Source organism: Sceloporus occidentalis, unplaced genomic scaffold, assembly GCF_023333645.1.
Source record: "Sceloporus occidentalis isolate IW3139 unplaced genomic scaffold, rSceOcc1.0.p SCAF_74, whole genome shotgun sequence".
Classification (NCBI taxonomy): domain Eukaryota; kingdom Metazoa; phylum Chordata; class Lepidosauria; order Squamata; family Phrynosomatidae; genus Sceloporus; species Sceloporus occidentalis.
In genome coordinates, this window is record NW_028317054.1 from 1,235,817 (window position 1) to 1,307,500 (window position 71,684).

General features: G+C 36.9%; 2 protein-coding genes across 2 annotated transcripts; one reads left to right on the plus strand and one right to left on the minus strand.

Moving 5' to 3' along the window:
* The first annotated feature begins 31,857 nt into the window (after positions 1–31,857).
* Positions 31,858–45,475, plus strand: LOC149285918 (cysteine/serine-rich nuclear protein 3-like). The gene is made up of 4 exons (XM_089494719.1): positions 31,858–32,005; positions 39,771–40,030; positions 41,221–41,517; positions 44,411–45,475. The coding sequence occupies exons 1-4, from the start codon at positions 31,858–31,860 to the stop codon at positions 45,473–45,475; spliced, it is 1,770 nt and encodes a 589-aa protein (XP_089350845.1).
* An 8,653-nt stretch (positions 45,476–54,128) lies between these two features.
* On the minus strand, positions 54,129–60,126 carry LOC149285919 (polypeptide N-acetylgalactosaminyltransferase 3-like). The gene is made up of 10 exons (XM_089494650.1): positions 59,669–60,126; positions 58,823–58,995; positions 58,432–58,581; positions 58,090–58,324; positions 57,658–57,775; positions 56,885–57,085; positions 56,170–56,301; positions 55,564–55,665; positions 54,807–54,959; positions 54,129–54,251 (listed from the first exon to the last, which is right to left on the minus strand). The coding sequence occupies exons 1-10, from the start codon at positions 60,124–60,126 to the stop codon at positions 54,129–54,131; spliced, it is 1,845 nt and encodes a 614-aa protein (XP_089350776.1).
* Between the last annotated feature and the right edge of the window lie 11,558 nt (positions 60,127–71,684).

Genomic DNA, 71,684 nt, shown 5'->3' on the forward strand with positions numbered 1-71,684 from the left:
TGAGGTCTGATTATAAGACGACCCCGATTATAAGACGAGGGGTATTTTTCAGAGCATAACAGCGTATATATTAACAACCACACTCACCAAAGCCACACTTTGTTTATCATATGAGACATGGTGTTAACCTCTGCTTTATCACCTAAGATGCCCCAACAGTAATCACTCCTTATCATACCACATGATGCCCATAAAATATATTCTGTAATGCAATACCAACGACCATAATCTCCAACTCAAACAACTTCATGCTTGATTGGATTTCAAAAAATTACCTATTCCATGCTCATATGGATCAGTGATACAAAATGTGAAATGTACATGCTAAGTAGAGCTTAGCTTATTCAAACTGTTGAACTAAATAACCAAGCTGACGCCACAAACCTAAGATATAAAAAAAAAAAAAAAGGACTGAAAGTGAAAACTGATGTATTCTGCTGGGTGACACATCGCCATTCTTTTTTCTTTTAAAATAAGACAAACCCTAATGAAGATATTTTATAAATCATACCGGAGTTCTCTACACCACTACAACCAAGCTTTGTATAGCTGTATGGGATTACCAGTTAACCTGTCTGATAATTTTTATGTGCCTCTATATAAGAAATGTTTTTGATTATTCCAAATGTTTTTTTTAATTATATTCTGTATGAACAGATTTGCTTCTGTGTAAAGTGCTCTTCTGTATAAAAAATAATATATTGAATGCATATGTAACGATTTATAATGAAAATGAATGACACTTTTCTTTGTCATGCTTCTACTAATATTATTGTTAGCGGTTTTCAGCAACTAATGAGACAATTATTTTTAACAACAAAAAAAACCACTAGTAATGTTTAGAGCTCTTTAACTTGGGGCAATATGTCTTTCAAAGAATAGCAAGTACACTGGAACGCTTTTTTATTTGGTGTATTTATTAAAAAATATAATCTTAATGTTCTTGAAGTGAATGCAGGTGCTTGTATATAATTTGCCTTTATTCTACTATATATGCAGTCCAGGGATTTTCATATATGAAGCCATATTATACACCAGTTTAAAGAAAATGCCCATAAGGCCATAATATACAGGTAAAGAAACAAATTGTCAAACGCATCCTATGACTGCTAAATATAAGGAAATGTCTTAAAACTAAAGATTTTCAAAGCCGATACCAATGTAAGCGTACTTCTGTTCTCAGTCTTTTGTATATAATTCAAAAAGGGAATATTTATAGTGGCTGCTAAGATATCTGTGTTATTTCAATGCGTCAGATTTATTTAATAAATTGGAAAAAGATTTACTATGCCGATCAATGAGCTTTGTTCTGTTATTATTACAGTTATTAGTACATTGTTACAGTGTGTGCGTCTTTTTAATATAATTGAACTGGTTGGGCATCTGGACAACCACCACTGGCATCCCCTTGTCCCAGTTCATTAGATTTCCAAGAAATGGGCTTTGACATTTGACATGAATATCGAGAGGGAATGAAAGCTAGTGGTTAGGTGGAAACGAATTTCAGAAGTGTGGGGCAGCAAGAATGAAGACTTGAAAGTGTGCAAAAGAAGAGGTGAAAAGGGACGAGAGCTTTAGTCCATGGAAAGAACATAGAGAAAGTTATCGTCTGACTTGTAGATCTTGAAGTCAATGGCAAGGTCTTGGGCATTTAGAGTGGATTGAGGTGTGGAGGGACAGAGAAGCGAACTGAAGGTGGAAAAAAGAAGTGTTGTGGGATGGAAGGAAGGGAGCATATGAGGGTGGAGAATAAGAATTGTTAGGCAGGAGAGAGGGCAGAGTTGTAGGTGCATAGTGTAAATTTATAGTGAATTAAGTTTTCACTGGATTTGGATTTTCTGCAGTGCAACAGCAATTTTGGAGAAAGCTCGTGTTTTAAGTATGCCATGGTTGACACCTAAATTGTCAGGGATATTGTATGGAGATTAGGGCAATGCTATCAAGAGATGACAAGGATATTATCTGGCAGCGGGCTGTGGATATGAGGAGAATGTCAAAATGCAACATTGGTAAGTGGTATTGTAGGAGAAAAGGTTAGAATGAACATGATCTGGAGAAAACGTTAGAATTAGACCATAGTGAAAGACCAAAAGAAGGGGTTAGGGAGAGGAATTTGAAGCTGGTGATGTTGTTAGATGAGTCAAGAGGAATGTTAAAATCGCCCAGAATGATGCATGGGATATCAGAAAAGATAAAGAAGGGAAGCCAAGCAGAAACGAACTACAAGGTGGGCTATAGATCACTGCAATGTTAAAAAAAACAGGGATGGAATACTCTGTATATGCTTAAAGGTACAGTTTATAATTATTAAAAGGCACATGGATTTCTGCCTTATGTGTTGTGCTGTAATTGTATTTAAGAATAGTTCAGCTATTTACAATTAAATTTAAAAAACCAAAGCATTTCTGTGTTGTGACCATCTCAAACATAATAGATCTTATCACTTACAATACCAACAAAGCACTCTCACTGATAGAGGCAAGCAACTTCTATAGACCCTTTGAGACAGACACACGCTAGGTCACAGGAAGCACTCCCTTCTTCCGCTCCAGACAGGAAGTATCCATGGAGTAAATAATTAATTGCATGTGGGGATTTATTTAACTTTCTGTCACATGTCCAGAGGAAGGGGAACTCTGATTATGGCTTATTATTGCTGAACCAATTCAAGCACTACGACGCTTAGGTCTTTATAGTTCATGAAAAAGAACCGATGATGAGTGAGGAGAAAGTACCGATTAAGGATAAGCAGAGGATTGAGCATCTTATATGAGATGTTTAAAGTAACCAAATAATTAGATACATTTGTGTACCACCAATGATTCCACATTGAAGGGAATTTTTTTTAAAATTTCGTTGGATATTTGTCAGGGTTTGTAGTTAGGAGATTATTCCACAGCTGGTCGTGAGTAGGTGGGAGATGCAATAATTCATATACACACAGATGTATACATATTTAGGAGTATCCAATTTAAAGCGAACAGACGCCTTGTCTGGTACAGAGACTAATTAAAATGTGCCATGAGGCTGGCATTTAAGATCTATCAGAAACCAATTAACCAAAGGAAGGAAAATATTATCTGTTCAAAAAAAGGCTTTCATACCTTCCAACATTTTAAATGGTCAAAGAACGGACAGGTTTGTTTTAAGAGGAATGTTTTCAGGCATAATTTCATGGAAAGGCATTGTCAAAAATGTTAAAAGACATCATGACTGATGATTAACTATTCTTTATTTAATAAATAAATAAAAAATGTTTTGTATCTGTTTTATACAGTTAACAATAGAACTATTACATAAAAGAAATCTTACCATTATTCGGCAGACAATAAAAAAAAAAGTGACTGTTGCAGTTTTGGGAGAACCTCTGACTTTCCTGCCTACACTTAACTGTTTGCGGAGATTCTTTAACATACACTAAAAAACGTTGTTCAAAGGGGAACAATAATTTATGTGCCATTTCCATACAGCAGAACGTACCGAAGGACATACAGAATGCATATTTCAGAGTTTTACGCCACTACACCAGAAATGTGTTGTTACGCACAACTCCACCTTCAATGAATAAGTGCCATTGGGATGCCATGCTCCATCCACATTATGTTTATTCATTGGGAGGGCAGACAGGAAAGTTTGCAGCAGAGTTTTGTTTCAGCTCCCGACAAACTGTGTCTCCTCACCCATTGACTTATGTATAATGCAGGGCCAGACCAGCTCGTCTTGATGGAGAAACTTGCCTGTACTGACCCTTTGCAAAGAATAGCTAGATGTAAACTCTTTAGTAACTTCAGTAGCTCTACTACAAACTCTCCTACTAACGCTCCCTTTAGTGAATAAACCCCAGTGTGTTATGCACACCGAACCCTCTTCTCCTTCCTTTTTTATCTGCACAGTGCATGATTAGTCGATAACAATAAACAAGGCAAATATTTTCTGCCGATTACTGTCCTGGCATATTTGTGACAGTTGGCACTTATGAGAAGACACCAGAGAACTGTATTTATATTTTAACAAGGTCACTAGTTTTTATATAAAGAAAGGGTTATGACAAATGGTGTGTTAGTTTTGGGTACTTGGGTAACAGCTTCTTATTATTTGTCTCCTTTTTATGTGTATTTTTATCTCTCCCCACCTCATTTATCTACACACACACACACACACACAAATTATTACTAAAGCTGGAAAATAATAAAATAGCCTCCAGATGGCACCAGTGAACTTGTGCAATTATAGCACATCAGTTGTGTGCTTCTTTTTACCGGTTACATTATCTCCACTATTAAATCAGGCATGGTGCTGTAAAACAAGATACAATGATCGTGAATACAGATACAGTTATTAAATTTAAATTTTACATCGAGGTTACCTTTTTGATGCAAATCAGGTTCTAAAAGGCACAGTGTGCAAAGGTCATGCCAGGGATAATATAGAGAACACACCCTACTCATCACAGAGCTTGCATCAACGCAGCTGGCTTAAAGAATGAACTTTCCTTCAGCTCTGCACCTCAAGATCAAAAATTAAAATTCTCTCAGCTCCCTGGCTGTTCTGATAAATTATCTCCCAAATTAAAATATCATCAGACACGCACACTTCCACTCACACACACTTACATGTACACGTTCATGCTCACACACATACACATTCATGCTCATGCAAACACATATACATTCATGTTCGCAAACTCTTACACATTCATGTTGACACACAAGCACACCTATACATACATTCTCATTCTAAAATACATACATATGCACATACATACCTCCCTTACCCTCTCATTCCCTTTCTCTTTTCCTTCATCATTCCTCCCGTACCTCACCTTGTCGCTAGCAAAATGCATGAACAGCCTTACTTTTACTGTGGGGTCACGTAACCTTGTTACGTGATCCCACTGCATTCCTGCCACCCTAGGCTGGTGCAAGGTGTTCTCAAAGGGCTTTTTGAGCCTAGACCAGGTCAGACTGGCCCTATGTACAATTTTGGACCGTCATGAGGGTACAATTCCCCCCCACCCCACCATCCCTGTAATCTACTAAATGAACACTCTAGACATCATATTTTCCAGCATTTACTTCTATTGACCTGTTCACAACCCCAGTCCTTATTGCTATGTCCAGTATTTTAATTTATAGCATGATCTTATTGATTTTAATCACTTGTTAGTCTACCAGACATATGTGTGAACTTTCAGGATCTGGCTTGACTCAAGCAGGCGGGGTTTGTGATGTACATGGGTGGGGCTATCCAAGTGCATGAGTGTGGCTAGCTCCAAACACCTTAAATCATATGAGAGTCAGCTTATACAATGTAAAAAGGCAATTTAATTTTTCTTTGATTATACATGTGCATTCAATTGTCTAGGACTAAACTAGATGCTCTCTAATTTTTTTTATTGTGATCATGAATCTATATTATTATTCATTGTATTTGACAGTCAAAAGAAAAAACAAAACAAAAAAAAAACATTAAACGTAGGGCATTACTTACGATATTTTCCAAAGTACTCCACCGGAAGCAAAAGCACTTATCGGCGAGAAGAAAGAACTATCCCCTGCTACTCATGGTATAATGAAGGTTTCCATAGAAACCCACCGATCTATATATTACTGTGAGACATACTTTCTTTTCATGAGCCGTCATACAGCTGTTAAGCTGCTTTGATAGTAAAAGGTTTCTTAGCTTGTACAGACCGCAGCCAAATGAATATAGGAAGCTGTGTGAAATTAGTATTGTCACGCTGTGATTTCTGCTTCCACGTCCATTTTTTTTAATCTAACTTTGCACTCTGCTATAGTATTTTAGATTACTTCATAACTGCGCTAATGGATTTGACCCACTTTATTTTGCATACACGCGCCATTTTTTTTATGTTCAGTGTTAATATATTGGCTCAACTAGGCTGATTATTATTATTGTAAGCTGCTTGTTTCAAACTGCTGTCATTTGCTAAGTGGCCCATATAATTTTGTATCAGAAACTGCAGAGGAAACTCTGCTATATGTACATTTGTTATTTTACCGACCTGTTCCAATGGAAATGGGATAGGGCATGAGGGGTAGGCACGGACATACAGTTTTTGTATATTACTTAACCTTGAGATGGGGAACTCACACTACAAGCACAACTAGACTCATTAACACACACTCATACACTAACACACACACTCACATACCCACACAGACACCCACGCTAATATATCCAGAGATCACACAAGCCCCGTGCCCTTGGAAGAGGGAGAACTCCAGGTAGGCTACACCATGGGAAGTTCCGAGACATGCCAATAACCATGCAGATCTTCAAAAAGTCAAGATGGCTGCTCCCATTGGTACATATCTTGGCCCCTTTTTTGTTTAATGCAAAAAATGCTTTTTACACATTTCTTTTATTTCACTGAATAATAAAAGGTAGAAATCGGAAAAAAAAGGACCACTTCAATTAGTCTGTGGTGGTTTTTCAACAGGAGCCTTGCCTGTGATTTCCCACAAAACATCAAACAGAAGCATAAATTATATTTTTGAATAATTAAGAAGAAAAAATGATGTGGTGCCTTATTTGCAGCACCAGACAACACCTTTATCTAGCATTGCTTACAGATGGCTTACATTATAGATAGAAGAGAAATAACTAGCGCTAATACCCCTGCTCAGCCGTATCAAACATGATGTTATCACTCGTCAATGCAAAAGCCAGCGCAGTTACATTTTCTTGTTGTATTGTACATTACAGCTTACACAACAGCGTGTTATGGTTACAGGCTTGTAGCCCCATCTGCTTTTGTCTAAAACACATTTTTTACTTTATTCCTTTATTATAATATAATTAGATTTTCCGTTGCTTGTGCTTAAACTCTACTTTCCTAGAGCGCAGGTCAACGTACCCCTTATTAGCCCTTTACCGATGTGCGTACTTAAAAGCTATGCAATCACAGATGATGCTGCCTGTCTCGGAGACGCATCCCATGTGATCAGGCAGACACGGCCATTGAGAAGCAGTAGGATGCAGAAGGAATTGAGTCTTTGTGTGCAGTGGAGATCTGGTGCCGAAAAAACAGCACTCCCTGTATAAGATGCATTGGCAACCTCAAGGGGACACTAACCATTCCGCATCCTTTAACCTCTAAATATGCTGCACTCTCTGCCAAGACAATCAGCATAGAATATAATACAATTCGGAAAAAAGAAGACATATTCAAAACAGGAAAAAGGATCGGGTCAGTCGCTGTTTTTTCTTTCTTTTTTGAGACAAGTATTTGGTTACTAATATGTTGATTTTATTTACTACAAATATGCTTCGTAGACTACTGTAAGCAGGTAATGTATATGAAATGCGTGATATCTTATGAATTAATGATTTATTTCTGTTAAACAATTTAATAATGTGTTTTGTGAAATAATTTAAAAATGAATTATAATTTTTATAATTGGAATCAGTGATGCTTTTTTGGTCTGGTGAGTGCATACTGCATGTCTAGATTTCATTTCACCAATTTTATTAATACTGATTATTTATACTTTAAACAACCACATGGTGTATATCTATATCTATATCTATATATTTATTTATTTAGATAAATTGGTCAAAATTAATAAATAATGATAATGTATTAGACATCAAACACTGAAATAGGTTATGGAATACTAGACATGTTGGTTTTGTTATTATCAAATAAAACAATGTATAGGGAAGACTTTTTTAGGTACCTGTGTTTTAACTTATTAATGATGGCTGTGATTTATAAAAAACAGCTTTGTGCGCAAAATTTGATATAATTTAATGTGGACCTGTCATTTTCCTGCAGTATACATTATAGACCTATATGATTTTCTACAGGTTCAAAATAATCGATAAATATGTATAGGAACTCCACTGTATTCTCATGGTACTTGTCATCGAACCTGCATAATTATTCTAAATTATTTTCAACCCCTCCCCCTTTGATTAATTTTTCCTAGTGCATCCCAAAAAAGTAAGATCATCGTTCCCTAACCGGTTCCCATACCAGCCATCCTGGATTTTGGGACTATCACATAATGTTCCCATAAAATATTCAAAGGAGGACATTTTATGTTCCTTCAGGGTCAGTTATGACGCGATAGGACTAGTACCAACTCTGGATCTGGATTTCATCTTGGATATTATTTTTTATTTCATTTTAATATTATTTTTATAAATTTATCCCTTATTCATATGTATTTTTATCACAGATAAAGGTGTGGTTATTGTATATAGCATGAGTAACGGTAAATCGGAGATTATCCTGTAACTTACTCTGTACATTAATCATCTGCTGCCTATAATACTGTTGAAAAAGAACATTGATAGAGTTAATGACTGCATCTGCTTTTGCAGCTCTGTTGGTCATTGGTAACAGTGAATGAGGCTGGCAATGAATTGATTGAAACTGGAAACTCAGCGGAAAAACACAACTACGCACAACACCAATGTCTGCAAGCTGATTACCGGGACTTCTTAGAATAACATTTCTAAAAAGTCCTGTTCAGCCCGTTCAACATTCGCATTTCACTGGTCATAAACAACTTCCCCCATAACCCATCTGAAAGGGTTTACGTGATATAATGAAACCCTTTCTCTTCCACCATTTTGAAAAAAGGAAAGTATGGCCATATTGGTCCAAGATAGGATGGAGTCCTCATTCAAAGGTGATGAGTTGTTGGGCCAACATTAAAAAGGATGCAATGCAACGTAAGTTTTCAAGACGATTATCCCCATACCTCTCCCATTGTGTATCAAGCCTAGTTTTATGGTACTAGACTCTTCTAAAGCTACAGGGGGAAAGTTTGAAGAAAAATCACACTCTTTCCCATAGAAACATAGAATTTGTTGGCAGTTAATAACTATTCGGCCCATCTACTATGCTCATTATTCCTGAAGTAAGACTCAGGTCTTAATCAGTTCTTGGTCTCGTCTTAGATTCTGGATAGCGTTATGCCTATCCCATCCATGTTTAAACTCCCTTACTGTATGAGCCTCTACCACTGCTGACAGGAGGCTGTTCTATTTATCTACCCCCCTCTAAGTAAACTTCCTTACATTATATCGTTATCTCTGACTCTCTACATTCAGATAACAACCTCTTGTTCTAACATTTCTCCTCCTATTTTGCATTAGAGGTGAAAATGTTTATTTCAGTAAAAAGAAAATCTGACTTCGTTACAATCAACATTATTTTTATTAGAATTTTTATTAGAATTTTTAAATTCTAACACTAGACTTATCCCTTTGATTTTGGTCTGATAAAAAGATCCCTATGGCATTTGCCCCAAGCGATCAAGTTTTCTTTGTGACATCTACCAGACCTTCCCTTTCTTAATGTTAGAGAAAGGGGTTAAGCATCCTGACCTTGTGTTTGTTAGTAGATATGAATGCACATAGTCCTCCCAGCCCTTAAATCTCTGATATCTATGTATCACAGCCGTAAAAGTAACCAAGAATAGATCTATTGTATATTTAGCAGGAGAGATGCTCAGGAGAGGAAAGGATTTTCCGTTGTATTGGAAATGTCTTGTAGATTAGCTGAGCTGTCAATATAATGAAAAACGTATGCTAATGACTGTTCCTGTAGCTAATTAACTTTGAGACTGCGAAGATTTTCACACTACAGCAGTTCGGTCTTACCCTACGTTGTCAATTAATAAAATGTCATTGGAAAAATTCAGCAGCGGCATCGGAATTTCTATTTGGCATAAAGTACTGTCTTCTTGTGGATGTCTCCAATTATTCTAGAATTGCCAATTTTTCCATACAATTTAAAGCAAGGAGTATATATCCACCTTCCCCTCGCATTAATATCTTTTTTGGATCCTCCAAGAAATATTTATTATAAAAGCAATTTATTACAGGTAATGTAAGTCAAGCACAAGTAATTAATTATATTGACATACGGCAGCTCAACAAACTTTATAACAACATCATGCAAATTTTATCACCCGTTACAAACAAACTGAGGCTTATTTAGTAACAAAGCCATCAATTTAAACAACCATAAATTTTTACGTTTTGGAAACCTTTTTTTCATGACAGCTTTTAACTGATTTATGATGTGTAAAATCACCCGTTTGTGAACACTGAATGAGTTTGACCTTTAACTCCAGAAATATCAAGGTAGCTGTAAATTGACCGCATAAACTAATATGACCTTCTCCTGGGATTTTAATACCTCCTACTGCCTGCAAGTCAGATGATTTCATTTAAAACAAATTGTTACAAAAATGTAATCATGTTTGCTTTTAGACTGGGAGAAACATTTGACATCACATACATTATTGATTACCTAAATGTTTCAGGCTGGGTAAATATCATAACATTTCAGTTAAAACCTCAATACTTTACTTTTCCGCAACTCTATTTATATTTTATACCTAGATTTATGGTATATAGCATTTGCTTGCATTACAGATACATATTATATATAGAATATTTGTATTATTTAAATTCCAGTTTTATTAAATGTCATTATTCTACTCTGCTGAACTTCATTCTTAATTAATCAGCATACCAGGTAGCTCTAAATGCCTAAATGTTCCCTCATTCATCATTTTTTTTTTTGCTGAGAACAGTTAATTGTCATGTGACGCAGAAGCATGTGCTGATAGGTTGTTGGCACAGTAACTGAAAAGCCTTAAAATGTTCTGTTTTTATTTGATTAAATCTTTTGAGGGAAAAGTGCCAGATTTGTCAAGTTGTCTTTTCTTGATATATTAGGGAGTGCAACCTATGCTTTGTCTAATTGGATCAGCAGTTTTAATGTACATTTGGCTAGATATATTAAAGACTACATAAATCGTGACGGGGTGCAGTATGGGGACTACCCTTCCATGCATGGACAGTATTGTCCTCTTCAGTTTAGTGTGAATGGTTGTGTTGGCATCACACAGAAATGTTTCAGGCCAGCCCAAAGGCTGAAGCTTCCTGCATATACTGGAAAAAGGAAAATACTTTGAAAATACTTAAAAGAACAGTGTTTTTTTAAGAAGTAGAGAAACCCAAAATGAACTCTCATCTTGTTCTATTTTCCTATAGAATACACATGGTCTGTCTATAATAAAAAGGACTAGACATTTAAACTATGTTGTCCCCTTACCAACATTGTACACGCGTTACTTGACTGCCTGAAAACAACCAGTAAGTACTAGCTTCATCAGGAGAGGTACATAACATAAACATACCTGGGAGCTGTCCGGGTTTGACCCAGAGTCCCCGGTTAAGCACTGCTTCCCTGGATCTCCCAATCAGTTTCTTCTATCTCTAGAAAAGAAAGTGGTATTTGGCCATCCCCACTACCCACCATCTCTCTACCCACTGAGCGCCACTATCTGTGACAAGCACCATCATACATGTGAGTAGCTCTGCTTCTTCAATGAGCCAGTCCTCCCCAAGAGGGAGAGCTCCAGATATCAACATACGTGGTAACTTCACAGGGTATGCTAAGAGCTTTGGGTTTGTACTGACTAGTTGCAGGGAGCATGCATGGTTGTACTAGTAATGTCCCCATCTGAATTTTGCTTTGCCCTAGTTTTTTCGAAACAACAAAAGATTTTTCTGTATCATTTTCTGAATAGTTTTATTATTACTATCAATAATGGTTACATTTTAGGGATAGTAGAGAATGTTATTGAATTCGCTTGGCAACGAAACCCGCTGTTAAGTGGATCATCCCTTTGCTACTCAAAGTATTCCCCACTGTAATGAGCTTCCAGAAAATGAGGGCATCAAAAAATGTAAAGGGGGCAGAGATTTCAAATTACAAAAGGCACTGTTTCTCCAAAGACAATTAGCCTGTATGGTGTTGGAAACATATGCCATATTTCATAAATGGTTGCTGATATAAAAAATACTTGATTGCATTGCTTTTGCATTGCTAGATGACTTTTCTAGAAGGCCAGACAGGGGATGACTAGGTGGTCTCGGCTGTTTTAGGCTAGCATCCACCAAGTGATGCCAGTGCGGCCACCGTCTGGAAAAGCGCATGCAGCAATGCACATCCAGCCATCGGCAACGCACTACAACACTCAATCTACCACCGGAGCTGCAGATTAATGTATATGGAGCACTGTTGGTAAAATGCCCACCAGGCATTTACCGGTGTGCCAAATGACCAGTCTGGGCCTGCCTTTTGTTACTTTGCAGTACAGTTCAGTTGTTGTGACAGGGCATCATAAGAAATGAAGTAAAGATAACTGTATTTGCAAACAGGTAGACATCATGAGCCATACTATACCAAGAAGCATATAATGCCCTGAGTCCATAAAACCATAGGGCACATAGGGAAAATGCTTGGTGGAGCGCTGGCCAACAGCGCCACACACTTACCCGATCTGCCCATCCACGCTCTATGTGGGCATAAAAATATAGTGTGAAGCCACACATATCTTATGTCATTAAACGGCTCCTGGCCTTAAAGTGCTAGTGCTGCTCTGTAATTGGCAATGTGTTACAATCTCCAAAATTCCGAAGCACCATATGTCAATGCACCAATTCTGTACTATAAAGCACCCAATATTATATTATATATATATATAATTTTTTTCTGCATGAATGTTTTTTTCTTATTAACCACCAAAGAGAAAAGGAATTTAAATATTCCTTATATTAAATAAACATGTTTACATCTCAGAAAAGGCATCTATAATGTACAGAAGTATAACTGAATTTACATAATTTAATAAAATACGCATGGGAATAACAGGCATTATTTTAACACAGCATCCATATAGGTATGTGGTCATGTTATATACGTTTCTCCCTTTAATCGTTAGAAAATCCCAGTGCAAATATAATATATCAATAAGTTCCTTGTATTTCTTTTTCGGTTCTGCACTTGATGTGCTGGAGGAGGATAATACAAAGTGGCTTTTCACAAGCAGATTTTGTATGTATTCCCCCTTGTCTGTACATACATGTTCAAGCTGTCAGAAGATATCAGGCTATCCCATTTTGACCCGAGGTGCCAAACCATGCAGAATTTATAGTGCATTAAGCTTCAGGTGCTTCCAGCAGATAAGTGAGGGGTCAGGACTTTTTTCTAGCTTTAGAGGGGTTTTCTTTTTTAAAGCTATTACACTGATAACGACAACATCTGGGGATTTCTCCACGCTTGGATGGGTGGAGGGGGAATTCCAAAGTGGAGCTTTAGAGGTTGAAGCCTCTCAATGAAAAACAGATTAGAAGCAGCGTCTGTGAATAAACCAGCTGGTTGGCACAGCCTTCAAAATAACCGACATCTCCGACCATATCCAAGCAAAATACCCCAATGAGGTTATGTGCAGTATGAAGAGAATTTATGGTGCAAAGTGATAAATGTAGTGCAGTCTCCATAGCAACCATTCAAATTTTACCCCTCTGTTACTTGTTGGCTTTACAAGTACATAATCCCTAATGTTCTTTAGGGATTAAGGAGGATATACAGATTAGAAAGTAATTTGCTTTAATAAATCTATTTAAGAAAGCCATATTGGTGAAAATGTCTCTTTTTTTAGTTTAAAACAAGCTTTCATGCAGGTAGGATAACTATGGTAAAAATCTTGATCAAGATCAATATGAGACTTGGTAACTGAGCAGATGCCAGGCCTAGCTTGGTTCAGTATTAAGAGAGTAGGAGAAGCCGGAGCTAACTCAGAACCAGAATAAACAAAATCAACTGTACTCCAATATAAAGGGGTTAATTACCCCATTGAAATACAATAAACTTCCGTGACACCCCATTAAAAAAGAAAGCATAATAAAAATATGCATTCTAAAAAATATCTGACCTTCTCTGTGGGCCAACATGGGTGCTTCAAGCAAGACCTCGGCCCTAAGCGTTTACCGGGCCAGCATTGGCGGTGACCGACGATAACCATATAATGTGTGGGGAGATGTGTTCGGCCAAACACATCTCCTGTATGGAAAAGGGCTGGAGGACAGGGACAAATGCATACGGGGGATTCTGCAGTACCCTCCATGAGCTTGCAACACCCCCAAAAAAGTAAAGGGACCACACGGCTATCATATGCATTAACGTGCACATGACGGCTGGAGTGTCCCTTTAACAAAGCCAATAATAATGTTGTACAACGTAATTTTTGACATCCAGTCAATGAGATATAATCACACCCCTGTACTCATGGAATATCTATCAATGTGTTAAATTTATTTTTTACACTCATGTATAGTCCATTTTCTTCATCAAATGTTTCAAATTCTATTATATACTTATATATCATACATTTTCTTTTAGCATATTTTTACACTTAAAAATAATCCACAATAATACTTTTTTTTTCTTAGAAAACATTAATTTTACAAACAATATTCTATTAAAGAGGCTAAAGTGTTTAATTTTACGTGCAAGTGAAATTACTGTTTGAAAAACAATTGCATTGCTTTTTCCTGCATTTAGTAATTTGTCAATAGACATAACTCTTGCCAAAATAACAGCAGTGACTGAATCTCACTATTTAATATTGAAAGGGTTAATGAAATTAGTGATTTTCAACATAGATTCTTTCAAGAAATTCTGGTGCCAGCCGATGATTTCCCACCAGATGTTGTCCATTGTACCGCTGCGAAGCCCAATTCTCCTCTTTTCTCAGTTGCCATGACAACTGTGATTCTGCAAAACGTACCATATGGCTGTGAGATATGTCTGTTCCTATTTCATAACAATGATAATAATAAAATGTGAGCATACCTTGTATCTACTTGTGTTTGCAACTGAAATATCTTGACAGCTATATGTAATACATGGACGATGATAAGGGTACCTAGCCGCATTAAAGGAGGGAATTATTCTTTTAATCAGATTTTTTTTTTATCATAAATACAGTACTGGAATCAGCTACAATAGCGCCTCAAAAAAACAAACAGATAATGCGGAAATGCGATTTGAAAATTTGCTTAAAAAATACTGAAATAAATAGACAAAGAATAAATAGTCATCCTTTAAATTCTAAATAATTTAGACGAGTACGGTTTCTTCTCTCTCCATATAAAAGCAGACAATATGCCTGTTAAATTGGAGTGCCTTTTTAGAGAAAGTTAAAAACATAAAGTTATTAAATCAAGCATCCTCATTTGAAATGTAATTTTTGTCTGAGCCAGAAACAATCCTATAGGTAAGAATTTGGAATCATAACCCTAAACTATTTGGTTTTAAGGGTTAATAGGGAGTCCTTGAATAGATATGTAGCCAACATGTATTCAAGGTGAAATAATAAATTAAAAGGAATATTTAATCAGATACCAAGTACATAGCTTTGATTAGGATTAGTATAACCCTTTGGGCAACACTCATGACACACAGATTATTAGATTGATCGCATCAATTAATAGATCAATTAAATGAAAAACTTCTACCCAACACAGTGGGAGAGTTTATGAAATAGTAGGCAAGGGCGATATTGTCTGGATTGATGATGATATAGAAGACAGGATCGGTTATGCCTGGTCTCACTTTGTCCAAGATATAAGACATGGGCAGTCATGGTTTGGACAAAATAATCTACATGAAAATAAAAATAGCCTGTACATTTGCATCAATTTATCTCCTTTTTCCTTTCTTCCTTCTTTCCTTTCTTCTTTTCTCTCTCTCTCTCTCTCTCTCTCTCTCTCCTTCTCATTCTTTTATTTGCTTAATAATTTCCTTTATTATCAATATTGTGTACAGTCATTACAGAATTTATGTACACAAATGATTAATGATACTGAAAAAAAGTAATTATTTGCACAATATTTCTATACTGGTTACGTGTTTTATAGTAGTAGACAAGAAAGCAGATACAACCAAATTTCTAGAGGAAAGCACATTGTATCCAGGGGATTAAATTTACATACATTTGACTTTCATGTGGATGATGCGGGTGAAAATCCAGCATTTCAGAGCACATTGTGATGTAATTACGCATTTAGAAAGCAGCATTGCATATGCTAAGCATTTCATTTGATTGCTAACTATGTATAACAGGAAAATACAAAGTAGTAGAAATAAAGAAAATTGTTATTTTTAATTCTCCCAAATGTAAAGAAAATAAACAATGCTTTTTTTCAGTATTTATATTGCGGGCTAATTAGTAAAGATTTAAAGATTTTAATTGCTCAGTGAGCACTTCCTCCCTCTTATACCTATACTCTCACTCTCCTTGTAGCCCTTGCTCATGTATCTTTAGCTTATGTATCTTTAGCTTTTTATTTTCCATTTTTTTTTGCCTTTCCTTGACTACAAGCTACCTTATCCTGTTGTATTATGGCCATTGGATCCTAAACTGTGTACCAGACCTCTACTTGACCTTGACTTTCATTCTTTCCTTATCTCTATGTGCTGATGCCCGAAGTCCTGCTCCGGTATACCTGACCTTGGCCTACATTGACTATGATTCTTCCTTCTCCTCCACTATGCACCTGGTGTTCCTGTGCCATTCTTTGCCCATTAGGTGATACCAGTTCTGCATTGCGGAACCTTATCCTGACGCGTATACATGGCATGGCACTATTTCCTGGTGTTAAAGTAAGTCGTGTTTTAGTAACGGGTTTTTGTTGGGAGAAATTATCAATCCTATAAATACCTGGCTCTCTCAGACTCTTCTTGTGAGGTTCCTGCAAACTGTAGTTCTGGAGACTGTGTTGTGCTTTTACGTTGACTGTTTTGAACACTCATCTTCTGTGACTTTGACTTGTTCCTGACTACAAATCCTACCTGTTTCAGTTTAGTGTGTGGTTACTGTTCCTATGTATGACCTTTGCTACTCCAGTTGTTTACTCCACCACCTTAACGTGTTGCTCCTGCTGTTTGGGCAAGGACTCCTTCACTTTAGGTATTGAACCCCAATGTTCCCTGTGGATCATCGAAGACCAGGGCTATTGTTTATGGTGTAGAGCCAAGAATATTTGGCAACTGGGTAGGATCCTATATTTTGCACCCCTCCCATCTGCAACATGCCCCCTCACTGTAACTCACATTTTTTCACACACTAACTCATCCCAACATATATGCACACACAGTGGCGGAACTACCGGGGTCGCAGGGGTCGCGACTGCGACCGGGCCCCGGCGGCAGGGGGGCCCAAGCCAAGGGGCCGCCCGAAATCTTTTTTTTTTTTTTTTTTTTTTTTTTTTTAAATAAGCGCAGGGGCGTCCAACATGCGGCCCGCGGGACAAATGAGGCCCGCGAGACCTCGAGGTGCGGCCCGCGTAAGATCGGCAGCAAGGGCAACCGATCTTACACGAGCCGCACCTCAAGCCCTGCTACTTACTTGTGGGAGGGTCTTCTGGACAGCACAAAGGAAGCGGAGTTCACGTGACATCCTACTTCCTCTGTGCTTTAGCAGAGAAGGCAGAGGGAGGCCGCGCCCCCTGCTGAAGTCTGTGAGCGGCATCGAGGAGCTGCAGTGCAGGTAAGGGGGTGGGGAGGGTGTTTGAATGAGTGTGTGTGATTGAGGGAATGAATCTGTGAATTAATGATTATATGAATAAATGAGTGTGTGTGTGATAGCATGGATGTGTAAGTGCTGGAACCTAGGCATGATGGGACTGTGATTGCTGTTAGCAATCACACTCCTATCATGCCAAGTCAGCCAGTACATGCTGAAACCTGGCCAGCTGCCCCCCTTGTGTAGTGATGCTGCCAGCAGTATGGGGTCTGCACTTACAGCCACCCTGTACCAGCATGTACTGGCTGACTTGGCATGATAGGAGTGTGATTGCTAACAGCAATCACAGTCCCATCATGCCTAGGTTCCAGCATTTACTGGATGGATGTGTAAGTGCTGGAACCTAGGCATTATGGGACTGTGACTACTGTTAGCAATCACACTCCTATCATGCCAAGTCAGCCAGTACATGCTGAAACCTAGCTAGCTGCCCCCCTTGTGTAGTGATGCTGCCAGCAGTATGTGGTCTGCACATCACTTACAGCCACCCTGTACCAGCATGTACTGGCTGACTTGGCATGATAGGAGTGTGATTGCTAACAGCGAGCACAGTCCCATCATGCCTAGGTACCAGCATTTACTGGTTGCCTGGGTATGATAGGAGTGTGATTGCTGTTAGCAATCACACTCCTATCATGCCAAGTCATATTGCTAATTTTGTCCAATTGTGTGTTACCTACTTTTATTAAACATGTGAGTTTTTATTGTTATTTTTAAAGGTGGGGGTCATTTTCAGTTTTGGCTAAGTGAAGCCTGAATGTTTTGGTCCAGAATTTTCATTTTAGTTCATCCCTAGAATAAATCTAGGGAATCCTGAATTTGTAGTCGCAAAACTTTCAAGGCCCAGAAATCAGTGAGAGGAAGAGTAAAGGTTTTGTGTTATTTACTTTATTTTAATCTGCATATTTTATTAAAGGCCATATTTTTTGTCACAGTGAAAAATTAGTGCGGCCCTCGCACGTATACAATTCTGATGAAGTGGCCCACTGCAGAAAAAACTTGGACACCCCTGGATTATGCCCTTTGTACATGCGCCCCTTTTTCTTTGATTTTTTTTACAGATACGATTCAATATGTAAATTGAATTAGTTGAATTAGTTGAAAAAAAATTATTGGGTAAAAATCATGTTTTTTTGGTGGGGTGAGGGGGTGGGGGGCCCTTAACAGATTCTCGCACCCGGGCCCTGAGGCGTCTAGTTACGCCCCTGTGCACACACACACACTCAATAACACACATTTACAGCCTACACACATCTAAATCCATACTCCCTCCCACCCACATTTACATATACATCCATGCTCACACAAAAACATTTACACATCCATGATCATGCACTTACTCATACACATGCATGCTCTCACACACTTACACATATACATCCATGCTCACACATTTGCACATTTAAATTCACACATACACTTGCAAGCTCTCACACATTTACATATCCATGCGCACACGTTTACATATCCATGCTCACACATTGACACATACATATTCATGCTGACACACTCATACAGACCTGCTAGGACACAAACATTATACACTCGCTCTAAAGTACATACTTTCATTTACCCTCTTCCCTCACTCACTCACTTAACCTAACTCTAGCAGTCCCTCTGGATATGAGGGGGTTAAATGGGAGCTGTAGCAATTAAAAAAAAAATATATATATATATATATATATATATATATATATATATATATATATATATATATATACACACACACACATTTTCTTTACATTGAAAACCATTTATAATGTGTGTTTTACCAAGGATCATTTTTATGTTATTCTGATTTAGATATCCCACCCTGAGAGCCACAAAAGGCATAGCCAGAATGTATAATCCATGTTTTCCTTCTTTTTTCCCATCACCCTATCAAGGTTTCTTATCATCATAAACATTACATCAAAATCACAATCTCAGCCCATGTAGGAAGCTGTAACGTGTTTCCTGAACTCTACATACACTGTTTTAACAGATTACTCATAAACACCAAATTAAATACAGCAAGATCACAGATCACATATATATATATTACAACCTAAAGTAACAAAGGTATTCTTTATAGTAAATGAAATAGACATGATTAGCATATGTTAAAGGTGACATAAGGTGACAGTTCCCAATTAAATATGAAATGTACATGTAATGATCAGTAATGTAGGTGAGCACCATCTCCTTGACAGTTACACCACCGTGAAGGCATAATTAATGGTACGTTGGATCGGCACAATGGGCAATACTATGCCATTTGATCAAAATCTCCTGGGTTCTACCACTCATGTCATAATCCTGAAGGTGGCCGACAGAGTCAATTCCACTAAGATCCCACTGAAAGGTGGACAAGATGACAGGTAGGATGACCAATTAAAAGGAAGGAAATGACATCTGGTAATGGTGTCTGCACTTAGAGGCAATAATTTCTGGGCAGATATGCCATTATTAACAATACTGTGCAAAATACAGACACACAAGAGCAGTGAATCCTACAAGACAATGGTATGAAGTAATGCAATTGCCTGAGGCTATAAAATAAGGAATTCATTGATTTGTCCGAGGTGGTAAGGCTCCAGACAGGAAGCCGTGACTTACCAGACATTGCGCTACCCTTCATAAGTAACAAGCTGTCACAAATAGTGAATAATGAATTACAAATTCAAATGTTATGCAGATCTTTGGCACAATATTGAACTTGATAGCACAAGCAAATCAAAGCAAAGTGTTCTTTTGCAGCAGATTAACATATATAGTAATTTTACATAGGCCATAATATGTCACTTGGGACAATTATGATGTCATCCACAGCTTGCTTTTAAATTTTAGAGGGGAAAATTCATGGTGAGGTACACCAGCTTAAGCTGCTTGAAACGGGTAAACATTTCTTTCTGCATTTAAGTATTAGAAAATGTCTAGTATTGTTTCATGGAATCTAGATTTAAATTCAATGACTTACATACTGTAGTTGTGCATGTATGCATTGCTCATTATTGCTCCTTTTTTTATTTATGTAATAAATTTATAATTGACACGACAAATCAATTTTAATGATCCTACATTAAAAGGCATATTTTATTTGTTTATTTATTCTCTTCCACATTCATTTTAAAAAAATATACATATAATTTTGAACAAAATGAAAACTAAGACCAAACAAATAAAAAGGTAAGAAAAAGTCTATGCAACATTCATCTGATAAAGTGCAAGCACAGACGATGTCTACATTGTTGGCTAAATGGATTTTTTTCCCACAATGGGTAGACATAAGTGCACTTTACAGACCTTGACACAAAGCAAATAATGAAAGCATTGCTGACAGGCTGCTGTATTATGTAGTGCAGGCTATTTGTAATATTTCGTAGATTACTGAAATCGCTAAACGCAATTTAGAATCCCCAGATACATTGCTCTGAAGTTCCACTGTAGCATAAAATTAAAATACATAAATTAAATTAAATATACTTAAGAGGTATGCAACGTCAATATAAAATGAAAACGATTAGGTAGGTTTAGGACAGGGAGATCCTAGAGCAAATGGTCATAGTCTAAATACAATAGTTGGTGGATATGGGCAGTATAGTCTTCCAGAAGTGGCTGAGGTTAATGATGTGGGAGAATTTCATCACGCATAGGATAGCTATGGGAAGGTTTTTCCCTAGCTGCTCTATACTTCAAGATCTTACGGATATCATATAAGCTGCAACCAGACTGATGAGGAGCCAACAACCTCAAATATGTGCAAACAGGGAAAAGAAAAAATGTCGGTGCGCTAAGCTAGTCTCAGGCTCAAATAATACAAATGTATAATATGAGGCCTACCAAACAGTGTAAGCATGCTGCAAATACAGTGTGTTGGCTGTACAATGTATACAAAAAACAAAATACTGTCTGCGCTTCTCACCCCAATAAACTGCTTTGTGTCCGACATTTTTTCTTTTCCCTGTTTGCACATATTTGAGGTTGTTGGCTCCTCATCAGTCTGGTTGCAGCTTGCTGTCCAGGGGTTAAATGGGAGGAGGTTTAATTGCACCCCCCCAACACATTAATCTGGTTTTGGTAGCCGTATAAACTGCTTTGTGTGCCCACTATGTAGGAGGTGAGAGTAGGTTCTCACCCTATTGAGAGTGTGCCTTGACGTGGCGGGTGAGCTTAATTATGCTTTGGCCAATTCATATAACCAAAACCTCTCATTTATATTATGTTTATATATTTGTTGTCAACTTTATTAGGGTGAGAAGCGCAGACAGTTTTTTGTTTTTTTCTATGCACAACCTCTACCTATATAGTACCAGAAATCTCATTTAAACATGATGTTTTTGTTACGACTTTCTTTGTCCACAGAGTTGTCTAGACTATAAATAAAGATGTTTCATTCGTGTTACATTTCTACAGATTAAAAAAATCTAGTTTTTAAGACTTTGTCATCTTTTTGTTACATTGTGTTTGGGTTCACCAAGGCCCACGCAGATTACCTTGAATTTACCCAATACAACTATTAAGAACAAAATGTGCTGTACGATAAGATCCCTTAAGATTCTCTACACGTTAGGAACAGAGAATAATTAAACTCCCAGAGTCTGCTTAGTCACTCATGGTTTGATTTTTGCTGGTGAAAGCAACAACATTATTGTGCTTCTCACTAATGTTATTAGTTAGTTACAGAACTGCCAGGTAAGAAGTAATTATTCCTCCAATAAAAAAAATATACCCAAAATCCTTCAAGATAAGGGTAAGCAAGGACAGAAAGAACCACTAAATCTTGTCAGGAATTTTCTTTTTTTTTTTTTTTTAAAGAAGCTTGCAGTAATTTAATTGATGCTGTTCCTGACTCATTGCCAATAAAGCACTAGGAAACAGAGGTATAGGCTTTAATCTTAGAATCGGGGAATTTACGCTTGGAGAATGCTTTTTGCTAGATACATCTTACTGTTCTTTATCTTTATGTAGCATCTCGTCGCAGAAACGTGACAAAAACAACTTAGTGATCAGGATAGACTGGAAACACACTAATTTTCCATAGGCTTCTGAATTATATTATATATTATATTTTGCTCATCATTGACAATCAATAGTGCTTGGTTAATAGTCAATGCTACATGACTCTATGTTCTTCTATCCCATTCTTTAAACTCGCCCCCCTTCCAGCAGCCTACTGACCCTTTTTTAAACTCGCCCCCCTTTATATGCAGCCTACTGACCCTTACAGGGTCAGTAGGCTGCATATAAATCATAAAGGCCAAATTCACTAAGTCCACGCTTTGTAGTATCCAAGAGACATTTTCAAGGGAATTTGGTATACGCCTTGTGTACCGTGCCTTTATGTAGTTTTTATTAGAACTTTCACTCTTATATGGACCACTATTGAAACACTTTAAAGATAAATCAGTGACCTTTATATATCTTTGCGCCACTCAATAGCATCTATGTAATTAAATATGTCTTAAAATGTTTTCAAATATTTAATTGCGCGTGAGGGTTTCAGTGAACCCCTTTACATATCTACCTTGCTAATGTCCTCTTTAATTAAATCAGAAGGCAAGATATCACTTTTGTCTAGCTTGTAATCATGGCTTTATAGTAGCAATATACGGCTATTGGCTTTAAGGGACTTGGCTTTATTATCTTATGTCATTAACAGTTTATATGACCTTTATATTATGAATATTTCTATACTAACATTATCGGCCTCTTCATCTCATTGTGGGCACTAATAAAGATTACTTACATTACACAGAGATAGGCATGCGGAGCAATTAGCCTGTTCCATGGTGAAGTCATAAAAAGTGTTATTTAATGACACATTTGGATGTTTATTTTAGCACTGCCATTAAACACTAATATAAATTTTAGTTTATAAAGAGAGATAAAGAAAATAATATATTTCATGCTTACTAGGCCGTTTGGTACAGCTTAGGCGTGTTACATGCATCTCATGTGTCCGATGTGATAAATAAAGCATGTACCAGCATAGCGTTATAACTTGCCCTTTGGATAGGTACAAATTCCAGGCCATTTTATTTACTTCTATTAATATATCCATTTTCAGACTACAATATTTCTTAAGAACAATAGAGGGAACAATAATAGACTTGTCGGTTGTCCTGCTTTGGCATTCCTGTATTCGTGTGAGTTAATACTTATATATTTTTGTCCTGATGGATGGGTCAGAACCAATATAGTGAGTGAAAGGATTCTCAATTAAAAGGGAATTAGACACGAGCAGTTAGCAACACAGTGAATTTAAGCCTTTTCCCCAACAGTATCTAGGATACGCACATGGGGGTTAAAGTTAACATAAGCTTTTTGTTTTTTAGAAAGTGAGAGTTTTGGGGTTATTATGGAAATTTTCTCCATTAAACATGATTATTAGAAATGCTTCAAACAAGGATTTTAAGTTTGATATTACCAGTAACTAACATATATTGGGGGTTTTTTTTGTTTTTTTTTAGATATATTTCCTTTAGAGTGTTACACTTGTGAACAGGACCCTCTATACCTAATGTATTGGTTTATCTTTTGTGGTACTCTTTGAATGTATGGACTCTAAGAACCGCAGCATAAATTATTTGATGCTATATAAAAGATAATATTAAAATATGATTTTACCATCTACATATTTATCAAATAAATGTAGGTTTAATCAGATAAAAAAAAAAGTTTTTATGGCAATATCCTATTAGTACTTGCGTTTGTGTCACATTACAATTAAGTGTCCCAAGCAAAAATTATGAATAATGTAAACTTTGTGAAGATTAAAGAATTATTTGAGTGAGGGGTTTAGATATTCACCAATCTATGAATTATGTTTCTAATGCTGCATTTAGTTAAAAAAAATAAAAAATGGTGGAATGGTATGTTTAAGATTCTGCAAAAGGGAATGATTCTTTCAAATTTGCAGGGAATCATAGTCAATATATGGATTATAAACACTACAGAAACAATATGTTTTTGAATGAGATCTGAGTGCATCTTGACAGCTCTTGAACGCAACTTGACAGACCTCTAAAGGAAACTCACAAAGTTTCAAGACAGCACGCAACTCGACAGCACTTAGCTTGCCTTTTTGTGAACAGATTAATCGCTGATAAAGCGATAAAGGTTGATTAAATCAACCTACAACTACCCATTTACTTGCATCTTGAGTGATGATTTGAACCTTGGTTATTGGCTTGGTAGACTTATCTGATCTACTATCACTGATTTAAATTATTGGAGAAAAATTCTGCATTTGTTTATTTTTGTAAGAAATTCTTTATAGAGAACTTTCTGGCTATTTTTTTCCTGCATTTTTCAATCTCTAATTATCTAGAGCCATCCTTGTCATACGGTGAGATTCTACGAGAAAGAGTAATGTCTGCATATAAATTTACCCTGACTAATGGGTTCTAAAAACAAACACGTTTCATGCAAATTGGCACCTACATGAACCAGAAAATTATACATCAGTACCTAAGACTGTATTTAAATGTAAATATGATTACACAAAATGTTCATGATTATCCTGAAGAAAACAAGTGGCAGCCGCTACTATATATTGAGCACGATATTGGGAGGAATGACAGTATCTACTATCTACTATGAGTCTAAATCAGCTATAGTAACTCTAGTAGACCACGTCTGGCCATCAAGCACATGGACCAAATGACTGGTGGGCCAATGCTCAATGGAACGTTTGCCATGCCAAAAAAAATCTCCTCCTGTCTGGAGATTGATCACCCATACCTGGAGCCTCTGCAAATTAGTATTTCACTCAGCAACTCCTATTTCCAGAAATAAGACCACTTTTAAACATAGCTCCCCCACACACAAAGTGAAGATGAAAAGAAAGCAAAATGACCATATAATTAATAAGCAAACATCACAGAAAAAAAACATAAAAAATAAGGAAACGTTTATCTTTTTCATTGATCGTTTAAATTAAATTCTAGGTTGTTGCCATTTAAATTGGTGTATAGGTGATAGAATAGTTCACCGTAACAAGCAAATGCAGAGTAAGGTGTGTTTTCTGCGATAATATATTTCAAAGCCACCACTGCCTACAGCCATTCATATTTCCTCAGACTCAAACACGTTGCAATTAGCATGCCTTTTGTGATATCTACTGCCCTTTTGGAGTTGGAATGATAATTCCTTCAGATTATATGTAAAAACCTAATCATTAAAGTTAAATATTTTAGCTTTGGCTTTCTAAGCATCCATAAGCCACACCACGCTGACATTCGTAATAATAATTGGCTCACTGGAGGCCAATTTTTTTTTTCCTTGGAAGACAGACGCATTTTAAAATGACATTTCAGTAGACGTAGAAGACTGCAGGGGTAATGCCCGGAGAAGCCATCTCTGTAACGCCATGGGGAATTTCTGCTTTAATTATCTCTTTCTCCCCTTTAAAAAAATCTATTCTTGTATATCTCAAGCTGATCGGGTATTAAAGCAGAAAGACCTTCTACTAGTACAGAAAGAGAACACTAATAACCTACTATCTGCTTGCTTAGAACAAGAGCAAGCACTTCATACGCATGATGATATCATTTGTTAATTACTAAAAGGATGATATTTAAATGGATGCAATCTGATCAAGCTTTTTGAAAATTAAATAAAAATACTGAAACAAAAAAACGAAACAAAAAGCAGATTTGGCAGCCTTCACAGATTGACCTAGAGAGTTTGCACATGTAGCATTTCCTTGTGACCAACTTAAGGAATGATGTTAATGGGTTTAAAGCATTATTAAATGCTGTACATCTGAATAACAAAACTAAAGTATTTGCATATTCACTAAAGAAATGTAAAACTGTTTCAAGAGGAATCTGTATTTCCTTTGTTAAAATGATGCCTCTCCACTAACACTTTTACCTTTTGCAGTCTGCATGCCATCATTCCGTTGCGCTCTGGATATGATGTCATATCCTAGCACTGCATCAGGCCATGATGGTAGAGATGATAGCGGAACGGTCTGAGCTAGCGGCTACACAGACCTCCACTCCAGGCTATAGTGGACTAGGGGCTGTTAAAATGGTACAAAGGATAGCTGTCAGGACTGTTATATATTTTTCCCCGCATTATAGACAGTCCTGATGAGTACATTTTTATTTTTTTTTTAGATAGAGTGATTATATATATATATATATATATATATATATATATATATATATATATATGTGTGTGTGCCTTCCATTCTTTGGATATATATATAACACAAACACATACCCCCATATGTAATTTCCAAAGAGCCCATTCACAATTTCATTGAATATTTGGTTAATTTACTGGAAATTCCTTCTAGTATTTGCAGGTTTTATTTTTTTTTCTTCACAGCAAAAACATGTTGTTGGAGGCTTTTCCATAATTTGTAGAGGATTAATGACTTCAAACAGCTTGGTGATTTGTTAGTCCTTCCTCTTGCTAGGATTCAGCTGATAAAAATATCTGTAGACAGTGAAATCAGTGGACGCCTGGCTTTCTCAGACAAGACTCCCATGTGATCAGCAGACAGGCGAGCTCAGTAAGACTGAAGCTGCTCTACAAGCAGTAGGTAATGAGTCTTTGTGCAGACAGGAGCTCTTGACGGTGAACAATAAAACATATGTTGCCAGCAATAAAACACTATGCTGGGAAATTTTTAAAATACGTTTTGCTGAAACGCAGAAGCGGAAAGAGAACCATGACTATGCTGTGTTTTGAAAACATCTATCAACCTAAAATGGATTGTAATTAGAATTTCTGCACGTTGTGAGTACGTTGACCGATACACAGCGAACTGAACAGGTCAGTTGTTTCAGGCTTATTATTGTGGTATTATTTTGGTTGGTATGTTCGGAAGCAGATGCTAAATTTGTATATCTGTCTAATGATTCGTTTTATTGATGAACAGAAGATGTACAGTCCTCTCCGCATGTGTTGTTACGCATGATATCCTGCATACGATTGCATGTTTAGTGATTTACCTTTCTATCAAGATGTTGGTGAAAATGCCTGTAATTTAAAATGTATTAGATTATTATTATTATTGTTGTAATTTATTGATATAACGCCAACAATTTACTCAGAGCTCATTACAGTCTATGTATTCAAATACGACAAAACTAAAATTGGTAGACAGAACGATACGTTAGGTAAAGATAGCTTGTTATTTTTATCAGTGTAGTTTCTAGACCAATATAAAATGAATTAAGGTATTTTAATTGTCAAATTGAAATTGACACTTATTGTAATGTATATAATATTTTTTAAATATTTTTTTCCAGAAAGCAACATTAAGTTAAATGTTAAATAATTAGAGCAAATGATACTATTTTATTTATTTTGTATTTTTCAGTAATTATCATTGTATAGACAGAACTAATATTTTACAGTTTCCTCTATCTTTATTTAATCAGGCTTCATTTAATAGGTCTGCAAGAATTAATTTATTATAGTCCATCAACATCTCTGTAAACATATCCTGTGTTTAATATTATATATTAAGATGGCAATTTCCAATTAAAATGTCTTTGTCTTTGGGCTCATTTACATTACAATTGCTGACTACACAACTGAAGACCAAATCAGTAAAATACAAGCACTTGGGTTTTACTCGATTATAAATAATACACAATCAGCATGAATTGTTTGGGAAGCAAGACTCCAACAGATTTGGACTTACCAAGTATGCGTTGTGGACAAAACGAACAAATTTGAAAATACAATTCTGGATTTATGGCAACCTTTATTTTAGAGTGTCTCTGAATATCAATCACAAATAAAAAAAATTGCTGAGTACAAATGTGTATCATAGATAAAGGTTTCCAATATGGTTTGGGTACTGTGTACTTTAATGGATAAACAATTCATCTTTATAATATATAAAATATTTTTTAGACATATATATATATATATATATATATATATATAAAAAAAATATGTCTAAAAAATATTTTATATATTATAAAGATGAATATATATATATATATATATGTTAGCCTAGTTTTTTCCATTATTGTTTCTTCTCCATTCATTACCGAGGTCTGTACCGGGTTTATGCAAATGATCATTAGCCGTAGACACAGTGGGCGGAGCAAATGAGCTCAAAGGTTACAATGCTGACGAATGGATAAAATTCACGGTGCTATACACTCGTAGTCATTATTTCTAAATAAATAACGAGTCTTTTTATTTATTCAATACTTTGAAGGATCACAGGCCTACATAAGGGTAGTACGTGATGAAATGGAAAGCAAAAAAATATTATCTATATCTAACTTAAATCACCAACGTTTAACTGATAAATCATTATAAAAAGGTCAGCAAAGGAACACACGTTTCCTTTTAAATTAGATTGGCCATCGTTCTAATGTGATCACCCCGTTATCAGTCCCAGCATGTGCTTTGTGGGCAATAAAACCAATTATATTTTGCTTTAATGCTGATAAATGTTATGGTTAATATATGGACGTATATAAATATATACATGTTCTATCGCTACTTATAGTAATATTGGGTAACAGTGATTGTTACATGAAATGTGCAATTTGGCCCTGTTTGTGAAAATAATACAATTATGAGCTAATTTATTTCAAACTGCAGTATGGACTATAGTGTTTTAACAAAATGTATTGTAGACAAATTATTGCGCCATAAGATGTTTTACAGAATCTAAGCATTCTTTGTATATATGTATCGGTAAATTATTTTGTGGCTCAGATTTTTCTATTTTTTTAATAATCCTTGTCAAGAATACAACTGTTATACATTACAGCCATTGCAAAAAAATGGAATTATTCAAATTCTATGTAAGAATTTGACATTGGACACATTTGGAGTGTTATCCTATAGCTCCTTATACATAAATATATAATTTAGATTCTCATCTGACAAATTGGGGAAAGAGTTTATTTATATTCACATCACCAAAACTATTAATACATTATATATAGATTGAGAATGAAGAATATCAGCTGTGTACTATTAAATTATATATAGACTCATATCTAGCGATACATTCCTGGTACAAAACTGTCCGCAATGCAAATATACAGTGTTGATTTAAATAGCATTTTTAATTATGTTTTTTAAATATTTTACAGTAACAAAAACATGTGACAGATACATAGTCTAAATTTCTATTGTGTTATATGATTTGCCTATTGCCCTACAGACAAAAGAGCAATTAGTCAAACAAATGGAACACTGCATGTTACATGTGGAACATTTCTCTTACCATAAAAATGGAATACAACACATTACACCAAAATAAACCATTGTAATCATATGGAGGAGCAGCATCATTTTTGGAAGAAGAAGTGTGTTTTTCAAGTACCAGTTAATCTAAATTTTTTCTTTGGTTTCTTTCTTATGTCCCTAAATTGTTTTGGTTCAGCCAAAAGGCTAAGAGCCTACTGTGGTCAAAACCAGCCATTGTCCAAATAGCCATGGGATTACAATCCATGAGCCAGGAAACACAATAGACCTACTAAACACATTCTAGCTAATTAAGAGAGGGCACAATTAACCCATTGAAATCCTTTTAGAATGGAATAAGTAATCTTTGGAATGAATGTCAAACGCAAGCAAATCATTTATAAACTAACAATGGTATTATGATTCTTTATGCAAAAATGATTCAAGGTTATTGTCCAAGAAAAATCATTATCATTATACATTTTAATTTATATAGAAAATAGCATTGATTTCCTATATATGAAGTGTTCAACCAAAATACATTTTGTTGCAGTAAAATAAGGACACTCTATTCATTTAGGTGTTTGATCTGCTATGTAACACACAAACACACAATAACACACAAAAAGACAAAATCATTTATCAGTTAGGAAAATATATTCTCAATATGGTATATAAGCCTTTTATATTCTATATGTTTTGAGTTAGTCTGTTCATATCCACTCTTCATATAAATCCTTCAGCAGAATCAAACCCCCTTAGTCACTGTGTATTACTGTAAGGATCTGTAGATCAGTAAAAAGGCCAATCTATTAAATGAACAATCCCCAGAGATCTATATAAACCAATACAGGCCTGCTATGTGATCCTAAAGTCTCCTAGATAAAAGGGGCTGCGCGGTCAGCATGACAAAAAAAATCATATATTAAATAAGTAACAAACTGGTAAATGTACTATTTATGCAGAACAGTGTTTTTCACAATTGATGCTTTTCCTCGTATTCACGATAATTCTAGCTCCAGTGGTAGAAGGGAAGGAGCCAAAACAGAACATAATATGTGATTGTGAACCAAACTGAGAACCAAATGTCTTTCTTTAGAAATCTAGTTTTATAATGATTTATTTTAAATGGAAATCCGGCTGCTTAAAAAAATATCATATTATCCTTTGATGTGGTAGACCTCTAAGTCCCTTTTCCACAGTCTCGTGTCCCTCGCAAGGAACGCTATTGGGATGAACCAAGAAATCCCCTCAATAGGTAATATCCATGATATGCGATATAAGAATGAGAACGCCGCGTTTCATTGTGTTAGATTAATATATATATATATATATATATATATATATAAGTAACAGTATGAACAGGTAACTGTCAATGAAAATGAATTTAAAACCGGCAGTAGCATAAAAAGTGATGTAAGGAAGGGTGTAAATAATGAACATCCAAATCAATGTATGATGTACAGCACCTTATCATATATATGTGTGTATATATATATGTATATACACGTATACATGATATGTACATACCTTCAAGGGAACCAGTCAAAATAAAAAAAAAAACTAAATAGTAAAAAATGGGGCTTTTCGAATTTGCGTAATACGTTCAAATGCCATTAGCTACTCATGTTAATTACTAGAATCGAGTAAAATAAAGCAGAAAGAAAACATTGCCAAAACTCTAAAAAGAAAAAAAAAAGTAATTTTTAAAATAACGTGCTCGCTTACCTGTGTGTTTTAAATTAAGAGAACGTTTAGGTAACTGGTGGGTTTCCAAAGTCAACCTAATTCTCTGAACCCCTTATTTTTTTATATTTTTAATGAATACAGGATTTCCAGAAAAAAAAAACCCCAAAAAACATTTGAGCCATCATTTTGAATGTTTAAATTATTTTGTGGAAGGATTTGTCCAAACCTTACTAGGAATGATGTTTCTAATGCTGTATTTAAGTTTAAGAACAACAGAGTAGGTAGACCAGCACTGGAGGTATCTGGTCACCCAAAAATAGGTCAAACATTAACTATAGCATAGTCAGCAAAAATATGTAATTCTATTTCAACAAAATATGTTATCACATAAAAACAATAATAATGTTTTTGGATGGAAGTGGCATGCTATTAGCTGCAAGGGTATCGGAAAATGGCAGAAAGAGGGCACCGCAAAGTGGTTTGATGTTTTCAGAAGGTTTGATTGTTGAGATTTTCTTCATTTTATAAATTGCACGTAAATTGTGCTCTGTTTCCAGGTGCATGCGACATTACAGCAGCTATGAGTAGCATTCTAAAGAGGAAATTTGAAGAAGTTGATGGTTCTTCACCATGTTCTTCAGCCCAGGAATCAGATGATGATATTTCTAGCAGCGAAAGCGGGGACAGCAGTGACAGCGTCAACCCATCCAGCTCGACTCATTTTACACGTATGTTTTCAACCCTATTTGTATAATAGTAAAGTGCGAGTGTAAGGTGTAGTCGATAATTTCATGTTTACATGCTGTACTTTTTTTTACTACGAATTGTGAGGTCAACATTTGCATTCCCCCATGACTGAAATTGGCCAAAGTGTGACACTTTAATTTGGTGTCATGGTTAGGGGTTTGTCTTTCTTGGTGGTCAGTCCAAGGTAATCCTTGAGATCTGTCTGCAGTATACAGTCTTCATGCAATCTAATGGAGTAGAAGGATGGGAAATTACATTTTAGTGAGTAAGTGTTGAGTGTAAGACTTGTGATTAACAGACCTCAGTTATTTGACGGCACAGTGGGCCAGTCTTAAATAAGTATTTAATAATCATAATTATAATGTCAGAGTGGACCTGAGTGTCAGATGTATTACAGACTGAGCATCCATACATGGCAATGTGTGTGTGGATCTACATATAGATACTGTATATAACCGGCATTAACATTGAAAACAGAGGACCTTTGAAAAACCAGTTGCCTAATGGATTCATAAATAGATATTCCATGTAGCTTTCCTTGTAATCATCAAGTGCCAGTTAATTTCACAATGGATCATGTGACAAAGGTACAAGACCATCATTTAAACCAATTTTCGTTGGCAATGTTGAGATTGCAAACATGATCTTGCAACTATCTAAATTACAGAACAAAAACAATAATAATACCAAAAGAGCTAGACACATTCCCTGGTTTTCTTTGTTAAATGATAAGTAGCAAGTACCATAAAAAGCAAAGTAAATTCACAGGGGAGAGTGATGCAGTTTACCCCGTAAGCTGCTTAGTGGCAGCTTGCCAGATGTAGAGCTACACACGAAGCTTGGCTCGGGCAGATACAGCCTTCATTCCCGAATAATAAGCGAATAGTTTCTTAGAGAAAAGCATGCGCGTTTATAAAAATAGCTCTCTCTTATCAACCTGAAAACAGAAAGAACGTACAATTATAAAAGAGAGGTTTGGACGGGATTGAAGCTCTTCTCAGGGTACGCATCTGTTTGCATTCATTAGCACAATATTCTATTGAATATAACACAGAAGGCAGGCACATAGCACACCGTCTGTTATGGACTACAACTCTCAAGATGCTAGCCTTTTTTCCCTATATATATATATATATATATATATATATATATATATATATATATATATATATATATATATATATATATATATATATATATATATATATATATGAAAGAATGTATATGCTATATGTAGTTTGAAAAATGTTTATTTTTATATGGTTTTTTTTACTTTCCATGTCTACTATATATATGATACTTAAGGAGCCATACTGTATATACATAACATAATATTCTTTTCACACATTTTGTGGACATGATAACGCCCTTCTTTGGACTAATAGCAGTCAAAGACTCAAATGTAGGTGCCAAATAAAAAAAAGGTGCCCTTTTACATGAATTTTAAAACAGTACCCTCCCAGGCTCTGCCCCAGGGATAATTACTCACAGGGCAAGCCCATAACCTATGTCCCCACAAAAGTAAGAGACCTTCATCCTCTTAAAACCAATGCCAGCTTCCAGCAAAGCCTACAACCAGTGGGGGTGCATGGAGAAAACGGGCTTCAAATGAGATAGAAGAAGAGACCCAGGCAGGGTGCCCATTTTATACTGTCTAGCACCACCTACTCACCATCCCCTGCCAGGTGCCACCTCTTGGGACAATCCCAAGACTGCAGCGTAGATGCCATATATATTATATAGAAATATATATATATATATATATATATATATATATATATATATATATATATTTGTAGTTATTTATGACATGCACATGAGTTCTTATGTCAAACCAACTCTAGAGCTGCTCACACGGTTTTCTCTCCCGTACAAGTTATTTTGGTCAGGCTAAATCCTGACTGTAGTTGCCATGGTAACAATCTGGGGATTTTGCCAAGACATGTATTCTGATAGGGTTTTATGCTGCTGTGATTACATTGTAAAAATAATTGTACATTCCTTATGTACATCAGGTTTTTAGTAACAACAGCGTAAGAGAACGCACGCACATATTATATACTAACATATATATTTATATATAAGAGCCCCAAAGTTCTAGAAGCCCCAAACCTAGAATGTGCATGTGTTGGGGGTCCTTCCACATTATCGAAGTTTCTTACAAATGGACTAACTCGGCAACCTTTCTTAAAGCTAAAGCTTACACAAATCCAAACGTACAAGTCTACAACATGTTGGTAGGGTCTGACCATAAGAAAGGAAAATGTGTTACATCATAATGCAGAGTTAATGTGGTGAGATAATACGATTCAACTTCTTTTTAATGTGGAAATATAAATGGACGATTCAATTTTTTAAATCATCTTAAATATATCTTCTGCATCTTCAAAGAAACAGAAAACTATGTTTAAAGACTAGTGCCAATGAACCAAAAAATTACTAAATACTTCATATTTATTGAAAACGACATCACAATCTAGAACACATATAGATTGCTTAATTGTACCTGTTTTTATACTATTGTTCTCCATTTTTAAAATATTCATGGGGCAGAACCCCCCCAGAAATAAGATTTACTAAAATTTTCAGAACCAGAAAATGAGTTCCAGGACCATCACCGGTCCCCCTCAACAGAAAATATTTTGGATTATCATGGCTGACCACATTTAAACCTGGACGCCTATGAATTATAGTATCCCAAACTATGCCTCTGTCGTATAGCTGACTTGGTACGACAAAGTGATTCCATCAACCATGGATGAGATTGCAATTTATGATTATAATGTTGCAGAGATTAAATTCATCAGCACAGCTATCAAAAGCGTGGCTAAACAATATGTAGACTGCTTTGATGTGGCTTCAAAAACTCCATAAACTATGCCTTTAAGGTCTGGATTGTATTTCCTTTAAGTTACACACTAGTGAACCTGCAACTCTTTTGCAAACTCCCTGCCAATTCCCACTTTAATGGGACAAACTCCTATTACATTAGTGTGTCAATAAGGTCCAACATACACTACTAATAAAATTGGTTCATAAAAGAAAATAATGTTGCTCTAGGATAATCTTAACCCTTTAAGGACAATGGGCGGTCCCTAAACGCATTGAAAACAATCCATTTTGAGCCCGTACATGTACGGGCTTTGTCATTAAGGGGTTAATGTAACACCCTCACACTTATTATTGCACCCTTATGTTGCCAAATTAATATATAATGAATACTTACATATAGTCTTATAACTACATTATTTTATCTCATATGCATATATTTTATGTTTATTAACCATCACGATTATTCCTTCTTAGCATTTTTTAAATATTTGTATTTTTTTGATCATACCATTTTTGTGGTTTGTGTTTTTTTTTTTATCATTGTGCCTTCTACGCAATAATATTTTTAAGCGGTTTGAGTCTGGCGAGTCACCTGGCTGTCCTCTTAGTTTTCTACAAAGCTATTTTGAAGCCAATGAATTCAAACAGCGTATATTCTGTGAGACCACTAATTACCTCTGTTTTATGATTGCTGTGTCTTCTGAAGGGTGTCTTTATATTGTCTGGTGGAAGAAGGAAATATGTTAATTGGGTCCATTAATGACATTGGTTTTATGCATATTATGCATGAACAATTATTCTTTTCAATGAGTCCCATCGGCCTTGGGATTCCGTCTCTGACCCTACAATATTCTGTAGATTTCTGCTTTGCAGTCAGCCAGTCACCCATGTGAAACAAGAGGATTAAAACGGATGAATGCGTTCTTGTTTCCAGATGTTCACCGAATACACATTCTGAATTTTGGAGTAAAAACGCATCCAGTGCAGGCAATAAAAACGGTTTACGTAAAGCTTCCCCAAGCTTGATTTGATGACACACGGAGCTCGTCACACATAGTGCTAGCATAAATAGGAGATTGCAAACAATAATCGTGAGAATATATAACGATCAATGGCAAAAAGATTTTGGTAAACTCACTAAGAACTAAAAAGAAGTGTTTGTGTTATTTTTCAAGTTTTTTTTGTTACTCATATTCTACCTTATTGTAAGACTAAACACATTTGGTAATTATTATTATTTATTGTTTTAAATAGCTCTATCATAGTCCTTAGTGCTGTACAGTGGGCATACAGGACATAAAAATTAGTATATTACATAACAACTGGTCAAGAAGGCCCTGCTACTAAAATAAAGTTTTTTCTATTCGATAGCTATTTGTGTTTTGAATTATATTATAAACAACGGAGGGTTTTTAAAGAATTTGCCAAGGCTGAAACAAATAGTAATGTCGCTCCAGAGTTAAAGGTGTTCTTCAAGTATTGTTGAGATGCACGCCCCACCATGATAATTGCCATTATCCTAAGAGAATAGGATTGTGCCCAAGGCTCACTGAACATCATGAGAGTTGTCATCCCACAACAGATTGCAAGGTGCCTCTTTGCTTACATCGTCTCACAGAGCTAATTTATGCAAGTTTGTTAAAACATTAGATCCTATCATCACCATGTTTGAAAAATTGGGGAGAAACAGAAAACCAAGCAAGAATAGTATTGTGAAACACATCATATATGCTTATTATTATGGAATGCATTATATATTTAACATATATATATATATATATTTATTATATATCTATATCCAATTAACATAGCATTGTCAATGGGAGCACTTTCTACTCAAGCACATGAGACGGGGGGACCTGGTTAGACACCCCCACAGAACGCTCGACAAGCCAGCACTGAAGTTTACTGGCAGTAAACATATATGTTCAGCAGAATATATGTCCAACAAGCCCAAAACTGGGGACAGGGAAAGGGGCAAATGCATGAATCTTCCCATGCATTTGGAATGACGACATCACTAAAATAGGGACCACTTAGCTTCCATATGCATTTAATTTTTATGATGGCAGGAATGTCCTCTTAACTTTGCCATTGGAAGAGAATTACCAGTACAAGTCTTAAGGGAATTAACCTCAGTAAATAAACCTCTTACTCCAAATTATTATCATTCTTGAATTATTACAGTATTGCAGCCCGATAACGAGGACATTTCGCCTTATAAAATAGTTTTCCTTTTTCCTTCTCTAAAAAGTCTTGGCGTGTCCTTTGTGGTTTCTCTTACCGTTTGATGTATTATATGTGTCAGTTATAAATTACTAGATAGCTGAGTTGCCATTTAGGCAGGTCATGGAGTACACAGTAGCAGTGGAAGTGTTGTAGTCCTTTTAGAGTTCTCCTTGACCTCTTTGTTTAAACGATAAAGAAAACACACCAGCTGTGTAGGAAGCGCAGTCAACTCTGCAGCTACAACACACACACATAAAATAGAGTAATACAACATAAAATGTATTAACATATGTCTAATATCTTATAAAACATGAATTATGAAATTACCAAGTTTAAAAGAAAAAATAGAATACAAAATACATTTATACTTACATTTTTAATTCTGTTTGACAATATATTATTATTATTACTATTATCTTTTATTTATAGAGTGCCAACAGTTTACGCAGCACTTAATACAATACATATATTCAAGGGGTATGACAAGACAAGAATTGGCAGACTAAGACGAACCGATACATTAGGTGGAGAGAGCCCGGCTCGCAAGCTTACAATCTTGAGGATATATAAAATATATCTGATATGTGTTATCGTAGTGCTATGTTACTGCCACACCACAAGATATTTGTCACAAATACAGGGCGATTATGTCAATTAAAGGAAAATACCTGTGTTGGAGGCAGATGGGATATTTGAGCTGGCAGATTCTGAAACGCACCTATTGTTTAACACAAAACACTACGATAAGGACTTAATGTGTTTGTATAGGAAACGAAGATAGGATAACGCTGCTAAACACATACATAACACAATTATACGTCACTTAAAACATTGTGTCTCACAATTGCGAATATTGATTTGAAAAAGAAATTATGCAGTAGCACTAAAGGCTTTTTATTAAATGTAACTGAGACTATTCAGAGAATTCGGTGGAATTTCGACCTTTAAATTTACGTTAAATACAATCGCCATTGTTTAGATTGGAGACTTTCCATGGTGATAGTGGTTACGAGATACATTGCCCTCTGATTGTAGGAGCCTTGGTTTAATGCTATGAGGCCATATGGCCCGTATTTATTTTAATGTCTTTCTGACATCGAAACGATAACTGGAAAAAACAGAAGAGCGCTTCCACCTTGGAATACTGCCAAGAATAAGATGCTGTTTAGTGACCATGAGATGACTCCTTTTCCTCCACAAAATGTGCTTGAAAAATTGTACGACAACGATAAATTCTTGATTAGGTTAAATGAAGAGCATGTAGCGCGTGACCGGACAATGCTTTAGTTAGAAACTAATTTAAACAGGTTTTGTACTTTCAAGAATAATGAGGAAATTTGCATTTTAACGGTTTAATTCATAAAAATGTATTACCCTGTCTCTCTTAATTGCACTGTCTGGTTCTCTGCTGTGTAATAATTGTTGCAGGCTGTCTTGATTTCAGTCCAAATGCATTTGCCACACCTCTCCTCTTACTCCATATGGCTTGGCTGGAACTCATAAAACACAATGCTGTTAGAGTAAGAGCTGCCGAGCTGTTACCTAGTAATATATATCGTATTGTCCCAATTATAGGCCACACTCCTAAAATTGGTGCCCTTTTAAGAAAAAATAATTAAAAAAAAATATACATTAGTAGAAGGGTAAAACAGTATTTTCAACCTATACTCTCTCTCACACTCTTTAGGCCCTACAGACATGCTGCCCTAAGCCTATAATTGGGGTTTAGATAATCTCAACGTCTCCTTACCTTCTCCGCCAACTATCTCTCCTTTTCTGCAGCTCTGTTTCTTCTTTTGCCTCTTCTTGTCCTTACTGCTCCTGTCTTCTTTCTTCTTCCTGCTTCTCTTCGGTATCAGCAGCATGAACAAGGCCTCTCAGTGCCCTTTTAAAAGGACGGCACTTCAGGGCGCACTCTCTCCCCAGATTGGAGTAACGGGGGAGAGGCTATGTCATGACTCCGACACTTTGTAGAAGTGTTCCAAGAAGACAGAATCATGCCGATTAATTTATATAGGGACAAAAGACAGACAACAGAAGCTGAGCTTCTGAAAATGAGGCAGGGACATGGAATTGGTCGTTGGAGGGAGATGTTGAGATGTGCCTCGAAAACCCAGGCAATATCTCCCTATTGGACAATCAGGCCTCCCGATGTAAGACTTTTAATGGGACAGTTACAGGAAGAATCTCTCACATGCTTAACAGCTCATTTACAATACAGAGGCTTGTGTCTAGCAAACACATCCACCAAAGTCTGTAGAACCCAGTGCTTACCATCATTCTGAGGAAGAGGACAGGTATATGACCTCCGTTGAGAGGATAGCAGATGCAACTACTAGGGGCAGCTAGGATGCAGCCTTAAATCAGGACTAGAACTGTAGCCAAGCTAAGTATACCACTGCCTTTAATCTGAGGTTTGAAGTCCTAAACCACAGCATCCAATGGCATCACTGGTACCACAAAAGCTAAGTGTTAGTCCGTTTAAAAGAGCAGACATGTTCCCTTCTGTTTCCGTAATCCTCCCCAAGCCTCCCTGAGCTCCGCTGTTGCTGTTTGAAACCCTCTGCAGTGCTTCTTCGCTATTCATGACTACTGTATTAATTTGATGGCACTTTAGCCTGTGTCTTACACAAAAGAACTACAAAGATATGAGAAGAACTTAAAATATATTTTGTATATTTGCAGCATCATCAATCCTAAAGCGCGAAAAACACCTGAGAGCCAAAAATGTTCGTTTCAACTGTGTCACGGTATATTATTTCACAAGAAGACAAGGCTTCACGAGCGTCCCTAGTCAAGGAGGAAGCACATTGGGCATGTCCAGCCGCCACAACAGCATCCGCCAATATACTCTTGGAGAGTTTGCCATAGAGCAAGACAGATTACACAAGGAGATGCTAAGGGAACACCTTAGAGAAGAGAAACTCAACAGTCTGAAACAGAAGGTAATATCGAACATTTTTCAAATCGATATCAATCACTTAAAGGTTCTGGGGCTCTTCCAAAGTCCATTAGATAATGCATGTAGCCCATTTACTACATATCACTAGAAAGGTAAAACAGTGGATTATTTTAATGCATTTTTAACAGCGCAGCCCATTAAGAATATTAATAATTTAACTTTTTAGCCTATTTGGAATGAGAAAGATTTTGATAGGAGTGAACGTTTTGGCTCATATAACCTGCCTATTTTCTGCTTGTTGTAAAATCTGAGACTGTACTCCGCCCTTGACCTTGTCTTATGTCCAAGATTGCCTTGCGTCTAATCTATGCACATCTGTATTAACTGATCTTCTTAAATACTAATAGACTAATCATTCACCCTAGCATTACAAACTTACTAACATTAGCCAATAACCCACTATTTTTAGACTGTTAGCCCCAGCTTTTTTCCTCCTATGAAAAATATTTTATCTTTGTGCTTCATTGAAATTTGCCTTTTTGTGTATTTAAGTATTTACTTCTTTCCTTATTTCCTTGTTACTATCCCAAAAGATTTCTGTTTGCTGTACTCTATCTGGTTTTCGCTTAGTCATTAGCGTTATTTACCAGTAGGTGGCAATATAAAACTATACTTTATACCATAGAGCATAATGGTACTAGAAAAGACGATACAATAGTAGTCTTGAAGGTTAACAATCTAATGCAATTCACTTAATAAAATAAGGATGTCATTTTCTCTCTTTCTTTGCATGGTTAACATTCTGCGATTCTATACATCACCATGGAAATTAACAAATAATGCTTAACAGACATTAATAGTAACAATAACAACAAAAAATTATGGTTTGGATACATTTTGTATGCCTATCGCTATAGCTCATTATTTTGAAATCATTTTGCTTGATTACAAATAATACAGTGGGGGAATAAAACTCTGGGTGCAGCTATTTAGAATTAACCCTATATAGATGGATAGCAATAGACATTAGCAGGCTCGAACTGGTCATCAGGATATGCCCGGCTGTGTGCTACATGAGCATAAACACATAGCATGCAGCCGCACATATTGAGATGCGCCTGCAAGTGCCAGGGTCGCCTCACCATCGTCAGTCAAGCCCTGTATGTATTACATAAATATGATTAAATGTTTTAGCAATTTATTTACTTTTTGCTTTTACCCTCCTCCTTTCAGATAACCAAAAATGGCACCATGGAATCTGAAGAAGCCAACGTCCTTACGCTGGATGACATTTCTGATGATGACATTGATTTAGACAACACAGAGGTAGACGAGTATTTTTTTCTTCAACCTCTTCCGACCAAGAAGCGAAGAGCATTGCTCCGAGCTTCTGGAGTAAAGAAGATTGACGTGGAAGAGAAACATGAGCTGAGAGCCATCCGCGTATCCAGAGAAGACTGTGGTTGTGATTGCAGAATATTTTGTGATCCTGAGACTTGCACATGCAGCCTTGCAGGCATAAAATGTCAGGTAGGTTTTTACACCAAAGTTGTTTAATAGCATTCAAAATGTTGATTCTATGGCGCTCGATGAATACTTTGACAGCAGATAAGACCTATTCTTCCCATCCAGTCGGACCTTAAACAGTCATTGGCCTTGTCTTAGATTCGGGATAGCTTATGGGTTTGTGTCTTTGGGCTTCGACCCAAATGTTCTGTAAGTGTCTCAAGGTGGGAGATCCTCATGGTACCCTAACTCCTTCATATTCATTCAACATTGGGACGTGGCCTCTGAATCCGCCTGCCCATCTCTGACATCTCAGAAGGGGTGTTACCTTTAAGCTCTTCTAAAAAAACTCTCATCACACCTATCACTCAGAACACCTTACGCAATCACTCTCACTGGCCATCACTGTTTAAATGTGGATCTGTAAAGCTTTTCCGCTTCACATGGATAAGCATGAAATGGCACGTGGGGATGGCTGCAGGCAGTCAGGCTGCTGTGATGTAATGCATGGGGAGGGCTTTGGAAAAATGACAGGACTCTCTTTCTAGGCAACTGTAGTATTTCAAAACACTTTTAAACACATATTTTAAGAGACAGGAGCAAAAGGGAAAACAAAATGACAGATAGCCATCTTATACGTCTCTCTACATGATCCAGAACGTGGGATATTTTAATCTATGGAGAAACAGGCCATGTACAATAATAATATATGCATACGATTCAATCAATATTTTGTTTAGATTAGCTTTCTTTGGCAATAATAAACTAATACTAGGAGACCTTTATTGTCTGGCTTGGGTCCAAGCCATTGTAAAGCAGCCATCAGTCACTTTGAACTCTGGTGGTAAATATTTGATAAAGTGCCAGATAACAGGATTTCATTCTGCCTATACAGAGAGAGAAGTATTTCATTAATAACCCAGGTATATGATCATATATTTTTAAAGCTCTGCATTTATATCGAACCTATTGATATTAAGCTGCGGATGTGGAGTCCCTCCAGAACCTTGCATGCAAGGCTAAAAAAATAGGCAGCTTCTCTGTTGCAGATGATGAGTCCCTGATGCATTTTCCCAATAACATTACATTATCCCGAAGCTACATTTTGGCAAAGCCTACTGAGATTTCTTTCCTACTATGCAAAATAAAACAGAGAAACCATTATTTCCACTGCATGCGCGTTATTGGTTAAGAGCCGTGGGACCTATATGTTAACTCTATAGTGTCTATTCCTCATTTTACATACTTTAGAAGAACATTGTTTACTAGCCTAGGCAAGCTGCACATACGTGTTTTGTGTCATTGGCATCATCAGTAATTTTAAATATAAGTACATTTTAATTAGTTTTATTAGAACTGGGTAAGCTTGTATGGGATTGAGCCTACTATCTGCCACCTTCCATTTTTCTCACATTTCTGGGTAAGATAAATAAGCAAGATAGGTCGGGTTCTGGGTCAGCCATGATGTGGAATGTGCGCCACCATGGCCAGCAAACTTGTCTTTTTTGTACACAAAACTGTGCTGAATGGTCATTACCCAAGTGGTTGACAGGTTGCTAATACCTAGAGAGGAATTAGAGGCGAGTTAAGGTGAAATACAAACATTCATCCCTGTGGCTTACACATTGTCCTTGCATAATGCAAGGTTGCATTTTTGGAGAAAACTCACCAATTAAGCTTTCTTTAAACAATTGTAAATGTTTAATCTGTTTAGTAAATAGAAATAGTCTGCAGCAACAATATCACCACATCACTAGCATAAGACTACAGTAGCAGGTTGGTAAATGAACCACTGATGCTTCTTTTCCTTTAAGAAATTGATGTGTTCTTTTCTGCGAAAACATATTATACTTAGAAATTATATACTTGTGTGATGTTAAATTAAAAGCACATTCTAAAATATACTAAGTGAAATTAGGTCATTATTTGTTGTTTTTCCCCCCCAGAATATCACTTGATTGGTGCTGGCTGGAAAGAATGCTGGGAAATCTCACCCTGGCTTCTTTTTTTTTAGTGTTTCATAAATAAACTGAAGTTTGTAAAACAGCACACAAAAAAAAAGGACCACTATCAATTACTCACATTAGCAAGGTGGCTACTCCCTTTAAAGACTAGGTTGTTAAGAATTGTGTTGCTTGCATGTGTGGGACTTACAGGGTTAATATCAGGTATGAGCTGTAGCAATTTCCCTCTGGAAGAGTCGGGAGGACTGTCCCAATTTGGCATAATCCTCCATATTGTTAACGTTTTGTTTGGGGGGGGGATCAGTTAAATCTTTTTTTTTTTTTGTTACCGGTGCATCAATCAGTGGCTCTTCAGAGAGCGTGATTGTCCAATTTACTACTTGTTATGTGACAAATGGTTTGACCCAGAGATTGCTGGGAGAAGCACTACTTCTCCGGTTCTCTGGGCCAAGACCCAAATCCTCCTGGTCATGGGAGCGGTGTCTTGACACGCCCTGCTCCCCCCCATTTTCCCTTTAAATGGGGGTGTTTCCCACTGCAGTCAGCAGGAATGCCCCTACATCTGCGGGAACTGATGTCTGCAAGACCGCCCACCAACGTCATGGGACCGCCCACCAACATCAGTGTGCAGTCCTGGCCACGTCCCGCAAGGGAAGGCTCCGGGTAACTGGAGCCCAGAACTTCCCAGGAATGCAAATGGGCTGCTGGCCCTGTAGACCCTGCAGCTGTAGCACAACACCACGCACAGTGCAGGCTCCAGGCAAGGTAAGTGTGTGAGTTACGAATCGGTGGCAGGGTCCGGGGGGCCACTCTGCTTCATTTGCCCCCCCCCCCCTCGTGCTATAAAGTCCTAGTTGACCCTGGTTAATGAAACATTTAAAATATATCATACATGTACATCTTAGAAAGTTTCATATTCTAAATCCTGAAAATGTCTTTTTTTTTTTCTTAAGGTGGACCGTATGTCATTTCCATGCGGGTGTTCTAAGGAAGGGTGCAGTAATTCGGCTGGAAGAATTGAATTCAATCCCATCCGCGTAAGGACACACTTTTTGCACACAATTATGAAGCTCGAATTAGAGAAGAACCGAGAGCAGCAGGCTGCAGCCGTTGCGGCTGCTGCGGTAAATGGTTGCCATGGAGACATCAGTTCTCTTCCAAGTTCTATGGCTCAAAGTGGGGGCCAGTGTGTAGAATATTCTATCGGTGAAAATTTTGAAATCGAAAGAGAGCCTCCGTCTGGTATGATACATTTTCCGACCTCTGAGCACTTGGATTGCAGTGGTGAAGATGAAGATGAAGAGGAAGATGATGGAAGTAGCTACTGTAGCGGAGTGACAGATTCTAGCACGCAAAGCTTAGCACCTAGTGAATCGGATGACGATGAGGATGAGGAAGAAGAGGATGAAGATGATGAGGATGCAGACAAATCAGATGATTTTGGAGAAACATCCACCCAAAAAAAACCCCTGCCTTTACCTTCAGTCCTCTGTTATTCCGAGGGCAACGGGATGCACGAGAATCATTTAAAAAATAATTCGTATTATGCCAGCTCCTCATCACTGTATTATCAGATTGAGAACCATAATTCTAGTGCAAACCATATAACTGGGACCTACCCAGAAAGGGATTTGGTTAAGAATTGTGCTCACAATATGGTGCCTTACAGCATGAGGGCAGACCAATATGCCGAGTATACAAGACATCCTGATGAAGCCTGCCCCAATTCTCATTATGCTATGGCAAACCCATCGGTGATCGTGTGTTGTACGTCTTCTGAAAACGATAACGGTGCTCAGCGAAGTGTGTTGTACCCCGAACATAGATCAAATCTCCCTCCAGTAGGATTTCACTCATATTTAAAAAATCCCCAGTCTGATGGATTTGTGCCAAATTTAAATGGCACATGCCAACGAGTACCTGAACTTCTTAATGAAAATTCCATAACCCTGCCTCAAACAAGTAAACTTCATGAGGACTGCATGAAATCTCCCGTGGTAGAAACAGTGCCGGTTTAACGCACACAGTTTCCAAGACACCTGTTCTACAATTTCCATTATTTGTTAATTATTCTTGCTTTTTGGTGCAATTTATTAATTTTTAACCTTACTAGTAAAAGACAAATCAAATTGAACTTTTTTGTCAATGGCACCATGGCAATGCACAAAACTGTTAAACAGTGATACAATTTTTTTTTATTTTTTTTTTTTTAAACATGAATTTAAATATATGCTAACATTTTTATCTATTTCAAAATAGCCTTGTATAAAACTGAGAAACCTGCCAAACCAGCTCAATCAAATCTTTATATATTTGATTAAAAGGGGTCTGTGCAAGATGAATTTGGACTTTTCAGTGCCGGGGTGGACACACTATCCTGGTTATTCAGGTGGTTACGTTTAAGAATACAAATAAGGAGAGGGGCCACCTTGATGTGATTTTGTGATGAAAACATTAACTTGTATTTTATGTGATTTATTTATGGAAGTGTATATCGTTCTGTGTTTGTTTTCTACAAATGGAGCGCATGTTCATAAAAAAAAATATTAAAAAGAAAATCCATAGATTGTCCAAGCATGTCAACAAAAATAAATTTCATGGACCGTGGGGAATGATGAAAACATATCTTTACATAATTAATTTAGTCTGCATAAGGCTTATTTTACTTAAATTGAACTATAATTGTTTCTCATAGCATTTTAGTGTTAATATTTAGAGGATTTTTTTTTTTCAGTGGACAATATTCAAAAAGCACCTAAGGCATAATTATTGGGGATTCTGTCACACTATATGGCCAAACGCTTAGCCCACCAACATTTCAAACAAGCCCAAAGGCCTTGAGCAGCACACATAGCTACCATCTACTGGAGTCAGGACTGGTCTTAGTGCCAGGTGAGTCAGGCAGCCTCTGGGTTGACGACCCTAGAAAATACCTGTAATGTGTATAAAAGTCAGTCTGGTACCTGACACAGGGGCAATGGAAGGCTCCACAATACATGGTGGATAGGCAAGACATTCATGCCTTCACTGGCATTCTAAAAGACACGACATTTCCTTGTTTGGGGCAATAAAGATGCTCTTTGCTTGACGTGCTATTTGGTTGAAAATCAGCCCTGGCAGTTTTAGTCCTCAGCAGTTAACGAGTCAGAAGTTTACCGTTTTTGCACATAGCATTCAACATTGTGAATCACGATGTACAGCTTTATAGGAATGCAATCTGAAACAATACTTAACGAGGAGATTTTTCTTTTATATAAAACGTTTCTGTTCCTGAGTAATGTAAAGGGGTAACCCACTATTAAAACCTATTTAAATGCACTTTACTATCCCATTCTGGCATAGAATTAATGTAACCAATATAATCAAAAGATGCAAAAGTTTAACATAATCCAAACATTTAAGTGTCTTGGAAGAAATCGGCTGAATTTAAATACTCACTTATTTTATGAACTAAAACAAAGCCATTTTACAAAACATACCATATATACCACATATCAACAAAAGGGACTACCGGTTCTCTTGACAATGCCTTTCTGTTTAAGCTTGAATGTATTTATTTAATTAAATTCAATGTGAGAAACATTATGCTGTGAATAATAGAATATTCCAGGGAATATTTCCGCTAATGTTTTATTTTTTAATATCGGATAATGTTGCTTTACAATTTAGTAATGGCTCTTAAACTGGGGCACTTTCTACCCATCCAGTAATATGCTTGTAAGTGTGCATAAGTATCCTTCTGCTCTGTAGCTAACCGGATTTTTGAGATATCTGAGCAGCCACATTAAGACAATGTAAACACTGGAATTAAACATTGTGGTTCTAGAAACTTTCAAGGGTAGGCAACACGGAGACCCCCTTTTTGGGGGGGTGGGTTCATGAATCTGCAGTGTTAGCTGCACATGTGGGTGAAGCCAAGGTCGCCACCAGAAATATTGGGACCTAGTATGGGCTTAATGCCTGGGACCTCAAGCCCACCCCACATCCATTACATTGTCCCATCCATCGCCATGCCTTATGACCTTCCCATAAGCACACCTTATGAGAGCAAAGGTGCAGTATTTCTTCAGAGCCTCCTATAACTTACACACATACATACTGACATGCAAACTCCTAACACTCTCTCACTCTAACACCATACACTTACGCACACAATCTTTCTCCTGCTCCTCATCTCGCTTTCCTTGTGACCCAACGCACTATATAACAATATACACTGCAAACACACACACTCATGCTAACTCCATGCACCTACTATAACAGGCATACACATGCTAAAATTGTTCGCAAATACTACAGTAACACACACTAACACTAAACATCAATACACACACATTCTAACACAACATAATGATATACACACAAATGCCATACAGTAACTCATACAACACCATATGCCCACATATGCTAACACCACACTATGATATACATGCACACACTATCAAACAACCAAACACATAATATAACACAGTATACACACATACATATATACAGTATGTAGCTTCACTCATTTTTGCACATCTTGCACATACAGACAACAATTACTGGCATGTGCAAGACCTATGGTTACCAGAGAAAATAGTGTAGTGTGTATGTTTGAATTGAAGGTACCCCAATATTTGCACCATAGGCACCAATGCATGGAAATGGTTTCCCTCACATCTCTGTTTTTCTTTAAAAAAACAAAACAAACAAAACCTTTTAGTGGCAGAAGTAGGCAAATAATCTGTTGCACTCTTGATTGGTAACGAAAGAGTTACCAAAGTTTTTGTTCATTTGCATTAGGTTGTAGACCGTAAAAGTATCTAAGTTTTAATGCAATATGACACCACTTGATCTGTTTCTGTACTTTGCCGTCCTTATATTGATATGAAGTATATGTTATGTATATTCTGGTTTGAAATGTAGAATTGCCTTGCTGTTAAACCTACTGAATCTGTCCTGAGGTTTTATATATCTCAAATGATAACTGATGTTTTTGGATTCACCAGAATGAAACAAAAAAAAAAAAAAAAGACCATGGTCTTTTAGAAACACAGAATAAATGTGTGTGCTTCTTTAAATCTGAGAAGTGATATAATCCAGTATCATAAGATGATGTTTTTTTAAGCAACCAACAAACTGATGTTTTTCGAGGACACTTGTTATTCACCATACTAACTGGTAACTGTATCAATATATAAAATACAATTTATGAATGTGATTTGTAGCAGAGACAAAATCAATCAATGATGGACTTATGCTCCAAAACAGAAGGTTCCGCGTCACCCATTTTTGGTACATCTAACTTGGTACCGTATGGATATCCCATCTGCAAAAAAGGTCCAATGCACACGAATCTATAGCGTTATGACATTGGGTCTTTGCAGGTTGCCCAGAAAATGAAGTGCCAACAAGCATGCAGATAAAAAGTCTTAGTATGTTTCTTGTTTGAATGTTTACATGGGGCCTCCATACTACTCAGCAGTACAGTATATTTTGTAAATTCCGTTAATTGTCTAAGGAGCGGCAGAGAAATCGTTGTTTTTTTATTACATGCCTCTTGCTCTCTCTCTTAGTAAGAATGACTTGAGGCAACTTTAAAATTAAAACCAGCAACACATATATATGCAAGGCTAGGGCAGATACCTGGGATGTATAAATCAATAGACCATAGGGTGGTGGCATGCACTTCAATGGGATGAAGGTCCGTGGGCCACATTACTACGGGCAGAATGCCGTTCAGGGACCCAGATACCAAGCCTTCCTTTGTTCTTTTACCCGGAATGCTTGTTGCATACGAGTGTATCATTAGGTCCTATACACCAAAAAATACTGTTTAGCTACAAACAACAAGGCATAGCAGAAAACTAGTTTATACATTAAATTGTGCAACAAAAACACAATAATAGTGTAAAAAAAACAAACCAGAATGCCATCTAAAATGGAATGGGGGTCTTCAAAGACTCCCATTGTCTGATTTGCCAATTTTTTTAAGAGCAGGACCTGTCCATCATACCTAACGAGCTACCCACTGCCTTTTACAATGAAAATTGGACAGGCTGGGAAATATCCCTTACCCAGTCGGTGTAAATTTTGTTACACATATTAATCCATAAAATGTATGTAGTTCCACTACTCGAGAATAATTCAAAGCTCCATGTAGCCCATGTCCTTGTTTTAAATGATACTACATGTTTAGGATAAGAACAATAATGCGCACATTTCTCAAGCAACTACCAAAACGACTTTGCCACAAAGTACAGTCAAAAAGTTATGAACCACAGGGGGTATTATATACATCAGCTTTTCTCTAATGACATCTAATTATTGCTGGTATAATAACTATGGGTCTGACCCAGTTTCCCTTGGTATCCAGGTGAGCTCCCTCTCCCTTAGGGCCAGGGCAGCAGTGTTTGGCCATGTTCAATTCCTGAATATATGTATAGGTACGTACAAACACACACACACACATATATATATATACACATTATATAGACACACATTCTATATACAGCTTCAATAGAGTCCATACTTAAGTTTCCTATTTGTGCACTGAATGTTGTTAGACATCTATTGTTAGAAGTAAAATATAAACAATGTACATCATTCTATAAATGCGGGCTTTGTATTTCTCAATTACCAACATGCTTTCTATGAAATTTCATTTATTTGTAATGCAGATAATTGAAAGTTTCTAATTTTAGCTCAGGCCCTGTCCCACTCCGGTCTATTTGTAGTTTGCATTTTGACATAGCGCAGTAATAGTTCCTAGGTTTTGGTTTTAAAGGAAGTGGGTTACGGTTAGGGTTAGCCACAATATAACTGGCAAACATCAGGAATTCTCACAAATAAAACCGGTTAACACACATCTGGAAGAAACTACATCATTATACGTTGGATGATTTTAGTTTTGCAGTCTGATTAAGTTGTAAGGCGTAACCGAGTATGTTCTTGTTTTAAAAACATAAAAGCCACTAAACAAAACAGGACACTCTAAAAGAGAAATATGCGGTATATCAACTGCCAGTTATCACTTGCAAATAATAATGATTCAGATTCATATCTACACTCATCACGTCCACCTACTCAAGTGTGTCACATTAGTGATGTAAAAAAACGTTTTCCTATCTGAAAAATAGGTGTGAACTCTCCAGGTTTGACCTCGAGGTGAATTATTGTCTCCCCGGGTCACTATCCTATCTCTACAGGCAAGACAGAAACATTTAGACACTTCCACTTTCCATAATGCTTCTGAAAAGTATATTTACCGAGTATGATGACACCAAAAGGAGATGTACTATAAATCAAGAAAGGTTTAAGAATACCAAAACATAAATGCTCACTGAGTAAGGACAGAACAGGCTGACACCTCATGTGAGATCCCTCAATGTTTTGGCTATTACGCCTTTGTCAAGAGTGGGATCTGAACCCTAACGTAGTTGAGAGGTATAAATACCTTGTATTTATGACTTTTCACCCCAGCTCTAGTCACCACCAATAAAGGAAATACATACATCTAACTTGCCATGCAGTATCTGTGCCTCAAATCACACCATGGGAAACCAATGTCAGCCTGGTCTTTGAAAAGACAATCAGTGGGGAAAGGGGCAGCTGTGATCTCCAAGAATTTTTGTACCCTAGGAAACTATCCCTTCTACCTTGTGGAAAGATGGGCTTGTATGAACATCAAATAAAGCTGGATATAGTGCCTATAGACCAGAGCTACACTCCAATAGATGGAGGAAGGCCTCATGGTTGAGCGTTTACGTTATGAACATTTTGAAGGTTGTTGAGCTAAAAGGCCATCTAATCTAAGCTTATGGAAAATTATGAAGTAGAGCCTACCCAATCGCACCATTGTACATTATAGTAGAAATTAAAAACAGTTCAACAAATACAAAATAAGGTATTTTAGGTATAGCAGCATTTCATAACCAACAAGAACCCACTAGCACTCTTTTACACTGTGCTTAATACCAAGTTTAAACTTACATATAAAAAGTTGTCTACAACAGACAAGAGCATTGCCACAAAGGTAACACATCCACAAATTAATTTAAAATGAGTGCATTATGAGTTTAGACGCAGTCAAAAAATGTGAATTATTGGTTTTGGTGCACATGTTAGAACCGGGGCTATCCTCCTTTGGCTTCCAGTGAGTGATTTTATGTACTGTGCGTTATAAACAGAAGTGCTTAAAAATACATCTTAATGGGTTTGTGGTTATGTGTGTCTTTCATTCATACATCAAAAATGTGTCAAAAACAAGGCCTTTTTTTAATTACTGGGCAAATCCATATATCTAAGCTTCAGTTTTAGCTACCAAGTGAATCCTGAACACGGGTATTCAGGAAGCCTGTGATTTACAAACCTCTTGTATATAGCGAGGGACATGTTAAATGGAACCTTATGATAATCCATCAAAATTTCAGTGTCTAGCAGCTCTTCAAAATAAAAACATCTAGCAAAAGAGAAAGTATGATTTTATTGGGGCTTTATTAATCTTAAAGTGGCACACAACTGTTCAGCAGCAAGTGTTCACTCTTCCGGATCCATGGTGCAGCTTGAACATGGGTCTTCCACACATTTGTTTCTTCTGTCTGGTCTGCCAGCAAAGAGACTTTCGTTTCCAGTGTCGTTTGCATTATGTTGTCTGTATTCCTATAGATATATAAACCTGCCTTTGATCCACGAGGGTACTTGTCTCAGCTTGTCCCCATTTCTGAATGCTTAAAAGGGCCACAAGACAGCCTCACGTTTACATGCTAAGAAGTCATTCATCCAAATAAAACAGCAAAAAGAGCAAATAAAGACAAATTAAAACGATTGGAAATATGTACATTTATTACGTTTGAGGAGTTATAAGTTCTCGAGACAGAGCATATGTTCTAATTCTTTTGTAGTGCTTAACATATAAAAAGGAGACAAATATGGCCAATATGGCCTTAAAGTAATCAACCAAAACGTAAAAACAAAACAAAAAAAAACAAAAACACATTTGTACCAGTAAACAATAATTAAACAAAAAGCCACATTGTTAAAGGTAAAACCAAAGCAGCCAATTGCTTAATAGTTTAGGAGACTGGAGTGGCTTAAAGTGTCACTTAAAAATGATTAAAAAAAATATATATCTATAATACAAATAAGTTATACTGCCAATAGCAGTATTCTAAGGATTTTACAAGATAACATTTTAAACAATCCTTCCACTCCCTATAAAGCTCCATTAACAGCTTTTATTTTAATCTTAACATTACCCACACCCACCCATTACCCACACAGCTTCTCTTATATCGACTCTACTTCTTAGTTTCATAAGGACCTATAGCAATCAAGGTGCTACTTATTTTATTTATAATAATAAAAAAAAAGATGCTAGGCACACTGCCAGCTTTGTATGATGCATTACGATAAGGTAATTGTGGTTGAAAATGAATATAAAAATATTTGACATATCTTTGCGTATAAATAATCTGCTGGTGTAAAAACCCATACTAACCTACTAATTCCCAAACAGGATTTTCTGCATTTTTAAATAATGCAAGAGCTTTAAAAAAATAACTAACAGGATGAACACGGGCACATATATATACGTTTGTATTAAATATTAACCATAAAACAGTTAAATTGCATATGCCCTCTTTCATATAAGAGCGACTTGCAACATTCACATTTTTTGTTTTAGCAAATTTATACTGCGTTCAAAAACTGTAATTTCTTATTGCGCTTGTAATCACACAGTGCTCCCAACCTGCTGAAAATACGTTCAAAATGAATTTTAAGTAAAAAAAAAAAAAAGACCCTATTTTGAACAAAAGTCCATTAGCAATGTTAAACGCACCAGTTCTCAGTTTGATATTATTCCAGATCATAGGCAGTTTCAGTTTGTTTCCAGACAATAGGAGGTCTTGCTTACGATCTACCCCCCCACACACTCTAATGTTAAAAAAAGGTTACGGAAGAAATCCAATAACCAAAAAAAAAATTGTACACGTTTGCAAATAGAATAATTTTTTTCACTTTAGAATATTTCTGTGCATATAAAAAAATATATATATATATTGCCGTTCTATGCACTTTACATCGGGTGGACTATTAACTTTGTTTCTTCCCGAAACAAAGAAGAAGCGGCAAAAAACGTATTAAAAAAGTTTTCTGTTGTGTTAGAGGAAAAAAAAAAAAAGTAAGCAGGTTGGCAGTATGCTCTCATTTAAAGTAATTTGCTGTGTAATTAAAACAAAAAACAAAAAACATGGGACACTGATGTCTGGTGCATACGAAACAGATACACAAACATATTTGTAGAATAAAAAATGTGCTTCATTAGTTATTTGCAAATAGCTAACAGATTAACTGTTCGTGCTTTGCCTCCAAGTAAACGGTAAAAACAAATTGGGTCGATTGTAAACCTTTTAGTTAATTCCCAACACCCCTCCTGACCACTTGTATTACCAGCCCTACCATAAACAGAAAAAGAGGAATATAAACAGGATTAAAAACAATTCTTTGGCATTTTCAGTTTTTCAGTTGATGTAATGTTCAGAGTGTTCTTACTTTTGCAATACAACAGGTTTGTTGTATCTTTTTTGTTGTTGTTTCCAGCATAATTATAGTCAGCTGTTTTTGCATAAAATGCCACAGTGTATACTTATCACAGCGTTGAAGAGAACTGGACCTCTTACGTGGGGTTTATGTGCTTTTCCGAAACACCCATTGTTGGAATGGATCTGAAGGGTTACACGGTACAAGACTTGGATTGGCTGAATTCGCAGTAAGGCACAGGTTAAGTGCGGGATTGAACAACAGTTGATCCTGGGAAAAAATGACAAAAACACAGAGTGAGAATCACGTACTGTTTACTTGCTGGCATGGCCTTCCAGTTTTAATGGTGTGTTTTCCAAATGTACCATTGTGGAAATCTGTGCTGGCACAAATAAGCAATAAGTAGTGCTTTCGGTGCCAGAGGGTGTGGAAGGGCTAAGAATGCATAACTTTTAGTGGGCAAAAAAACCCCCAAAAACATAATAATGAGGTCATATGATGAAAGTCTGAGCTTGCCATGATGTAACTTAAGATCTTGTGCAAAATCCAGGCGGCGTGTGAGTTTTTGAACTTGCGCCTTAATTCATACAGTGAACTATGCAATTCTACTTAATGACCACTAGTAAAATTATTATAGATATGTTGATATGTATGTTGATATTCGGGGTACACTGTATAACTTTGGTCCTCTGACAAATATACATCAGTCTTCCCCTGAATAACTTGTAAAGTGCTGATTAAGCCTTAAGGCAGAAACACTGATGAGGTTAGATTTAATTTGTACAATGTTCTACAAAGTTCGCCTTCACTCTTGTATCAACATACCTTTAGCAGCTCCCATTTCTCCTCGGGATCCATTGAGGTCCCTCTCCCTCGACTGGCACACTGTTTAATGAGCAGTGGCCCATTACTAGCGCGAAGGCACAGCTCCTTCTGGATATTATGTCGAATTTCGTGGCTTGCAGTGTACTCAAAATACTACAAAAAAGGAGAAGAGCACATCTGGGTATTAAATGTAAGTCATTGCAGGAAGTAGTTTGTGTAAAATATATAGTGTTCTATATACTGATTTTCCAGTAAAAATGAAAAGGGCTATAAACTGCTCATAAGAAGAAAACCCAGTGTTAATATTATGGCATATAAGTCAGGGGAGGGCCGACAATGCAACAACAAAAAAGAAAGCTAAGTCCTTACTTAGCTGGATTGGGTTTTTTTCTCATTACAAACCTTACTGCCTCTTAAAAAGAGTTTACATTTTACATTATTCATTAGGGTATAAAAACATTGCCTCAAAGTCAATCAGTCTAAAGTATTTCTTTTAATATTGCATTCATATTATCATATGCTTAGACTTTGAGACTAGTAGAAGCCAACAGGAGATTCACCAGCTGTCATGGAAGTACAACTTCTATAAAGAGTTGTCAGCCATACTCTGTTATGTGAGGTTTCATTCTGCAACAGCTGGTCAACCTACATTTTGGTAGATCATATAAAACATAACATGAAAAAATTGAGTTTGGTCCCCAAAAGTTTTAGAAGTCAACAAACTTGTTTTTAAAGACTTCCCACAGCAGCTCTGTACCTGATTTCCTCCAAGCCCATGGCACGTATAGAGAATGAGGGGCTTGTCTCCGTGATTATCACCTCCAACATCCAAGCACAATTGTCTGGCTACATTTTGTATCTATAATTAAAAAAAAGTATGATTTTCAACATTATTCATTCCACAGCAACAAACAAAACCAACAAAACATTACCCAAGCTCAAACAGAGTCTAGGAAGCATTTACTCTGCCGCTGTATCTGACAAGACGTTAGCGTTACCAGTCAACTCTTGAAATATTATTTCACCAAGCCACAAGCATCAACAAGTAAAAATATGTTGCTTCACTAACAACCCATAACTGTCATGGAGACCTCAACTAACCATGTTGTATTTTATGGATTTGTATTTTTTCTGTGGGACAAAAATTATGTAGGAATTTATTGAATCAAAAGCAGTAAATCAGAATGAAGGGTAAAGAACATAAAAATGTGCACTTAAATGTTTTATATATTTTTTTCCCAATAATACATTCCAAGGCTTGTGCCTTCCAATCTAACAAACAGATTTACAACTAGGATATAGTCCCGGGACTTGACAAGACTTGATGCAGCGTATGAGAATGTGGTGAAGGCTAGGTACTTACGTCTCCATATATTAGGGGATTTAGATCGGGCACATACACCTCAGGATAAATATTCTTCAGATACCAAGTGAAATTCTTACACTGAAGACGACGTCTCAGGTCAAGTCTCTTAGACAGATCGCCATAGGACTTCTGCAAAAAGGAAAGGAAAATAAATTAGAGCCCAATAAAAAGATACCAAATTAACCTTGTAGAAGTCCAGGTAATGCAGCTATTCAGCACGTACTTAGGTAAAGTTACTACTATAGTTACTTAAAAGAAGGGAAAACCATCTTCTTCCTACTTTACTGTGATATTTGGTTTCTTTCCAGGAAGATTTTGACAAATCTAACTACATGCTAATCCATGCCGTCTGACAGAGTTCCAAAACAGCTAAGATCCTAACCGCTCCATGAGATTTAACCGTTTAGTTACCACTACATCTAATGTCTGTGTGCTGCAAATACGTGTTCGTGGAATCTGTTCTTCTCTCTTATTCTTCATTTTCGTTTTATTTGAGAACAGCGTGAAGCTAGCTTGGTTTGAAAAAGAGTTATGCATGGTGCACTTTCTGGCTTCTCCATCATTGGAGGTAGGTAGGTTACGTCAGCCATGTAAATAATGGCTTAATATTATTAGTTTTCTTCAGTGCACCATTTAAATAATTGATCAAACTCACTTAAGATTTTCAGTTGCAATGATGACCACGTTGACTCCTTGAAGGAGTAAAACTTACCTCCTGGACTATATTGGCTGCTTCTCTGTTTCTCCGATAATATATTTCTTTATAATCATCCATCCAAACTTCTGCTAAACGGACTTGGTTACGGACGATAACCTGGGTCCCTTTAGGGAAGGTATGAGGACTCTTGCTACGGAAGACGTGGCCAACAACAGCACATGGCAAGATCTCCAGCTGACCACCACACTGCCAAACCTAGTTGACAATTTCGATTAGAAATGGCTACAGTTAATTTGCAGTCAGTCGATAGTAATTGTTTGATCTGTTCATGAGCAGGATTACGTTTTGATATAAAAAGCAAGGCTCTCAATGACATTTCAGAAGACAACATATGTTCTCCACTGTATGTTTCTGCTTCCCTACAAGTTTGTCTGCATATCAGTGTGTAACAACAAAAATGGCCGTAAAACTAAGTGCCAGCTACCTCATTGCACTAGCCAAAAGCAGACAGATCATTTTTTATAGCCACATGTTTAGATAATACATTTAGATAATATCAGAATACATAAACTGTATAATAGTCCTAAACACATAGTATCTAATACTCAAGGATAAAGGATAAATAATGACTGATAAAAAAAAGCACATGTATATGTTATGCAATCATAAAAAACATTAGTCATAAAATATTTTCTAAAAATGCAGTACACTTTTTTCATACAGACACTTTTACACGACTAGGATAGAATGGTCCCTTATGATATGTACCTATAAACTCGCAGTACCTATATACATGAGGTAGCACAAAATTATCTGAATTAACTTACTCTAAATGACATTTCTATGTTTTCTCCACCCCAGATTTCCATTTCTTCATCGTAACTTCCAATGTACTCAAAGTATTCTTTGGAAATAGAGAAGAGGCCTCCAGCAAAAGTTGGTGTTCTATTAGAGGAAATAAAAACACATTAACAATACATTTTACTTCAAAAGGAGGGGTAACCTATGGAAAGTGTATTTTCATGCATAGAACTACACTAAATCTGTGTAGGTGACAGTTCTAGAACTAAATTCCAGAACTCCATTATGGTTCTTAAGTAATCTTAACGAGTGTGTGTATGTACATATATGTGTGTATATATATATTAGTATGCTTATTAACCAAGTTGTTGAGATGTACAGGCAGAGGTCAACATGACACTTGTCTGCAAAGGAAAAAAGTCTACCTGCAAGATAGGAGAACCCTTATAAAAGCTTACTTTATCGGATAGGTTTCATCTTTCCTTCTCTTCCTTTCAGAGTTAGGAAGAGATTCCCAGCCAAACGAGAGACTCCAATCAAAATTCCCTCTGTTGTGATTATTGCCATATGGTGAAGGGTTACTGAATTCAAATGTATTAAGGTCAATAGTAACAATGTCTGGGCTGACAACAGCAGTATGGTTTTCTGCAATTCTTCCCAGCAAAGGTTCAAGCCAACCATAGTAACATTCGCCTATGAAAAAGACATGAAAATCAGAAAAGCACACACACAAACTACTAAACGTTGTGTAACGTCCTGCAAAGCTGGCTTCCATTCAGCTTGCAAGACCGGGTACTTACAATGTGCGTCCAAAAACGTCAGTGTATCTCCAGTTGCTACAGAAGCACCAAGCAAGCGAGCTGTAATGAGACCTTTTCTTTCCTTCTGTCTGACCACTTTAACGATTTGAAATTGCTTCACATACTCATCCAGTTTATCCTTTAAATAATCTTTGAGAAAGAAAGAAAAAAAAAAAAAACGTAAATGTGAATTTCATGCTACTTTGATGTCCACTTTCTACCTGTGACTCAATAAGAAAGACTACCACACGCCAGATTATGTGAGGCTGAAATTTAAGACAAATGTGGGTTATTAGGCTGTGCTTATCATAGGTCTGCGTTTTTCTAGTTTATACTGGATGGGTAGATATTTCTAAAATACAAGGAAAAAAAAAAAAAAAAAAAAAGTTACCATCCACGCTGGCATCGTCTACCATTATAATTTCTTTGAGAAGTATTGCAGGGGATGTGTACATGACACTGTAAACTGTTCGGAGCAACGTGGACCACGCTTCATTGTGAAACACAATGATGACACTTGTGGTGGGCAGGGGAGGACATCGCTTGAATTTTTGCTCAATGCATCTGCCGGGAAATATAAACAAAAAAAAGGGAAAACAAGAACATAAAAACTTAAATTTGCAGAATAAATAAAAAAACTGTGCACAACAATACTATTATAGTCTCAAAAATGATTATACACCTTAAAATATAATAGAGATAGCCATCTCCTAACAAACAAAATAATGTAGTGGAACCATGACATCAGGAGATTACTCTACAGTGTGAACACAAGGAAACTCTGCTTGGCAGTAATATTCTAGTTAACATAATTTAATATTTAATTTAATATATATTTAAATTATTAAAATATAACATGACTTCCTACCACTTTAGAAACGACCATTGCCTATGCAACCGAGGTGCAATGCCATGATTAACTCTGCGTCCAGTTTAAGGTATGAACCTTAGCTGCCCTGCAGTGTCTTACGTCCCTAGGGCACTAGATTAATGTTTTGTATATCTAGAATTAAGGGTAACAAGTTATCCGCAGTCCACAACTCAGAATCCAATTAAATAACTTTAAGGCCACCTTCACCCACCTCTCTGTCTCCATGGTAAGCCTTATCTACGATGCTTCTCTAAGAGGACGACTCCAGTTCAGTAACTTGCACACGCCATGTGCTTAACCCATATAATAATGCAATTGAAATGACAGGGCATGTAATATCATGAGCAAAATAATTTGAATACATACTCAGGAGGTCTTGTATCTGGACCCAGTTCCCGATGCAATGATATCCTATCACTAGCAAAAGCATTAAAGCAGTGTTTCTTTTCTCCACGATCCCGCTCTTCCTCCTCTTCTGGGGTGAGCTTGTCTGCTTTGAATGGTTTCCCAGCAGCTCCTGGAGCATTCGGATCCTGAGGAGGTCTTTCAAGGAAAGGCTTAAGCTCTGCTGCGGTGTAATATCCAGGCAAACATGCCCTCTTGCCATCATTGTCAATTTGTTTAACAGGTGCATTTATTTGCATTTTTGGCATAGCATCTTTAATATTGTTCACAGCTTCCATCATCATGTCCAGCATTTTCTTCTTTTTGTGTGAGCCTCCATGGACTCCAAGTTCATCATTCTCTCTATCAACCACTTCTTTTTGTATTAAAAATACAAATCCCATAAAAATAAGTGTTACAGCACCAATCTTCCAATGCATAAATCTCCTTCCTAAAAACAGTCTTTTTAAATTTGTCATTTTTAATTTATGTCGGACAACAGGAAAAAAAAAAAAAATAATTCAGCCAGAATATCCCATTACTGATAACTTCCTATTGGAGACTGAAACCTGGAAAAGAAGGGGAACAAAGTATTTAAAAAAGGTACAAAGCCATTAAAAAAATAAACAGAAAATAATGTTTGCATTATTCAACAATTTATCATCTGTAGAACCACAAAGCTAAGTGAAAGACCCTCAAAGAATGTTGGTTTTCGGGTTCTTCTTAGGTTCTACAAAAGGTTGCCAAGGAGAAGCATGAAAAAACGTTCATTACAAGGCTTACAGTGATGTCAGTGGTGCCTGTGGGGCTTTTACTGAAATGTCAGTCACAAAGCCAGACAAGGCCTAACGCTAGTATCAGCTATAAGCTATAAGAGCTGTAGGCTCCGAATATATTTTCTTACAGCATCTACTTGGGTTTAGATGTATAGAGCGGTAGTTGAATATGCTTAACATTAGCGTTACTAAGGCTTCATATGAATCACTGGGTCTACCAAAATTACGAAAATTTTCTAATATATTAAGAACATTTAAAACATTGGATAGGCAATAAAGCTACCCTGACTCTAAGATGATACCAAAGACTGATTAATATTCGAGTCGCTTAAGCAGGAAAAATTGGCCAAATGGCTCTTATGTGCAGTCAAATTCAATGTTTATATGTTTCTATTGTCTCCTTTTTTTTTATTTTATATTTTGCTTCCTATTTATCTTGTAGCTCTGTCTTCAGTATTGCTTAAACACAAACAAACACACGTGTGGCAGGTGATGTACGCAAACATCCAGTCATCTCTAAACACAAAAGTGAACTTTATTTTGTGTTGGTAATTATGAATGCCCTAAAGCAGAACTGTCAACTACAAGTGTTTAGTATCATTAAACTCATGTACTACAACTACTAATAGTGTTTATTACAGAATCTATTTCATGTCCTTAAACAGGATTATTGGACCCCAGGAGTACTAAAATCATCTGTGGCAGAATATGGCACAACTAACATATCTAGTGAAGTGTCTGTCCTGAAGCCATCTCTTCTTCTGCTTATTTAACCTTTAAAAAGGCTGCCGGACCCAACCAGCTCAAGGAAACTCCAAATATACCTGAAAACAGCCCAGATCCAAAGACATCTTCCTGACTATAACTCCCAGCTTCCCAAGCCAGCCACTGAGAATAACATAATACAGCTGCAATTTAAGAACCCTACAATATTCTATATGAGGATTAGAATTGTGAAAAGGGCAATCAAAAGGGAGATCATCAATTGATGGCTTCTATTTGTGTACATAATAAAGAATAAAGGACTTAAACCAGCAAGAGCTCTAGAAAAAAAGCACCATAGAAACTTAACGTCCCCAGATGACTAAGTTGCCATATCAGTGATACATACAGTATTCTTCCCTTAGAGAATATGGTGTGTTTGCAAATTTAATTGATTTAGCACACAAAAGAATGTAACATGTAATGTAAATAACTTGTAGAATCTTTCTAAACTTCTCATTACACAAACCTTTAGAATTATATATATCAGCACACAAACACATTGTTGACAGTATGCTTAATTTTCATAGTATAGTTTAAATAAAGTACTAATAAGTTAAGAATATCCTGTACACATCACTCATTCTTGCTGTGCAAACATGTGAGAAGTATAAAAATAATGAAGTGTTCTATTGAGCTGCTTTAAGGAATATTTAGTGGTATACTAAACACTGAAGGGGGGGGAATCTCAATTTAGGTTATAATTTATTTTTAAAGAAACAATTCAGCCATCATCACTTTAATTCATAAGACAGCCATATCGTCCCTTTAAATGTTCATGGTGTTTTGTAAATGCTTGGGGGGTTTCTGGGGTTTCTGCAGAATCCCCCATATGCATTTGCCTCTTTCGCCCATCACCCCGCTAAGCTGCATGCAGGAGATGTGTTCGGCCGTCTCCCTGTACGCGATATACAGGAAATTAGACTTTTTGCCTCATTTAGTTTCTTGGTCAGCTGCCTCTACTGTCATTCTAGTCGATGGGAGCTGAGATTCCAAGTAAATAGTCTGTAAAATTAAACCTATAATAATGAATACCATAAAATGACTGTTGACACAATGGCGCACCAACTTCCGGGAGAGGTAAGCATTTTGCTTACCAGTTGGCTAATAGGTAGTCAGCATTCGACCTAACCTAAAAATACCATAAAGAGTGTAAACTTAGAGCACACCTCAGAGGGCTGGTAAGCCATCAGATACAAAATGTGGGAAAAGGGTGCATACCTTTAATATGGAGCCATTCCTACACTGTCTCTCTGGATATTTTATTTCTTGTTGATGACCATAGCATATCTTGACGGGTGGCCATGATGATAATATAGAGCAGTGTTTCTCGTGTACACTTGGCCAACCATAGTTGCTCTACTGATTCATGAAAAGGAGGGGATGGAAGCCCATCTTCCCCTTTACAGCATGTATACAGAATAGGGTATTGATTGTACTCTTTACTCTACAGATCTGTAAGGTTTCCAGACACTGACAACTTTTGCATACAAATCTCACATCTGAAAAAGAAGGGAAATTCCATCCCCCTATCGCCCGTTCGGAGTGATGTGGCAAGCCAGAAAAGCTTATTACTAAGCTAAAGTGTCACCCCCCATAGTTTAAATGCCATCACACAAATGATCGATATGGAATCACGGTGGGTAAATAGTCTGACTTCTGCCTTAATTGTGGATGGACAGGGCAGAAATCAACCTATAATGGGCTATGTTGCATTAGCAGCTATGTATCTGTTTGGACTGATAGCCTTTTGTCAGCGTTATAAATTTTTAAACAACACGGCAAGACTTTACTAGCACAGCGAACGGACGGTATAGTCTTGCAATCCAGAAAATAAGTAAAATATTTATCTAAAATATCTAGAATGCTAATTTAACCAACCCCACTTCTCTCACCAGCTGATTACTTTGAGTGAAGGTGTCAGAGTTGAGATACATGGTTTAAAGAGGCTAATGTATAAGAATTTACTTACCGGGGTCTGGCTCCATACAGAATAATAATAAGAATCATACATAACATGCAACAAGGCATGGATATGCAAACATTAGAGGTGCAGTATACATGTTTTATACAGGAATCAACAAAGTAAACTATCCCCCAGGTCACAAGGAGGACAATGTATTTTGTAGACTAATCAGCATCACACACATGGCTGTTACATACTTCCCAAGGCATTATAGGTTCCTGAAGTAGTATATCTTTGTTCTGGGTGTGGGATAGAGGGGGTATTATAAAAAACAAGTTAAATATACATGTTAGTGGCCACCTTGAAAGCTACCTTGGAAAATGGTTAGGCTATTGACCGATTAAAAGATCAAGGGGTTAAGCTATTGAAATATTAAGATATCATGGGAGCAGTTATCCCAACTTACTGTTGTCTGGACTTACACAATCATTCTTTAATGTTTTTCTTCTGCAGCCATAGTAAAGAGACAATGAAAGTGCTAGTTCTGCCACCTTTTGACACAGATCCCTGCTTCAAACAGGGTAGGGAAATGTCCCCAAACAAATCTTTAGTTGGTTTTCAGCGAGTCCTGACATAAGGTTTTAAAGGCCACATACATATATGCATTATTACACATTATGGAAGGAAAGCTAAACAATAAGCGCAAACTGTAATAAATAAGCATCAACCCTTTTTGAAGAATTCATACTTTCACCCAAGCTCTAGCAGCAGCTTCTGGCAGAGGAACGATTAAGTGCTGGATACATACACAGAGTAAATACGAGGATAAGCATTGTTCCAACTCCAATGCATCATAGTTTGTAAAGTGCCAACATCTGAGATGTGAAACGTGGAAACTAAGGTGATTTGGCATTGCCGTATAATGCCGACAATTGCTTTTCAACACCAACCACACCCAGTCATTGGCCTTGAGCCTCCTTTGTATTAAAGGACATACAGAAACATATGTAACGTCGACGTAGAGGATATAAGCTTTATTTATATGGGTTCATGTCGTAAAAGGCTGCGCCTCTGTTATTCCAAACACGCCATGTAGAAAATCTACTGGTTGACACCGAGTAGCTCACGAATCTCAACCTATCACCACAGCACACAGACACTTAGATTTCCACCATTACATTTATTTATCCTCCATCAGGGCTGGTTGTACTGGGCACAAGACCAATAACATCCCAGAGTGGTTTTCTTTAACCAGTCAATATGTATTGGCATAACCTTCTTGGAAGTTGGTGGAGATTAGTTATGATGTCTGCACATCAGTGCAAGAGGTTCTACTCCCTCCAACTGCAAATGGCTCATCTAGTTGGAACATCTATCATTTGGTGGCCCCAACAACCAACCCACCCACCCATTCCAGATAACTTATCTGCCAGTGGTTCCCTCTACCAAAGTGAGGAACTAAAACCATTAGATGGCATTTCATGAACAGCTTCATATAGGTGACATTTTCTTTAAAGATACGAACCACACCGTATATGAAGTTAATATATAAATATAAAATAAATCACCAAAAGACCATCTGATAGTCAGGAGTACTATCTTAAGTTGTTAGCGACAGATCTCTATAAATATTTATAAGATTCATTCGGCAGCACTGACTTTGAAGTGTTTTTCTTAACTGTCTGCAAGTCCCTTGTGCTACAATTAGATTGGAATTCCTGAGGTCCCAAGGATTCCCTTTGCCTCCATACGCAACGTAATAAAAAAGCCAAAACATGTCATTAAAATTTTTACAAGACAAAAAAAAAAGTGATGGCTAACAAAAGGACTGCAAGTAAACAATGGTAAAAACAACAAATACATTGGGTAACTGGATACAATTTAAAGTGTGTGGAGAACCAACTATGCAAACGGTTCGTAATAAGTTTATAAAACTTTGGGGAAAAACAGTAACTTTGCACTGTATGAGAAATAAACTCAGGGACCATTCAGCATGGATTGAGTGCGTGCAAAATGAAAACGTTTTAATCAGTTAGCACATTAGACACGTCTGTCACCGAACACCTCAAGAATAGTTTTCCACACGATCTCTTGCAGACACGCATGACCTTACGTCCATTGAGTGGGTATCGCTTGTATACACTGGAGCTAATGTAACAATTCTTTCTCAGTGAAACTCTCTCTTCACATTCCTGGATCCGAAATTATTTCACTCCGTAACCAACTAATTCACAAAAAAATAATGCTATTAACGACACATTGAGTGGGCTTTTTAAAGCCTTATTTTAAAGTACGCTATTACATCACATAGCGCTAAAAAATTTCAAAAATCAGAGAAAAAAAAATATTGGAAAAATTTAACTACAAAAATTACTAAAGGCGTGGCAAGCTCTAAATAAAAATTAGATGTAAATTTCATATCATACATATTGTAGGCTCCATGTGATCAAGAGTCAATTACATGAGTTCCCTACTGGGTGGATTAAGTATGCTGTAATAGTAAATTGCATATATATATATATATATATATATATATATCAAAATGTCTTATGTACATTTTTACCATAACAACGCGTACCACATGTCAATTATGAGACAGCCATTGAAGAAATTATTTGGAATAAGTAGACAAATACCGATACATAGAAAAAAAGTCAGAAGAAGATATATATATATATAGCTCCATCATATTCTGCAGCGGTGTACAACGAATACAGGACATAACAAGTAGTGCATAACAATTAGACGTACAGAAACAAGCGGTAAGGAGAGACCTGCTCAAAGAGTTTACAACACACACTAATTGTGTGTATTATATACACACCCATTCAAAAATGTGTGCTCATATTTGTGGAAATGAAAGAAATACGTTGAGTTTGCTAATCCAAGTTTAAGTTTAAAAGGCTAACTGAACGTTAGAAAACCATTTTGCAGCTAGAAGTTTACTTATTTTCAACTAAAACAGCTAAGCGGCCCAAAAACCTTTAAAATAAATACACCATTTTGATATTTCACATTAACGTTCATTATTTTGCATTTCAGAATAATTAGACTTTATTTCACACTAAATGTGACTATATCAATATGGATATTGATAGTTACATTTTCATCAAGAAAAAAAATATGCAGATTTAAATAATTAAAAAAAATGAATGGGCTGATTACATCTATTATTAATTCTATAGACATACATGGCTAGACTGGAGCCCAAGTTGCTCTTGTGGGATCCTACAAAAAATATTGCTGCTGTCTATATATATATAATAGATGCATACATAAACACACATTTATTTATTATTTATAATAGATATTGAACTGATTTCTAATAATCCATAAGTAAGTGTGTGTATGTATGAATATACATAGGGTTAATGCTAAAGCCTGGTCATGAACATCACACACCCGGCAGTTTAGGGAGCAGCAGAAAATAGATAGGTAGGAAAGCCCTAAACTTTGGGAAGTTGTGTACTTACAGTGATGGACCGGGAGAGGGAATGCCCGCTGCCCTCTCCTGGTGCTCCTGTACCGGGCTACACAAGCTGGACCGTCCGAGCAGCGACCCCTCTGCTCCCGGACAGGCAGGTGGAGGAGGACCCGGATGGCGAGAGAAGCTGCCGCCGAGGTGATGCTGACAGATCTGCGGTTGCTGCTCCTGCAACTTCCGCTTTGCTGGACTCAGGTGAGACGATCCTGCAACGTAGCCAAGGAGAGGCAGCTCGTGCGCATGCGCGCCGGCTCACCTGTCCCACGCCCTTACCTGCTGACGGCTTCAGGTGGGCAAACCGGAAAGGCTGGCTGGGGACAGGGCTGCGCTGCCTGCTACAGCTGTTAGGCATCTGCCTACAGGGCTGTCTGCTCTGTCATGAGGGACGGCTGCCAGCTTCTGGGCTTTTTTTTTTGTTTTCTGTGTTGGGGACAATGTATTTTTAACTCCTTGTTGGGGAAAAAAAGTTGTTTGATGTCATTAATTCTGTTTTTTCATAATGTATAAATATTTATTTTTTTCTGAAATTTAGAAACACATTTTAGTTAAGAAAAAAATTAGATCAAGGAAAAAAATCACCCAAAAACAGAATTTATGTTTACAAATACCATTTTATTTAATGATTGATATTCACACATTTAATGTGACAGTAAAAAGCACAGATAAACGGTTAACACTGAAGAGTTATTTAAAAATAATTTAAAAATAAATAAACACAGTGTGAGTTTTAAAGAGACACTTAAGTGACCCTCACAGACTTTACAACTACTTTAAACTGCTGAAAATCAAACAAATGACTGGCCTTTAGGAGAAGGTGCAGCAGAAGACCTCCTCTGTGCTCCATCGTTTTGATTGGCATTGACATGCCATTGACATCTTATTTGTCCCCCCCAAACACTCACCTGGCCAGAGCTCGAGCTGATTGGCGGTAAGTACATCAGGTGGCAGGAGATGCGTTTGGCAGGACACATCAACTACACACCAGAAAGCTGGGGAGTCCGGAAAGAGGTAAATGCATATGTGGAGAGGACCATGCATACATTTAAAGGGACTACTCTGCTGTATTATGATGTAAAGTGCATATGACAGCACTATAATTCAGGAAACATAACAGTTTCACCAATATCGCCATCCTCCTGAAAGCTTATGACGTTACACTAAAGAGTGGACTCCTACTGTTCAGCCACCCCATTTACTAATATGTGTGAATGGTTGGTGACAAAAGGCTGCGTACAGTATTTCAAATAATTGAAATCACACTCTAGGGCAGGTATCCACATAATTCTTAATAAAAAAAAACCTTTCCTCCATACAATGCCTAAACCCAAGACACTTACCTGACCACGAATCCACCAAGAATTCACCGTTCACCATTGGGATCCACAGTCTTCCGTAAAGGACATTTGAAGAACATCTATGTCTACACTGTTTATAATGAAAACTGATATAGCTGTACATATCTTTAACAATATATCAATATCTCCAATTCTAGATTTTAACCAACATTGTGTTTTTTGACACACTGTGAACTTTTGTAATTACATCCTGTCCCCACCCTTAAGCTGTTCCCATTTTCCCTGGCTCCACTAATCTTATGTCTCTGTCTGCTTTACGGGTTTACAGTTATCACTTTATGTTAATCTTTTCCACTATTGCCTCTTCCTCTTCATGTCGTGTGTGATTAAGACTCCTTAGTCTTCCATTGAAAAAAAAACCTCTGAGGTCCCAAAAGCTTATGTAACCTTAAATCTTTTTGTATGTGGGTGAGATACAAGGTATCAACTTTGACTATAGATTATCAAATGATTTAGAAGTCAGCAGAGCATGTTGTAAAATATATTTGGAAATTAAACACACCTTAACTAATAACTTTATTTGTATGGAGACCAGTTCTCAGCTTCAACCAACTGAAATTTTGGCATAGAGGAGCCCTGAAGATTTGTCATTTTGGTGGAAGACCTGGGTTGACCTTTTGGCTCCCATATCCCCTTGAAGACTTCAGTGGTTCTCCTCTTCGGAAGAGGGCCAAGAAGATCTGGCTGACACTTTGTTCTACCAAGGAGAAAACAAAAGGCTTATACAGTATATCCCTTAAGGGAGTGTGGCCCCAGTAGAGGAAAATTGGGGACCCAGCATTCTTCTACTAAAGTCACACATTTGCTAGTAATTAATGTTGGGCTCACATAATTCCAGTAGTGTTGAGTTGTTCATCCTGGTGTTTCCAATTAGTCATCATGATGTGCACTGCAATGAGTTTTTTAAGGCCAAAGATTATGCATGTAAGACTGGGGCAAAATGTGGAAGGAGCATGGAATCACAGGACCAACACACACTGTGACAATGTGTTGGAGGTATGGGATGATGCAGGGAATTTTAAATGTTAGAACAAATATATATGAAGATACCTTCAGAAATGATAAATGGTAACAAAGGTAAAATTAGGGATTGTTTAGGAGTGACTAGAAAAGTGTGACTTTATAGAATGGTTTATTTGCTTAACATACCAGAGCATGCAATTTAAATGTTGTCTAAGTGGGACAGTTCCTTTAAGACTTGGCAGGGTGGCAGGGGAAGAGTACATAAAACATGCTTTCTGAAATTTACCAGTGTTACTTAAACATGAACTTATTTTGAAGCTTAGGTTCTGTCAAGTCAACAAATTCACATTATTTAAAAGCAAATATTTATTTTGTTTTACTGGTAATTAAAAGAAGAAAAATTAGTATTTAAAAACTTGTGTGCATGGCAGGCTTTAGTGGGTTTCTATTTCAATTGAACAGACTTTTTCCTCAGAATTCAAAAAGCAGAAATATACGGTAAATAATAGTCAATTTGGTGCCGTTTGACTCGTGCTTCCATAATGCAAATTCAGTGACACGATGTTATCAAGTAAGAATATTTGCAAGATTTTTGTGATCCATGATTTGCAGGAATCTATTATTTTGAGATGAGTCCTTTTATAAGCTAAGGGACTGGGGACTAGCAATGGACATAATAGAAAACAAATTCCGTAGTGATCAGAGCCCCATTGGGGTATTAAAATTGACACTGGCACTTTAAGGCAAGCGGGCAATAAATAATGTACGTGTGGCAGCCTGCCTAGCATGTAGAAGTGTGTATTCAGCTGGTGGCCACACACTCAAAGATGGTCTTTGGCACACGAGTCGCAGCGCAAAGACAAGTAAACTTGTCCATTGGCATACCTCTCTGGGTTTCACTGCTTCTCCAGTTTCTATTTTCTCCAGGTAGAGCAAAGTTTAGTTACACCAACTGCCCACCCTATTACCCTCTCACTCCCTTTTACTCTATATTGACCATTATGCCAACAGGGAGTTTTATGACATTATATTCTAAATACATAGACATTAATATGTAATGTTTTCCCCCTTTGCACTGAAGTTGGTTGAGAAGGCCTGACTTGCAATCTCTGTTCCAGCATTGTCCAAGATGTCTTGGTATGCTGAAGAGCACATATCAAGACATTTTCGACAATGCTATGCCTCCAACATTGTGGGAACAGTTTGTGGAACACCCTTTTCTCTTCCAGCATGACTGTGCCTAAGTGCACAAAGCAAAGTCTATGAAGACATGGATGGATGAGTTTGGTGTGGAAGAACTTGACCGGCCGCACGGAGCCCTGACCTCAACCCCATCTAACACCTTTGGGATCAACTGTAACAGAAATTGTGAGCCATGCCTTCTTGTTCAAAATCAGTGCCTGACCTCACAAATGCTCTACTGGATGAATGAGCAAAAATTCCCACAGAACCTCTCCCAAATCTTGTGGAAAGCCTTCCCAGAAGAGTGGAAGCTGCTATAGCTGCAAAAGGGGAGACCAACTACACATTACTGTCTATGTATTTAGAATGCAATGTCATGAAAGTCCCTGTTGGTGTAATGGCCAGGTGTCCTAATACTTTTGTCCATATAGTATAGCTTTAGGCTACCTGGGGCTATCCTTGTCCTTATAGGTGTCTAGCCTGCCCCTTGCAAAACTGCTCTCAGGTGAAGAGGTAGGACTCCAGGTAGCCTGACCGGGGAAGTTCCCAGTTATGTCTTCTGGGTACTATCATTAAAGGCATTTGCTTGATTTGCCAATCTGGGCCTTGAGTTACCCGCAAGTCCACGTGTGTTTTCCAGATTCCCAGACATGACCCATCGCATTTTTTGTAGAATTGGAGCAGTGGTTTTGTGGTTCCTATAAAAACAGCACCTACACATTGGGTGTGTTGGGGGTACTTAAGGTATTTTAAAGGTAAAATACGTGTATGGAAAAAAACATCTGGTGTCTGTAAAATACAGTAATCATTTGTGAAGCTGAAGTGTGTGTGTGTGTGTGTGTGTGTGGTTGGAAGCAGATTTTGCTGGAAGATGAGTCAAGTTTTGCTGAGGAAGTGGTTGACCAAAGTGGTTCAACAAGGTTTGGTGGAGCTCGGTAATAAAGGACAGTAACTTCAAAACAGTGTTTCGCAACAGCGAAAGTAGCTTTTTAATCATAAAATAAAACATTTGAAAATGTTTTTTTCTGTATGGCACTGTAACAATAACACTTGTTAGCTAGAAGGAATAGAAGCACTGCAATGTTTTGGAGGTGACTCAATACAGTACACATAATATGCTCCAAACACTAGCAGATGTTTAGCTGCTCTGTTAAAGGGGAACTCACCATTTTTTGTTACAAATATCAGATTTAAATACAGTTTCAAAAATATTGGGCTGTTTTCTACCTTTTGGTAATTATGATGTTTTCAGGCAGCTCCTTATTAGCCGTTTGTATGTTTTCTTGCTCTGTTATTTTAGCACCCTGACTCCTTGTCATACTGCCAGAAAACAATAGACAGGCTTTGTCTCAATCACACAGCCAAGCCAAGGAAAGTCTATAAAAGAACATGATTCACAGCATTGCCTTAAAGAATCAACTCAGTGTAGTGTTTGAGTGGAGAGATTCACCCAACATATCACGTGACCGACAACAATGGCCGCTCCAGGTGTGCAGATAAAGGAAGTTTATTGGAGCAAATTGAGAAAAGACAGGATTTGGCAATGCTATCCTGCATTACTGTATACAAC

Bases quoted from the DNA above. Each gene is read 5' to 3' on its own strand.
- LOC149285918 (XM_089494719.1), top strand. From the start codon at position 31,858: ATGAGTAGCATTCTAAAGAGGAAATTTGAAGAAGTTGATGGTTCTTCA. The intron at 32,006-39,770 runs GTATGTTTTCAA...GTATATTTGCAG, and splicing joins CAGCTCGACTCATTTTACAC to CATCATCAATCCTAAAGCGC. The intron at 40,031-41,220 runs GTAATATCGAAC...TCCTCCTTTCAG, and splicing joins TCAACAGTCTGAAACAGAAG to ATAACCAAAAATGGCACCAT.
- LOC149285919 (XM_089494650.1), bottom strand. From the start codon at position 60,126: ATGCATTGGAAGATTGGTGCTGTAACACTTATTTTTATGGGATTTGTA. The intron at 58,996-59,668 runs GTATGTATTCAA...ATTTCCCGGCAG, and splicing joins CCAGATACAAGACCTCCTGA to ATGCATTGAGCAAAAATTCA. The intron at 54,252-54,806 runs GTATGTTGATAC...ATTTTTTCCCAG, and splicing joins AGAAATGGGAGCTGCTAAAG to GATCAACTGTTGTTCAATCC.